Here is a 72,089-nt window from a genome sequence, read left to right on the forward strand (position 1 = left end):
ATGTATATTTCTGCAAGTGTATAGCAGATGTTTGTCCGAACAATTGAAGATAGTGAGAGTGTTCAGGAAAACCTTTAGAAAACGATCCATATTTATGGAAATCTTATTGGTGCTGAAAGAATATTACAGAAATGAGACACTTGACATAATGGACATTATTCTGAGTTTGTTACCTTTACATTTAGATGGACTTAATGTCTTACATTTAGCTTCATTAAACCTTTTATTACAGTGGTCACTATAGTAAATGTCCACCATAACTACATCTATGGTATCATCATTACATCACTACCTGGTTAATGTAAATGTAATATACCCGTGAATGTATTTTATTGAAGCATTTTCTTACTGACGTTTATAATCATTAACTATTTTAAGTTGCCTTTCATTTAGTGACAATAAAGTGATTAATGATCACAAGGATATAGAATTAAAGGTGAGAATGTAAAACGTTATGCTTACGTTTTTGCCTATTTGTTCTTTAAAGCGAAGAAACAAATATATTTTCACATAACAAAGTTGAATCTCATCTCTTGGTTTGTAAAAATATAACTTCATCATAGCGATTTGTTTTAACGTTACTGTATATGTATCCCTATAATAGATTGCCCCTGTATCTTATACCTGTTTTTTTATATAATTAACTTATTTTTATACTGTTGTGCAGTAGGTTTGGCACTACATTTGTCTTTAAACAGTTTGACATTAAATATTGGAATATGCTTTCAAAATTGTGTGCATTCATTGTGATTTTGTTACATTTATTTGAATATAATTGATATACCTTTGATATACTATACATACACTGTAAATGTTAGAAGCACTTTAGTATATGTAATTATCTTTAATTAAAATACTGCAAAACTACCCCTGCTGTAGGCCATTGCTTAGAAAAAAGTTTATCTTTCAAATGTATTTATGAATTAGTCTAATCAAATAAAAACATTTGTGTCATTGATCATGTGATCTTGTTTTTGGATGGTAACCACACAAAGGAGTCTTTTGTTTTTAAATGTGAGTTTTATAATTTAATTAGAATTTATACATTACAGCCCAAATATTGTTTGGGTTTAAATATGAAATATTTAAGGTATCTATCCCTGTAGCCGGAACCAGAAGAGATCTGTCATCATTTACCATAAATGGGCAAGTAAGTGTGACGCATCTGTACAGCTGGATTGTTATTGGCTGTGACTTTATCGCAGAACTCGCTGTGATTGGACTATCGTTTAACCCATATAAAACGGCGCTTCATGTTACAAAGTATTTTTTGGTGTTATTATTGCGTTAGTTATACATAAAGTTAATGATAAAGTGTCTCTGTTTTGTGAGAAATTGCTCCTTTACTGAGATCCCCACCCTAACCCTAAGCATGTCTGCACATTTTAATGAACTACAGGACAATGTTTCCTGTTCCATTGATAGCATGACAGAGATATGTGGGTAATGTAGTTTAAAACGTTTAGTAATGAAACAATAAATGTTAAATACATAATATCTTTAATGGACAACTGGATATCTAAATTTGTTCATTGTGCAAACCTTTATGACATATATGAGGGACAGGCTGAAATTTGATAATTTACTGTGAGCACTTTAAAAATAACCTTTATGCCAGCTTTCCATATATGTCAGAAAACTGGGCCCAACATTATTTAGTAAACATAGCATAAGCAGTTGTCCTGCCGATTTTCTCTTTGATACACTAACCGGACTGTGAGTTACAGCCATTTGAAATGTGCAGTTTTTTGCTCTTCTGGGGGCCGCTGGGCCCTTGGGGGTGGAAGTGCAGTACAATCTACACACACTATTACACAGGGATAATGCACCATTCAGTAAAACAAACAAAACAAAACAGTGCCTACATTTCCTTTTCACCCCCTCTGGTTGCTGCTTATATGCCCGACATCAGTAACGTCTATGCTTTCATTTTAAATGCAGTAGGCTAGTAGATGTACTAGAATTATCAACATGGATCATCTTCAATTATGCTTGAAGTGTTTATTGCAAGATAGCCACTGCAGCCTCTTGTTATTCACATAGCTTCCCTTTATTTCACTGCAAACATTGCAGTTGCAGCTTATACATGCAAGTATGTGCAACTTTTGTTGCATTGTTGTCCCAAATATCATTAACCAGATCTAAATGTGTATGTCCTAAGAAAAAGAATCATGGTAATTAATTATATGTAGTTGTTTTTAAATTATGAACTAAACTAAATAAATAAGAAATTAAAATTTCTCAAATATTGTTTTTATTTACTGTACCAAACACCACTTTCAATAAACAATATTCACCATACTTTATTACACAACACTTTATTGGAGGACACAGCATAAAGTTGATAAAGTAGCATAAAGACAATGAGATTCAAGATAAATAAAAATGTGTCTTCAAAAATACATTAACATCATATTAATCCATTCACAGCTGCTGAGCCACAAAATGAGTGCCAGAGAATCACATTCAGTCACCTATACAGAAAACAGATTTGATATTGTGTTGGAAAATAATGATTCATTATCACTAAACTGGTTTCTTGCTCTTCCCTGTACATGTCTCGATCATGTTCATGTTCTTCTTCCTCGTCTAAACAGTTTGTTCAGGTGTACCCTACAGTACAACAGAAGAACAGAAGATGTGATCACTGATGTGGTGTAGCTTTTTCTCAACCAGAGGAAGAAGTCTCAACATCCCATTGTCAGGCGTTCTCCAGTCCTGGTCTGAAAGTAAAGCAAAAAACACAAACAATACAAATTAAGTTGTTTAATGGACAGTTAGGTCAGCTTATGGCTACGTTTACACGTGGATGGCTATTTTCATAAACGGACATTTCACCACTCTTCGTTTTCAAAAATAACATCGTGCACACGAACCCGTGTATATGCCGTCCAGAGCATGCCAAACCTGTAGGTGGCAGTGTAACGAGAAGCTCAAGCCCACGTTAGCCAATCAGAATCCCGAAAATAGTCTCATATTGTGACGTCGCTACCTAAAACTCAGTTTTTCTCAGTTTACATGCAAACGTGCAAACAAAGTTTTCCAAAATCTCCACTTTGGCCGGAGTTTTTAGAAATAATCGTTTTCTGTGATAAAAACTGGGTTTTCGTGTAAATGAGAGGCCAAACCGCAGGGAAATATCTGTGTCTTCACTTCGTGTAAACGGGGCCTATTTTCTGCGATATATTAAGCAGTGATGGGCTACTCTGGCCCTTAACGTCCACTGTCCTGCAGATTTAGCTCCAACCTCAAACCCTCCTGCCTATTGTCTATAAGTAAAGCTGAAGACTTTCATATGTGCTCAATTAGGGTTGGAGGTAAACTCTCAACCTTAAAAAGGAGAACGCAAAAGGGCCAGAGTTGCCCGTTCCTGATTTAAATTTACAGAGCAGCAGTCAGTACATTAAATAATATACACATTGATTTATTTTATACATATATATATATAATATTTCAGCACATTATATAAGCTAAGTACTGAACAAAAAATGTTTTACCCATATCAACAGCAACCTATTTTAAAATATCTTTAAGAAAGGCATGGTCTCTTTTGCCTTTGCAAGTGATGCTTGATTTTTTTCAAGACAACATACTCTTCTGTCACTAGTTTCAAGAGCTTCACTTGGTCAGTGATAACCTGTACAATGTAAAATTGTCAACATCAAATTATGTACTACATATTACAGCATTGTTTCAATACAAGACATACCAATGGATTTGCGCACCTTTCTGTCTTCTTTGGGCACCAGATGTTCCTTCCTCACCCGAAACAAAGGACTTATTCGATTAGCTTGTGTTGATATAAGGACTGGTCTTCCTTCTCTGCTGTAAAACAAGAAAGTATCTACTTACTCGTGCAATTACTATTGTTCTTGAAACATAAGACAGTTATAATTTACCTTACGATTCAGGAGAGAGCATTTGATGAGTAAATACTGATTGAAATATTCTAGAAACTTTACCTGGGAAGGGCTGATCACGGCAAGATCCGCTGCGACTCACTAGTAGCTCTTGTGAGGGTTGGCTCTTAAAAGAGCTGTTGAGTTTGATGTTGTAGAGATCTTAAAAAAAAGGACAAAGTAATCCTGCAATACAGAAAGGAAGGTAATTTTATTACATTACATGCAAGCAGTCAGTTATACAACTGTAGGATATATTTCTGTAAAGAGTGTAGCATAATTAAATGTTAAAAGCATTTTTATGTTATACGTTCACTGATATGTGGGCATTTCTATGAATAAAAGTATGTCTTTAATAGCAAGCAATAATCATATGAACTCGTTTAAAAATAACATGATTTATATGCAAACGGGACAGTTATCAGCAGTGTAACTGATCTGATTACGACAAAATAATCGCGTATCTGATGTCATGTGACAAGTCAGATTAGCTTTTCCACTCTTGCAAACAGAGGTAGGTTATGAGGTGTGGAGAGACATCATGTATCATTGGACATTGGAACATGAACACAACAGACAGGGACTAATTTGTAATAATTTTAATGAATACACAATGCAATTAATATAAACTTTCTGACAGTGTGTGGGACATCAGACTACTTTTCAAGAAGGGGCGCAACTGATTTACAAATATCGCGATAAATATGTAGAGGAATTGAGGCAGTAGCCAATGAGCACTAGGAGTAAAAGCTGCAGGATTATGTACGAGTATACAAATATGTACTAGTATCGTACGAATTTGATAACTTGTTAAATCTTGTGAATTATTAAGACTTTGAGACTGTTCATACTGATTGGGCTATGGGTTTTGTAAGAACAGGTTTAAGAAACAACAAATGCTTGATAAAATGTTTGATTTAGGGTTAAAACCAACACATACGTACCATTGCAAATATTTGTCTTTGCAGCGGTCCGTCTCCTCCGTTTACTTGTCCTCAAACAATAATGGGCTGACTGAGTCCGAAAGGCCCTTTTGGTCTTTTCAGCTGAAAACAGAGAAAATAAAATATCATTATGTATAATATATAGGATTATTTAAAGGAAAAAGTACTGATTTTCCTTACAAATATTGGATGTTACATTATTAAGCATTAAAAGCATGGTAGGTGTTGTGGTTAATATGCATAATTTACAACAATTATCACTTTAAAACTACCAATACTGAGGTAAAAGCATGGTATGTTTTGTGATTGCTGTCCTTTACTACCCATCACAGTAAAACTAAGGTTACTGAGGTAAAAGCATGGTTAGTGTTGTGGTTACTGTGCATTTACAATAAGTACCACATTAAAACTACCAATAGTGTGGTAAAAGCATGGTAAGTTGTGTGATTACTGTCTTTTTACTACACTTATCACAGTAAAACTAATGTTACTGTGGTAAAAGCATGGTGTTGTTTTTACTGTGCTTCTACTACACATACAACTTTGGAACTAATTGTACAACTTAAAAACCTGATATGAATATGATTAACTGATTGAAGGTCTACTCTAGGCCTACTGTATAGCACATCACGTGACAGACAGTGTTTAATCACCATAGAAACCATTTTCATAGAAAGCAATGAAACGCAAAGCCTCCGTTGAGATGACAGATATAATGCAGTGACTGAACTTGAGCTAATCTGATTAATTTCGACACACAGAAAATACATTATATCAAACATTATTAGGACAGCGTATTTACGAATACTTACCAACATCTGGCACACGTGAACTGATGCCAAATATCGCGAGGTGTTCGGAATGAGACTGCTTCAGCGCGATTTCCTACTAATAAAATATTTTTTTAAAATATCAATAAACAGCAAAGCAATCCAGCTTCCCTGGCAATAAGAACGAAATAATATAATTAAAATAAATACATAAACCATGATAAGATCTCGTGAATAAATGTTGATTAAACAGCTTCTCTACTGCAGCCCGATAGGCAGATAGAATCGTGCTTTGATCACGAAAGATGCTTCCCATTGAAATACATTAGTTTTAAAAAACGTGATGGAATTACGAAAATAACGAAATAAACGTGCCAGTGCCACGAATCAATAGATTAAATTACGTGACCATATCACGAACTGCCGTGAGACTGGGTTGCATGCAGATAAATACCCAATAAGCTGTGGAGAAAAAAGGCACAGGCAGGGAAGAGAAGGAATTGATGTTTTAAAGGGGGAAGGGACATACTTGATCTGTTTTTGTTTACAAAGAGTTAAGCTCAGTGTTTTAAGGTGCTCTTGTACATTCCTGTCCTTGTACTGCTGCTTCAGCCAAATGAATTGTAAGTGTCATAAACATTTGAAATGAATGAAAACCTTTATTGCCCCGAGGGGGATTTGTTTTACACTCATGGGAGCCACACTAAACATAAACACAACAAACATAGAATAAAAAATAAAAAAACAATAACACAGCAAATAGTGACATAGAATTATCAATTCAACAACTTAAGGAATCAATAGATATATATTCAATAATACGCATCTAAAATGTTTAACAGCTTAAAGGAATCAATAAATAGATATATATTCAATAATACACATTTAAAAATATATCTATGTGCCAAAAAATTATCTATTTAATAATTGAATGCTCCTCGGCACAAATGATGTAATATGTCGTTTAGTTTTTATTCGGGGCATTCTAAATCTACATCCAGAGGGGAGGAGGGAAAATTCTGTGCAAAGTGGGTGCAATGGATCCTCCAGTATCCTCAGTGCCAAATTGAGGGCTGGTTAGTAACATTTGTGATGCCAGACAATTCATTCAGTTCAAACAGTTCATTTAATCAATGAACATTTGGAATGATGGCTGACACAATCATTTGTATGCAGAATAAATAACAACGGTGATAAAACACATCCTTGTGGCACTCTTGTGTTTGTCATTAAGATTTTCAGTAATACATGACAAAAATCTCATTTTCGTTTTTGAAATTCTCTCGATTATTGTAAATTTTTCACTCATACTTCCTTTATAAACACATTAAAGGCATGCTTATGTTAGCTTAGGGTCTTCTGAATCCATAGATACCAAACACATGGTGTTCCATCTCCATTACATATGTTTTATAAGCCCAAATGTAAAAATAGAGAAAACGGACCAAAAAGGGCTTAGTGCCCAGAGTGTTAATTCATGGAGTCATATTAAAACGAGATGATTGCATATGTGAATGTGTCTTGTTTAACCCAAAATATTTTGCGACGCTAAAAAGACGATAACACGTGCGTGGTGCGTCCTTCACTGGCTGGCCGGAAACCGGAAGTTGGGCCGGAACTTACACTACTAAACTAGTAGAATATATAATTATTAAACTACAAGTATGATGTTAAGTTCACTTAAAGAAAACATGTAGTATACAACTACAGAACTAGTAGTTTACTGAGAGTATACTTCATAGTGTAATTTCATAAACTAAACATTTGCTGCAAGTATTAAAATAGTAAACTTATTGTATACCCATAACTTCACTTGCAGTACAAATAAGAAATGTAATTATGAACTAGTTGTGCACTTAAAGTTTACTACACTTAAACATGTATTCTTTTATATATACTTTTAGTCCCAAGCAGTATTAAAATAGTACACTTACAATTTTATTACTAGTACATATTGACATTAGTATACTTACTGCATAATGTATACTTAAAAATATACTTGAACATTACTTGTGTACTTCATAATATTAACTTGAAGTATAGCCTACTTCTTTTTCGTAAGAGGAGGCACACGAAAAAAAAATGGCTGGTTTTCACTGTCACTGTGGCAGGTGGACAAAAAAGTTAACTTCAGGCCCTGTTTACTACATCTACACGTTTTAATTTTGATGAGTTAAAAATCCATAATGAATATTTATTTCACAGTATATATATGGTCAAATAGAAAAATAGAGTTTTAATAGTCCTGTCCCTGATGTGAAGACTTTGGGGATTATTTTAATATTATCATCGACTAATGGCTTTGAGATTGTCAGAGAGTGTTTGCTATTGAGCATTATTTACCTGTGCTCTTATACAGGGCCCCACCATGGTGTCTTTTTGGTTTGTTTTCATTTGAACTTGCCTGTCATCACGTGTCACGTGTCATCTTCACTGTCATTATCAGTTCAGCTGTATCACGTGTTTAGTCAATCATCGTTATCCGTATCACCTGTGTTTCGTTAATTATTGCCATCTGTGTTTGCTTTTAAAGGTTTAAAGGTCACTTCTTGTTAACGTTCAAACTATTGTCAAACAAAACGGAGGCTGGCTAGACCCTCCCTCCTTCTAATCCGCGCACTAACCCCCCAAACCCCACCCCACATCATTCTTGTCGGTTATTGGCTGGAACACTGTTCGTTATGTTGTGGTGCGGGTTAGTCCAGTTTGTTTTTGCTGCTGTTTGTGGAGCCAGGGGTGTCTACAGAGATCGTGTTTTTTTAGAGTGTGTTCAGGAGACAGACAGCTAGCGGATAGTGAGGAGATATTTGCTGTATGTGACAAAAAAAATGTTTGGCCTAAAAAATGCATGACATCGCTTAGAGCACCTTTAAGTTCCGTCTGTTCAGTCTTTGCCTTTTGAGCATTATTTACCTGTGCTCTTATCCAGGGCCCAACCCTGGTGTCTATTTGATTCTGAAATCACCATGGCAACACACTCCTCCTTCCTTGCTCTAAATCTCTCTTGGTTTATTCCTCTAGCGTAACCTCCAGTTTAGTCTACTTCATGTCATTGTGGACACAAGTTATCCAGGAATAATGCTACACCATCAGAAACTTGTTTTCATGACTCTTGTAGTCTTTGGGATGGTACTGAGTGGGTAAATACTCTTTATCACTATTTGTTGGTTTGACTTTCTATTTGGTTTGTGAATTGATGTGATAATACCTCAGTATTAATGTTTACTCTTAATTAAGAGTCTAGAAGCACTTGAGTAATTTTTCAAAACTTGGTAACTTTACCACTGCTTGACATGTAACCAGGAGGATTATATACAGGCCAGCTGACAGTCTTGCCTGGGCTCGGGACAAGATAATCTTAGATGGGGACCCAACAACCTAGAGAAAGTGCGTGCGCAGTTTTAGCAGTCCTCCTCTGATTGCGGTGTTGTGACTGAAATAGTGTGCACAGGAGCACATGCGCAAAACAGTTTTATAAAATGAATCATTTTTATTTTATCAAACTTTGTTTTGAAATTTAATGTTTGAGTTTCAGGGGAACACCTGTTCAACCACAGCAAAGTTTCGTAATTAATAAGTCCGTGCTTTTTCTCTTCTTTTTTTTACCACTATTTCAAGCTTTTATGTAACTGAAATGTGATTTTTTTTCCCACAAATAGGCCTATTTTTTAATTATTTTTTAAAAATGATTCCATAATTTGAGGGCCCAGTTCTGGTCCCCCTTGACGCTATGCTTGATTTCTGTCAGGACCACTATCGTCAAATATGATTGACAATTAGCATACAGTTTGGATTGGCAGTATGGTTCCGTTCTGGGCGAGAACTCCCTGTGCATCCACGCAGCCTAGAATGGATTAGAGCAGGGAGTGCAGCAATAACCCCCTCGTCCCCCAACCCCACCCCCATTGACTTCAATGGGGTAAGTTTTAAAGGGCACATATTATGGAATTTTGAAATTTACCTTTCATGTAGTGTGTAACATAGATTTAAGTGAACAAAAACATCCTGCAAAGTTTGAAATATGAAAGTTATATGCACCGTATATAAAGTTATTGTCTTTCAAAAGTAAGAGTCGACTCTGAGTCATTTTTATGAATCGTTAGAAGACCGAAGCTTTTTCTCTGACTAGATGACGTCAACTTGTCAAGTTATTTGAATACGATACGCCCACTTATTGCGCGCCAAGGCCAGGGAAAATATCATGGCGACGAGACGCTGTGTTCTGAAGTGCGACTCAAAAGCCAACTTTTTTCATCTGTCCAAGGAGGAGCATTTGAAGACTAAGTGGCTACAATTCATATAACAATACCACAGAAGTAGTCCGAGCCTTGTGCTTTGTTCGCGCCATTTTGAAGACGATTGCTTTTTAAATGCAATCAAACTTGGATTCGCGAGCCGGCTGATATTGAAGGAAGGTTCATTTCTAAGTGTAGCTATTTGCATGCAGCTTCCTCCTCCGTATCACAACCTGTAAGTGTTATTAATAATTGTTGCTTTTATGTTTTATGTAGCATGCTTAATTATTATTTTGTTTGTTGTGTAAGCACCGTTTAGCTTCTAGGTCTTCAATGGGAATTGTATTGAGATATGTGAAGTGTTTGTCGTTGTTTTCGGAGTTGTCTTAAAGAATAGAATAATACCTCGTAGTAACGTAACTGCATTTTAATTTTTTTTGTAAAAACGTTATGTTTATGCATCGGGCTAATGCAAATAAAGACTGATTGTGCTTTCACAATATGAACTCTGGGCTATGCTCGCTAACATAACATTAAATTCTTTATCTTATTTTTAGTTTTTTACAACAAACTACAAAGCAGTGGACTATAATCATTATTATAACACGATTTAATTGATAAAAGCATCATTGTACTCCGTGTTAAACAATAAGTATTATCTCTGTAAACACTGCTGGGTCATCTGACCAATCGCAGATTAGCGTCGCGCAAAAGAGTGCTTTGGAAAAATGAGTCGTTGAACGAATCATTTGGAAGTCGGTGAGCAAATCAGAAAACAGTGAAGTTCCCGAGAAGGTGTTCCGGTGCTGGAGAGACTATGTCTCCCGGCTGGCCTGGGAATGCCTCGGTGTCCCCCCCGAAGAGCTAAAGGAAGTGGCTAGGGAGAGGGAGAGGGCAGTCTAATCTCTGCTTAGACTGCTGCCCCTGCGACCCGGCCCCGGATAACACTCAGCGTTAATTGCTTATTAACTCTAAGAAATATTAATTTCCGGGGAAGGGAAATGTCTTTCTACTGTACAGTACTAAGAGCCTGTAGTCAAAATCTAAATCGTAAAGTAAACTTTGTATGCAAGCAGAGAATCAGAACCAAATACATATTGTGTACAATTTGTATTAACTAAGTCACAAACTAAGTACCTAACTTACAAACAATTACACATACATGGGTAGATGGTTAAAGTGGCAGAATGGAACTGGAAGCAGGAAATGAAACTATGGAAAAGATCCATTTAACTATGAAAAGAACCACCAGCTTATCATTTTCAGAGCACCTCATTAAATTGATACTTGTATGGCTTTTGCAGTGGAAACAATTCTTGAAGTTCTTGGAAAAGGATGTTGATGGCTCAGAGAGTGTAAAACATTGAATTTGCAATCGTTTTCTTCTCTGTTGGATGAAGAAGATATTTTGAACTTGCATGGTTAGTTCGACTCTGTTCTCGTGGCTGGAGTGCAGATTGTGGCCTGCCGGCCCTGGGCCAGAGAGGACACGCAGAGCAAATGGTGGGAGTTGCGATGGACTTCTTCTGCATTGAATGAAGGCGTTGTGCCAAACTCCTGAGGTTGTCCTTGATTCTGTTGTGGTTGAGAGAGTCCTCTCTCTCCTGAATGAGCACATGGCTGGTTGTGAGTCAAGGCCTGCTGCCCTGGGGCCTGGGGCCTGGTGAGGGAGTCCTACAGCCCTGCAGGACAGCAACCCGAATATATGAGAGAAAGCCAAGAGAAGGAAGGGATTGTGGGCAGGCCTTTTAAAGCTTGACAAAGGTCACACCTTTCGGGGTTGGCTCAACCGATAAAAAAGGGGGAATTTCCAAGTCGGAGATACCTCTGTTGGTAAGATTTATGACTCTTTGTTTTAAGCGTGCTCCTTTGCATTTGCAGCTGGATTGGTTGCTGATGAAGAAACTAAGATTATTGTAATACTAATATGTTGCACAGCTATCAACATAGCATATACACGATCATTTCGATCTTCAAAGTACCAATTTATAGAGATCAAACATGGTATAGGTGACCATTGATTCTATTGTAAAATACACAGCATCAACAAAAAATAATAGTATTAAAAGACATTACACAAGACAGTAAATCATTCACAAAATGTTCTGGGATGCATGCTCATTTATAGATCAGTTCGCCGATAAATGAATGCCGGAAAGTCTGTTTTAATGTCTGTAGGTTCTAATGGCAGGGGCCCTGACCACATTTTTAACAGCAATACAACAATTTTATCTGATCGTAGCCATGGTAACTAAAACCTTCTTGCCCTTGTTGGGGGATGGGACAGAGTAAGTTTTAAATATTATTTGTTAACTATAACAAATACTTGTGTCTGATTTGTCTCAGTCGTTACAGCGCAGCGTAGCTATGCAATGTAGGCAAGGCAAGGCAAGGCAAGTATATAGCACATTTCATACACAGTGGTAATTCAAAGTGCTTTACATAGAATAAATTAAAATAATTACATAGATAATAAAAGAAATAAGAATAATTAAAACAGTTTAGAAAATAAAATACAGTGCAAACAGTCGGACGAACAGTGGCACAGTGCTCATTCAGTAAATGCAAAGCTAAACAGTGGTAATTCAAAGTGCTTTACATAGAAGAAATTAAAATAATCAAAAGAAATAAGAATAATTAAAACCGTGTCTGAGATGGAAGTGATTGAGCAGGTTTGCAGTGCCACTGGACCTACAATCCAGGGACGTCCTCTGCTGGGGTGGTGTCTTACACCAGTATTGCCCAATGGGCCCCACAGAGCACGTTTCACTTTTGCTGTTTTAAACAAACAGCGAACCTCTATACTCTCCGTAGTATAGATAATCTTCACTCGCCTCGTCGGAGTGAAGCTCTCCCGTTCCCCTTCAAAATCTCTTCCAATCAGACAGCCCTGATAATTAATAAGCACCCCTATCTGAGATGGAAGTGATTGAGCAGGCTTGCGGTGCCACTGGACCTAATCCAGGGACGTCCTCTACTGGGGTGGTGTCTTACACCAGTATAGCCCAAATGGGGCCCCCATAGAGCACGTTTCACTTTTGCTGTTTTAAACAAACAGCGAACCTCTATACTCTCCGTAGTAAAATCTCTTCCAATCAGACAGCCCTAAAAATTAATAAAATCTTCCTGAATCACAGTTTGGAAAAAATAAATAAAATAAAAAATACAGTGCAAACAGTCGGACGTATTTTATATCAACCGGTAGCTATTATAGATCTTTCTTTTAAAAGGATCTTCTTACGACTTACATGTATCATTTTTCTTTTCTCTTTCAATCTTCTTACGACTTACCATCTATCAACTTCCTTTTCTCTTTCAATCTTCTTACGACTTACCATCTATCAACTTTCTATTCTCTTTCAATCTTCTTACGACTTACCATCTATCAACTTCCTTTTCTCTTTCAATCTTCTTACGACTTACCATCTAACAACTTTCTATTCTCTTTCAATCTTCTTACGACTTACCATCTATCAACTTCCTTTTCTCTTTCAATCTTCTTACGACTTCCCTGTATCAACTTTCTTTTCTCTTTCATTTACTTGCACATTCTTTTCACTTTCCTCAGCCCTGCATTCACATTCTTAGCTCTTTCTCAGACTAAAACTTTAATATCGTCATTCAAATAATGTTCTACGAACAGTGGCACAATGCTCATTCAGTAAATGCAAAGCTAAACAGAAGTGTTTTGAGTCTGGATTTGAATGTGGCTACTGTAGGAGCACCCCTGATCTCTTCTGGAAGCTGGTTCCAGCTGCGGCTGGCATAATGGCTAAAAGCGGACTCTCCTTGCTTTGAGTGAACCCTTGGTATTTCTAGTTGATGTGATCCTAATCCTAATCCAGATCCTAATGATCTGAGTGATCTGTTGGGTTTATATTCAGTGAGCATATCTGCAATGTATTTAGGTCCTAGACCATTAAATGATTTATATACCAGTAATAATACTTTAAAATCAATCCTAAATGTGACTGGAAGCCAGTGTAAAGACCTGAGGACTGGTGTGATGTGTTCAAATTTTCTGGTTCTGCTCAGGATCCTGGCAGCAGCGTTCTGTACGAGCTGCAACTGTCTTATGGTCTTTTTGGGAAGGCCAGTAAGGAGTCCATTACAATAATCCACCCTGCTGGTGATGAAAGCATGCACAAGTTTTTCTAAGTCCTGACTGGAAACAAAGCATCTAATTCTTGCAATATTTTTCAGATGATAATATGCTGATTTAGTTATTGCTTTGACATGACTACTGAAGCTAAGGTCTGACTCTAGAGACACACCAAGATTCCTGACTTGATTTTTAGTTGTTTGACCTCTAGAGTGAAGGTATGCGTTCACCTTGAGAACTTCATCTTTGTTTCCAAACGCAATGACTTCAGTTTTGTCTTTGTTTAACTGAAGAAAGTTTTGGCACATCCAACTGTTTACTTCATCAATGCATTGGAACAGGGAGTCAATGGGGCTGTAATCATTAGGCGATAGCGCTATGTAGATCTGTGTGTCGTCTGCATAGCTGTGGTAAGAGATTTGGTTCTTTCTCATTATTTGGCTCATTGGAAGCATGTACAGGTTGAATAGGAGTGGCGCAAGAATTGAGCCTTGAGGGACTCCGCATGTCATGGATGTCCACTCAGACTTATGGTCTCCTATACTCACATAATAACCTCTCGCTTCTAAGTATGACCTGAACCATTTTAGGACTATCCCAGAAAGCCCCATCCAGTTTTCCAGCCTGTCAAGAAGTATGTTGTGATCGACAGTGTCAAATGCAGCACTGAGGTCGAGTAGCACCAGCACTGATATTTTGCCTGTATCAGTATTTAAGCGAATATCGTTTATTATCTTTATGAGCGCTGTCTCTGTGCTGTGATGCGATCGGAAACCAGATTGAAAATTGTCAAAGTATCCATTCGAGCTTAAGAATTTGTTCAGCTGATTGAAAACAACTTTTTCAATGATCTTGCCAATGAAAGGAAGATTTGAGATCGGTCTATAATTGCTTAATATAGTCTTATCCATATTACTCTTTTTCAGGAGGGGTTTGACAACTGCAGTTTTCAGGGAGTTTGGAAAACTTCCAGAGAGTAGTGAGGCATTTACCACTTCTAGTAGATCTGCTTCTAAGCTGTTTAACACACTTTTGAAGAAAGATGTGGGAAGAGCGTCAAGGGCGCAGGTCGATGTTTTAAGGTGCTGTACGGTTTCTTCTAAAATTTTGCCATCAATTTCTTTGAAATGAGACATAGTAACTACTTTCTCAGGTTGTGGTCTGATCTGTCTGACCCCAGTGCAACTCAAGGATGTGCTGATCACCTTTCTGATATTATTGATTTTCTCAGAGAAGAAAGAAGCGAACTCACTGCACTTGCTGTCTGAGAGCATTTCACTGGGAATCTGGCTCGGGGGGTTTGTTAATCTCTCAACAGTAGCAAAAAGAGTGCGTGTGTTGTTTAAGTTGCTGTTTATAATATTTGAGAAGAAAGTCTGTCTAGCTTTGCCTAGTTCCATATTGAAAGCATGGATGGTGTCTTTGTAGATGTTATAGTGGACTACAAGTTTTGTCTTCCGCCACATGCGCTCTGCTTTTCTGCATTGTCTTTTCATATTTTGCACTGCTGTTGAGTTTCTCCAAGGTGCCTTTTGTCTACCACTCATCCTGACTTTCACTGGAGCAATATCATCAATTACACTTGTAACTTTTGAGTTAAAAGAATCAAGGAGAAAATCAACAGAGTCAGCAGATATGCTTGGTGTTGAAGATATAGCCTTCATAAATAGTACACTAGTGTTCTCATTTAAGCATCTCTTCTTGACAGACACAGATCTAGCTTCAATGGCAGGAGAGATCAATATATCAAAGAAAATACAGAAATGATCAGACAGTGCTACATCCTTAATAACAATCGATGAAATGTTTAGACCCTTACTGATAAGTAAATCTAGAGTGTGTCCACGATTGTGTGTCGGTCCATGTACATGCTAAGTCAGATCAAAAGTTTTTAAAACAGTTTTGATTTCTTTTGCCATATTGTTTTCTGCATTGTCCATGTGAATGTTAAAATCTCCAGAAATAGCAAAACAGTCAAACTCTGAGGAAATGGTTGATAGCAGTTCTGTAAAGTCCTCAGAAAAGGCTGAAGAGTATTTTGGAGGCCTGTAAACAATTATAAGTAAAATGCGTGGAGCACCTTTTAACACAATACCCAGATATTCAAAAGACGGGTAATTACCAAATGATATTTGCTTACATTGATAGACATCTTTAAAAAGAGCAGCTACTCCCCCACCTCTCCTACCCGCTCTGCAGACACTCATAAAAGTATAGTTATCAGGGGATGTTTCATTGAGGACAGTTGCACTGCAGTTGTCTTCTAGCCAAGTTTCATTTAGAAACATAAAATCCAGGTTGTATGTGGTTATTAAGTCATTGACTAGAAGTGATTTATTTTTAAGTGAGCAGATGTTTAAAAGTGCTAACTTGACAGTCTTACTTTTTGTACACACAGCAGTCTTAGTTTGGCGTGTAATAGGCACCAGATTAGATGGTTTTGCTGTATGGCTTTTGAAGGCCTTAGACTTTCTATCATGTAATCGAACAGCAATAGAGAAAGATACAGGCACACAGGGTTCCCGCTTGTTCTGTAAACATTTGAGAAAGTTACTGTTATCATAGCGGGGACCCGGCACATATCAATGAGAGCTGGTATCAGTTGTTTTTAGTTCACCTTGAGCAGAAGGAGGAGGGTGTGAGCCCTGTCGTCGTGGTAGAAGCCGAAGAGCTCTTGCAGGAGGAGGGGGAGGGCGAGCGGAGCCTGCAGGCTTTGGTGGTTTTAGGGCCTGCTGTTTTTTGGTTGATATCTGGGGGCTTGCAAAAGAGTGGGATAGTTTGGTTCCAGCGTACACCAGTTTTTCCATTTTCTCTGAGAAGCCCAGAAGTGGAGATGGTGGAGATAGAGATAGCGTGTCTGGTGAGAGGGGCTGTTGCTCTGGTGTTATCGGAGGCTGTAATATGCTGTCCTGGTTTCCCTGGCTGTTTTCCAGGAAGTCGTCCTTGGGTGCTGAGTCTTGGAGCAGTTCTAGTATGTCACAGTCTGTCTGTGGTGAGCTCTGTGGGCAGGGCTCAGCCATGAGCAGAAGTTGTTGTGGCTGAGTGGTGTTATCATTGTCCTTGTGTGACGCGTCAACCGCATGCCCATTCAGGTGCTGGAGTGAAGTCCTGTGGTCATTTATACTGTATCCAGGTGTGTGCGTGCCATTCAGGTTGAGTGGATTGGCACACACTGCAGAAGGATGATTGAGGGAGAAGTAGATATTGTCCTTTAGCACTCTTGAACCAAGTTTGTTTGGGTGGAGGCCGTCCTGTTGGAACAGTTGCCTCTGACTCCAGAAAAGATTGAAGTTGTCAATGAAGTTCACTCCTTTTATATTGCAGGTTTTTTGGAGCCATGTATTAAGCCCAAGCAACCGTGAAAACCTGTTTGTTCCTCTTGCTGGGAGTGGTCCACTGATGAATGTTTGTACTTTCAGTCTTTTCAGTGTTTCAAAAAGTTCATTGAAATTCTTCTTGAGGAGTTCTGACTGCTCTTTATGAATATCATTTTTCCCCACATGAATGATGAGTCGATTTGCAGTCTTATGTTTCATCAGAATGTTCTCAAGTTCCCTGTTTACATCAGAAATTGTTGCTTGCGGAAGGCAGCACGTAGTTGTATCCCTGCTACTAGTGTTTCGGATAATTGAATCACCCACTATCAGAGTCGTGTGCTCGGCTAGGCTCTGAGCTGAGTGCCGCTGTCTGCTCGACCTTGAGCGCAAGTTAGCATCAGTGTTAGCTACTGGCTTATTCAGTCTGTGTTCGATCATATTCATCACGTTTGGGGATTCCTCATTTTTCATTCATTAATACTTCAAATCTGTTCTCAAGATGTATAGGCGGTGGTAGGAGACCAGTGTTTGCAATCCTTGTCAGAGCCGTGTCTGGGGTAGAGGATGCTACTGCGGCAATATGTGATACTCGTGACAATCTGATGTCTCGAGTGCCTTTGGGTCTCGCTCCCTGATAGTGCCATCGATTTGTAAGTCGATCGGCTTGTTTCTCTACACTCAGTATGGCCTGTTGAGGAGCACTAGATTCATGAAACTCACCGGCTGTATGCTGAGGGCGTCCATGACGGAGCTCTGTTGTGTGTTCCGTCTGGTTTGGTGGTCCCGCAAATAACTTTGTTTCAAGAACTGCAATCCTTTGTAAAAGTCTGTGGCAATTGCTGCAGCAAGTAGATTCCAGAAGAGGCATTTTCTCTTATCCTTATGCAGTTGTGTTTTCTCTTCCCCGGAATGTAAACTTTCAGTGGGAGGCTGGTCGAGTAAAATAATTCAGCTTTTTTGTTGTAATCCAAGCGTTTGAGCACTGTGCTGATTTGCTGAAGTTGAAATTAGTTGATAAAAGAAGATAAAATATAAAAGCGATAGAGCAAAGCGCAGAGCAGTAAGCAAGAGCGTCCGAACAGTAGCTGAGCAGGAAGTAAGGATCCTATGTAGAGTTACCGCTCTCAAAAGGAACGTCTCCGGTTACTATCATAACCTCGGTTCCCTGAGAGGCGGGAACGAGACATTGCTTTAGCCACCGTGTTCGCTGTTCGATGCAGCGTTCAGTCGTGATTCTGATGCAATTGTCGCGCTCATGTATTTCATATTGCCCGCGAGCCTGTCAGTATTTGCATACTTCGCGACAATTGGCCAGCTGTTCCAAGCTGGCGTTAGCCTATAAGATTTCAACAAAAGAGGAGAAGGGAGGAGTTCCCACAGCGTAGCTACGCAATGTCTCGTTCCCGCATCTCAGGGAGGTTACGATAGTAACCGGATATGTTTTATGGTGTAAAAAAAAAAAAAATTGTTCCGGTATGGCCCTGAGCCTATTGCAACAGGTGCTGAAACAGTTTCTTCTAATCACAGCAATCTTGAAATTATATGGAAGTGAAAGAGAGAATGTGAAGTAATTATTGTAAAAGTCACTTATTACATTTCTAGCTTATCAGTTATATCCTCACTATTTATTTTATTTTATCACTTTGGGTTTATCCATTAGTTGATTAGAGTTACATTGAAATAAGTAATGATGACACAACAGTAGCTCCTGAAAATTCAACCCACAGTCTTTCTGTTGGTCCACTCTGCATTTATAGGGACATATTCAACCCTTATAAACTTTTGTACACAATAATTTATGTTTACTACAGTATAGATCACTGCAAAACCTAATCAAACTACTGTGACAGTATTATGTGTATCTGTGTATTAAATCGTATAATTCAGTTGAGAAAATATATGATCTGCTTCACTTTATAATTCATGATCTGTTATTGTGTTTCCTCACAGACTTATTTATTTGGTCTACACCTCCACCTCACACAGGTAAGTGTTTTTCAACTGTGTGTGATAACTATACCTATCAAAACGTGAGCAAATACCTCTAAAACATAAACAGTTATTAGCCTACTTCTAGAAATGAACTGGATAGCCTACTTTGCTTCACATTGGTTACATTACTCATTAGTCCTAGTTATTGTATACATTTCTATAAATCAGCCTACACCAAGCAGTTCATACACCATTCATAACATAATAAAACCATCACTGAAACGGATCAGTGGCCTAGTTAGCATGTCAGATTTGTTTGTGCTCTATTTATTGAGTGTCAACATATAGCCTGTTTAAACTACAATGTTCCCTTTCAAGAGGTCTCTCCTATTGCGTAGCATACGCTATGGGAAAAATCCTTTTCTCGAGAATAATGAAGCAATTTTTTCAAAACGCAGAGTAGCTGCACAGCAGACACATATGAGCGCGGGCGTGGTTAGCCGCAGGAACCAATCAGGGCACTTCACGCCCTGATGCGTCAGAGCCCGCCAGAATGGGCGTGGTCCGAGGCTATAAAGAACCAGCCTCGCCTAGGAAATCCAGATTTATCTCCTTCAGCGAACCCAGATCATAGTACAGTAGCAGGGCGGGCCTGACCTCTGAAAGCAAGAAGCTCCCCACCGTCGAAAAGCCTCCAGCGGAACACGCAGCTACATCGCAGTCTTGAGGATGCCGGCCTTTGCTGCCTTCAGCCCGCTGTTTCTGTTGTGCCATCCGGCGCGCATATATCCTTTCAAACGCAAGTGTGTTCACTGCTGCGACACACTTTTTCTAAACGAGAAATTTTCACGAGGCGCTGTTGCAAATGCCTCGCACTGCCTGTGCCTCATGCCGAGGCACTCTCTCCGGGGGAGACCTCCACATCCTCTGCGCTTCCTTTCTGGGTCGTGACCACGCGGAAGCAGTACTCACCAAGGGCCGGAATGTTACGTGATGGGCCTCTCCACCCTGCGGGATCGTCTGGCTGGATTCTTCGTCGACGACCCTCCAACCGCTCTTTCTCTCCCTCTGCTCGTGCCGCGCAAAAAGAAGCGGCATTCACAGAGGATGCCAGAGTGGACGGAGACGAGCAAACACACGCTGGGCCAGTCCCTACGTGTCTCGCTCTCTCCTGAGGAATCCCCCTCGCCGGTCCTGTTCACTCAGGCGGACCAGCGCCCCTCTTTGCGAGCGGCGGGTCTCGTCTCTTTCGGGGCTTGGGACGAGGAAGAGGAAAAGGATGATAGTTTCTCCATTGCTGCATTCGAAGGCGACGAGTGGACGGGCTCCCTTTCTGGCCCAGCCCCGTCGACCCAAGCCAGTGCGAGGACGAGCATCGACACTGAACTTCTCTGCGTGTTGAACAAGGCCGTCGAAGACCTCGGGCTCGAGTGGTCTTCGCCCAAGGAGCCCTTGCGCAGCAGGCTTGACGAATGATTCCTGCAGGGGCGCCGCCAGGCCCCTCAGCAGAGACCCGCCCCCTTCTTCCCAGAAGTGCACGACGAACTGACGAAGGCATGGAAGACGCCTTACTCAGCTCGCTTGAAGCCGTCTTTCTCTTCAGTGCTCTCCTCTGTTGACGGCGCTAGAGAAAGAGGCTACGAGGCGATATCTCCCCTCGAAGAGGCGGTGGCCGCTCACCTCTGTCCCCCCCCCACTGCTGCAGGATGGAAAGCTAAAGCGCCGCAGCCGTCTAAACCTTGCCGTGCCACTTCAGCTCTCGCTAGCCGCGCATATTCCGCCGCTGGTCAAGCTGCTTCAGTGCTACACACTGTGCTCCAGCTACATGGCTGTCCTCCAGGTGTTCCAGGCTAAGCTTCTCTGTTCACTGGACGAGTCTAGCTAGGACCCGGAAGCGTTCAAAGACCTACGCAGCGCCACATACCTGGCACTGCGAGCCACTAAGTCAACAGCCCAGGTGATCGGTCGAAGTATGGCTAGCCTCACGGTGCTCGAGCGGCACCTCTGGTTGAACTTGACGGATACAGACAGGGCGATTTTTCTCGACTCCCCTATCTCCACCACTGGTCTGTTCGGCACGGTTGTTAAAGGCTTCGCGGAGCGATACACAGAGGCTCAGAAGGCGTCGCAAGTAATGCGCCACTTCCTCCCGAAACGCTCCAGCTCTGCGTCGTCACACTAAGAAGGCGCCATCGCAGCAGGTAAAGCCAGCACCCGCGGTCTCTCAGCCCCGCCCAGTGGCTGAAGTCACCGCTCTCGCCCAGTGGCTGAAGTCACCGCTCTCGCTCAGCCAAGTGCCAGCAGTTCACGGCGAGATGGGGACCCCGGCCCAGGATTGTGCTGGACCCCGAACCTCGCAAGCCTTCCTAGCCGTGAGAAGAAAAAGGGAGAATTTGAGTCCCGCCGAAGCCGGACCAATCTCCAAAAGACTTCTCAAACATCTCCCAGCTCCCTCCTCTCAGGCGTCTGGAAACGTATATACTGCAGTAAATGGGTCTGTTCTAAAACATGCAAACCTGCAAACAAACGCCGTTTTTACGGCGACACAAATAAAACATGAAAAGAGCTCTTTTCTGTCTGTATCACATGTAGGTCACGTGCCCACTGTAATGTATGCACCCCTATACACAAGCACTGTCCCCACAGTAAATGTTTCTCCAGCTCACGCTGTGAATGTAGATCATGTGCCCACGAAAAAGTGCGCACCACTACACATAAGCACTCTACTGACAGTCCCAAACTTTCCCCCGCACACGCTGGAAGTGTAATGAATGTAGTTTGCGCGCCCACTGTAAAGTGCGTGCTCCTACATGCAAACACGAGTTCAAACTCCCTTCCATCCAGCATGGGAGAGATAATAAATGTAGATCGTGTGCCCACTATGAAGTACGCATCACTACACACAAAAACTGTTCCCACAGTATCAGTTTTTCCCCTCGTTATGACGAGAGACATGATAAAGGGTGCTCCTGCTGTAAAGCGCGCGCCCCTGCACATGAGCGCTGTTCACACAGCTGCAACAAACAGTTGGACGGTCGGGTCCCTATCTCAGAGCGGCCCTCCTACAGCTTTTATTCAACCCCTAGCTATGTGGGCCGAGGCCTGGGAGGCTATCCCCGGTATATCAGAATGGGTGTTGAACATAATAAAACGAGGCTACTCGCTACAGTTCGCTCGCAGACCACCGCGCTTTCAAGCCGTAGTCGAGACGACAGTCAATATGGGCGTGGCTCTCGTCCTTCGCACCGAGGTGTCGAAGCTGTTGGAAAAGGGAGATGTCAAACCAGTTCTACCAGAAAGACTCTGGTAAATTAATACATTTATTTAAGAGCTTAGCAAACAATCAAGGTTTGGGTTGAGACTGAGACTTTTTCTCAGTGGATCTGAAAGATGCTTATTTTCACATCCAAATATCGCCCCATCACAGGCCATTCCTGAGATTCGCCTTCGAGGGGCAGGCCTACCAGCACACAGTACTACCATTCGGCCTATCACTGGCACCTCATACATTTACGAAGTGTATGGACGCAGCACTTTCCCCCTGAGACAGCGGGGAGTGCGAGTGTTAAATTACCTCGACGACTGGCTGATATTAGCCCAGTCGAAGGCGGAGTTAATAACTCCCAGATCTTGGATACTCAGCCATCTGAAATACTTGGGTCTCAAGATCAACACAGCCAAGAGCACACTGTCTCCCAGCCAGAATATTTCTTTCCTGAGTACAGCGATAGACTCTATGCAAATGAAAGCGCGCCTTACACCAGAGCGTGTGCTTTCCGTTAAACGCCTAGCGGCATCTTTCAGAGCGGGCGCGTGCTCACCCCTCAAAAGATTTCAGAGGATGTTAGGTCTTATGGCCTCAGCATCATCAGTACTCCAGCTAGGACTACTGAACATGCGCCCTCTTCAACGCTGGCTAAAACTACGGGTACCAGCTCACGCGTGGTGGTCTGGCCTATTACAAATCAGAGTGAACCATGGCTGCATCAAAGCCCTGGCTCCCTGGAAGGTGACAGACTGGTATCAGTCTGGCGTGAGTTTGGGAGTGGTTTCGAGAAGAAAAGTGATCTCGACAGACGCCTCCAACTTGGGTTGGGGGGCCCTTTACGAGGGAAAGTCCGTCACTGGCCTTTGGTCAAGCCCAGAGAAGCGTCTACACATAAACTGTCTTGAGATAAGAGCTGTCGCCCTAGCTCTGAGAGCTTTTCTCCCATACCTAAGGGGTCACCACGTCCTGGTCTGAACGGACAACATGGCAGTGGTGTCCTACATAAATCGCCAGGGCGGACTCGGGTCTTACAACCTGCACGCCATGTCCAGGAGTCTCATTCTATGGGCTCAGCACAACCTGCGCTCACTGAGAGCAGCGCACGTGCCAGGCGTTCTGATCCGGGGTGCAGACATGCTGTGCAGAGACAACGTTCCCCCAGGGGAGTGGTCTATTCACCCACACACGGTTCAGCTGATATGGAACATCTTTGGCGAGGCAGAGGTGGACCTCTTCGACAATGCTCATTGCCAAACATACTTTTCAAAGAGCAGAGACGCGCTGGCCCACGAATGGCCCAGCCGCCCGCTCTGCGCTTTTCCCCCGGTCTCGATGCTTCCACAAGTCATCGAGCGGATCAGGGAGAGCAAGTGTGCGGTGATGTTAATAGCCCTCCTCTGGAAGACCCAGTTATGGTTCTTCGAGTTGGCGCAGATCAGTGGCGTAACGAGTCAACACCGGGCCCTTAAGCAGGATTATTAAGGCGGGCCCCCCTACTACAACACGTGATGACGCTACACTTACAAAAAAAAAAAAAAAAAATGGTGACGGCGCACCATAACACATTGTTACTGTTACTGTCACTGCTATATACACATAGGCCTAAGTCCAAATACATAAAAAATATGCTCACTTACATTATAGCTGCATTTTCCGGGCTTTCCTCTGTGCGAAGCTGTCAGGTCATAGGTTTAGTTACCTATGATCACGCGCGTGAACTCGACAATCGACTACTTTGGACTTCAACCGAAAACAGGAACTAAATACAGGTATGTGCGCTGGCTGATATAACATCATTTTTATTCATATCTTTCACATCTACTGCAGTCAGATTCACTCGTGTTCACTCTGAAGGAATCACTCAACATGGCTGGGCACTTGTATGACACATCAAGGATGATAAGAGAAATAAAAGCAGGTTTAAAATTAGACCCCATTCAAGTCGCAAATTTTAAAAAGAGGATAACACGGTGTAGGCAACACCGATTTTTGCCGTTGTTCTCTGTATTGACAGCACTCCAAATTTACTAAAAATTGAGCTCAATGTTAAAATTGACCGGAGTTCTCCTTTAAGATCCAGATAGCGCGCACGGGCATTCTCAATTGACAGTATGGCAAGTCCAGAGAGACGACTCTGTCCCATTGAGCTCCTGAGATAGCTTTTTATCAGTTTCAGTTTAGAAAAAGAACGCTCTGACAAAAAATTTGACGACTCCATATCTGTCTCAAGTTCACCGGTTTTTACTGTTTTGCACGCAATGCATGTTCACCCGGGGATTCCCCAGTCCCAATTCGAAACAAATTACACCAAATTCATCATTGTTCGTTTCAAACATTTATTTAATGATCAGTCAAATATGTTGTTGTCATTATTTATTCAAATCAATAAGCAAAAAATGAAAATGCGATCAGACTATAAGTAGTAAAATGCGATAGGGGGACCCGCCTGGGCCTGTCAATCAATATCGTCCAGTCACGCGGGCGGGCCCCTGATTGGTCCGGGCCCGTAAGCAACCGCTTACCCTGCTTACCGATAGTTACGCCCCTGGCGCAGATGACAGAAGCGGCACCATGGCCGATACCGCTGAGGAGGAACAGACGCAGGCAGACGGGTTGATCTAACATCCCCGTCCCGATTTGTGGGCCCTGCACGCATGACCCCTCAACGGGTACCCGGGTGCCTCCCGGAGAGGGTTCTGAATACCATCACTGAAGCATGAGCACCTTCAACAAGACGCCTCTATGCTCAGAAATGGTCATTGTTTTCCGGCTGGTGCGCTGCACGAAGCCTGGATCCCTACTCATGCGAAGTACCAAGCGTACTTGCCTTTCTACAAGAGCTCTTGGACGCGGGTCAGACCCCCTCCACGCTCAGAGTATATGTGGCAGCCATAACAGCATCTCACGCTCTTGTCCTGCGATTCCTTCAAGGGGCTAGGAGATTAAACCCTCCACGCCCCCCTTCTGTGCCTATCTGGGACCTATCAACGGTCCTGGAAGCCATGAAAGGGGCCCCATTTGAGCCGCTGAGGTCCACAAACCTAATTAGCACCTCTTGCTCAAAACCGCTCTCTTATTGGCGCTCGTGTCAGTTAAACGAGTGGGGGACTTGCAAGCGCTGTCAGTAAGCGCTTCCTGCCTTGAGTTTGGGCCTAACGACTTCAGAATCGTCCTCAAGCCAAGGCATGGTTACGTACCTAAAGTGCTCTCGACTCCATTCAGAGCCCAGGTTATTTTGCTGGTTGCTCTTTCCTCGCCAGACTGCCTCATTCAGTCAGAACAGCTTTTTGTATGCTTGCCCGGCTGGGCCTTGCCGTCCACATTTATAAAGTTTTATAACTTGGAAGTGCCCGCTTTGCAAGCAAGGGTTCTTTCAGTGTAACAGTGAAACACATATCGCCCTAGCCTAGGGCTCGACATACGTCTGGTTAAGGCCATTGAACTAAGGATATATATATATATATATATATATATATTCCTATATGAAGCCCGTTACGACCGGCTTATACTAGGACTCACACTTTACTCTTCATAAGTCTCAGGCAGCTGCCTCAGGCTACAGTATGAGTGAAGTTAGCACGCACAGCATTTCGAAGGGGGTTCCCATAGCCTATGCTACGCAATAGGAGAGACTTCTTTTTTTGTCTAGTTCGGCTATCTGACCCTGTCTTGACTAGGTCTCACTTGTAAAAGAGGTTTGTAACCTCAATGTGACTTTCCTAGTTAAATAAAGGTTAAGAAGAAGAAGAAGAAAGACCTCTCGAAAGGGAACTACTCGGTTTACTAATGTAACCTCAGTTCCCTGAGAGAGGGAACGAGTATTGCGTAGCCCGCCGTGCTACTGTGCTATGATCTGGGTTCGCTTCAGTCGATTAACCTGGATTTCCTTGGTGAGGCTGGTTCTTTACAGTCTTGGACCACGCCCATTCTGGCAGGCTCTGACACATCAGGGCGCAAAGTGGCTGAGCCGCCTCGCCATAGGTTTGTGCAGTTGCCGCAGCACAGCCAATGACTGCGCCCACGCTCATATGTGTCTGCAGTGCAGCTACTCTGCGTTTTGAAAAAATTGCTTCAGTATTCTTGAGAAAAGGAGTTTTCCCATAGCGTATGCTACTCAATACTCGTTCCCCCTCTCAGGGAGCTGAGGTTACGTTAGTAGCCGAGTAGTATTTACAAGTACTTTATAATGGCAGTCAATCGTTTTTACGTTTGCTGTTGTTTTTTCTTTTCCCAATAAACACATTTTTCCCCCGTTTTTAAACTTTTTGTTAGGCTACTTGTCGTTTTTACTCATTCTTATTAAACTGATAAATGGCATCATCAGGAGAGTCTTTAAAGAATAGCGCCTATAATACAGCACCATTCATCAGGGAATAATAGTGTTGAAATACTACTACGTAATTCAGTCATTCATTCTCATGAGAGACCAGTTGCATTTCAGCCTCACAGTTAGACAAAAAAATGTTTTTATAATAATGTAAGAGTAATCCCTTATTTCTGAATTATAGGAAAATGTATTGTGACCATGCAGTATTTCAGCATTATAACCTTTTTCAGATATAAAGAGCGAAGATTCTGCCTTAAGTAAGTACTGCCACTCTTAATACACTCACTGAAACACATGCTCAAATCATACACTTACACATACAAAAGCGCATTCAGAAGCATACATTTATATGCACATGATGACATACTGCAAGCATGCAAGTGACTATATATTTTTTTTTAAATCCTTATTTTATACTATGTATTTTATCCCTGCTTCTCTCCTGTTTTTGGACACCTTTGCTTGATTACTCTAATGACCAGTAAGGTATTACAGTAATCTAGCCTTCGGGGTCATGAATGCATTAATTAACTTGTCTTCATTTGACACTGAGAGTATGGATAGGCAATTTTTAAGATGGAAAAATGCGGTTTTACAAATTCTGGTGATGTGTTTTGCCAGGCCTAAAAAATATGGAGCTCAGTATCATCAGCATAACAGTGAAAACTGTTGATATCTCCAAAAGGTTGCATGTATAAGCAATGGTGTTCACACCCTCAGCGACACGCAGCGACACGATCACATTCATTGCAATGGAGCGCTAGCGACTTCCGGCGACAGTGACAGAGGTCATGGAGGTGCATTGGGTTCTGGTGGCTTTATAAAAAGTATGTCTAAATGCATTCTTCTCCGTGCTGCGTGTAGTAAAAGGATATCCGTTTATATTTCCTGTTGCTATTCCCTGGTGAGTCGTTTGACTTTTTGCTCTTTCTCACAGTCGCAGATCTAAAATGTGTCTAAATATGTGTTTGTCATTAGGAATGTGTTTGTGCGTGAAGTGGCGAGCGTAGGTAGCATAAAGCTTACTGTAGTCTAAAAATCACACCTAGAGGTAAGAAACGTTATTTCTGGACGTTGCTGTTTTGAACCACTGTACTACCGAGTGTTTTAAGAATTCTGCCCAATCGATCTGTATGAAATGTGATGAAGTATTGGACTTTTTTTGTCTTTTGGGCTATCATATTAAACTAACACGCCGGTAGTCTGTAAAGAAGCTTGAGCGATTTTAAATATTATTAGCTGTTATTTAAATATTGTGCCGGGTTTATTGTTTAGTAATCTTTTCCCTTTTTTTTTTTTTTTTTTTGGTATGTGTAGTGTATTGAGTAGAATGCACTCAGAGTAAACTCAGGAATAAGCACTACTTGGCCACTCTAGGTTAACTCTGGGTTAGAATTTGGTTGGCCAGTTAATTGTCTAAAGAAGAGACGTGTTCACAAAGTTGGTCATTCTGATATTGCACAGTGTTGGGGATTGCCCCACTGAAACTGGTGGATTATATTATTGACCGCTGCAGAACTCTGGTCAGGGAGTCGGAGTCATCAGATAGAGTTCAGACGTTTATTGTACAAGAGTGACCATACACATAATAGTGTACTTGAGGTAGTTTTTGGTCACAAACTTTATCTTGCACATAAACACTGCACATGAATGTGTGAACGCGATATGATCGCTCAACTGAAGTAGCTTAGTGAATAGGCAATTACACTGAGTCCGTACGTGCTGAGAATGCTGCACTACGTCATTTGCGTACAACGCAACTTAAAACGTCACACACGTAGCTACCTTAATATTTAAAGGGAGAGAATTCACAACAGCCGCCCCCACATTAGAGCAGCAAATGGGTAATCAAGAGAATTCTCTAACTGTCTTTGGTGTTACCTTCTAGAGCAGGCAACTGTATCAAGCGTGCAACTGGTCTAATGTAAGCTTTACCGTCAATAACAACTTCGACAGTTCGCACACATCCGTCACTGCTGGGCAATGTCTTCCGAACTCTGCCTATGGGCCACTGAGCTCTTGGGAGTTGCGGATCCACTATCAGTACAACAGAGTCGACTTCCAGGTTTTCTGCAGCTTTATGCCACTTCTGCTTGGTCTGAAGTGTAGGCAAGTAGTTTCTGGTGAACTGTATCCAGAATTGGTCTGCCATGTTTTGACAGTGACGCCACCTCCGCCGCCCCATGTCTCCTGGAGCATATGCCACCTGAGGGAGAGATGCATCCCGCCGCCCCATAAGGAGAAGGTTAGGAGTAATTGGATCGATGTCGGCGACATCTGTTGAGGCATATTCCAGAGGTTTCGAATTGAGAATCCCCTCCACTTCCACTAGGATTGTGGACAGAACATCCTCTGTGACTGCTTGATTACCAACGGCTACCTGGAGAGCATTTTTTATAGAGCGGACCTCACGCTCCCATATTCCGCCAAAATGTGGAGCGCTGGGCGGGTTGAACTTAAAGTCAATTTGGTGGTCTGCAAGACGGATTTGGAGTTCTGACTCCATGCTAAAGAAGGCTTCCCGTAGCTCTCTTTCTGCCCCGCGGAAGTTGGTGCCACAATCTGAATGGATCTCGCAGGGTTGACCTCTTCTGGCTATGAGCCGGCGGAGTGCTAGAAGGAAGGCATCGACATCCATCGAGTTAAGAAGCTCGATGTGAACTGCCCTGGTTGTGAGACATTTGAAGATCAGGCCCCAGCGTTTTTCATTACGCCTTCCTATTTTGACCAGGTATGGGCCAAAGCAGTCAACGCCCGTTGAATAAAAGGGTGGACAGAGTAGACGGAGGCGTTCTGGTGGCAAATCTGCCATTTGAGGTACCTTTGGCTGCGCTCTCCAGCGCTGACAGGGTTGACAATGGAGTTGATGGTGCTTGATAGCCTGGCGTCCTCTGAGAATCCAGTACTGCCTCCGTATCTCAGCGTAGACTCTTTCAGCACCCGGATGTAACAGACGCTCATCAAATTCTTGAATAAGGAGCTTTGTTACTGCATGTCTTGGGTCCAGTACAATGGGGTGGATTTGTTCTGGGTCTGAGTTTGCAAGCCGTCTTAGACGCCCCCCAACTCGTATCATGTTGGTCAGGGGGTCCCACTCTGGAGCAAGGTTGACTAGTCGACTGTGCACGGGAATCAATTTCTGTGCTCTAAGGGCAGCTACCTCTTCCGGGAAGCTCTGAGCTTGACATGCCCTCAGCAGGACAGCTTCCGCCTCTCTGTTAGTCATTATTACACTGTTCGATGCGGCCGCCCCTTGACAGGCTTGTAGAGTTGCCCCCACTAACTCTCGCCAGGTTTTGAATTGAGTAACATCAGGGAGGTTGGACTCTGTTTCAACTGCCATTACGGAGTAGCAGGTCAGGCCTTTCAATTCGGATACCACTTCTGACTGTGCAACTTCAGGTCTTTTAGGCCAGTGCTCTGGGCTCTGTTTCAAGAATGGAGGCCCTTGATTCCATCGGCTGGGCTCGGACAAACTTTGGAGGGTTTTACCTCTAGTTATGTCATCAGCTGGGTTATCTTGCGTATTAACATACCTCCATGAGTTGTGGTCTGTTAATTCTTGGATCTCGGTGACTCGTGTCCCAACAAACACCTTGTATCGGCAGGAGTCTGACTGAATCCACTCTAGCACAGTCATGGAGTCTGTCCACAGAATTGTCTGATTGATGGAGAATGTCAGCTCATCCTTCACCAGTTTGGCCAGCTGAGCTCCAGCTAAGGCAGCGCAAAGCTCCAGACGAGGTATAGACTGCTGCCTCTTAGGAGCAACCCGTGATCTGGCCATTATGAAGGAAACATGAATGTCACTGCTGGTTTGAACGGCCAAATATGCCACTGCCCCGTACGCTCTTTCAGAGGCGTCGCAGAACACATGGAGGGAACTGTGCGGTTCTGCTGCAGTTGTGGAGGCTGGCGTGTAACAGCGAGGTATGGAAACTGCACTGAGTTGTTTAAGCTCGCTTTCCCAGTTGGTCCAGGCGGCCTGAAGGTTTGGTGGTAGATCTGGGTCATCCCAGTCTCTCTTTTTAGCCCACAACTGTTGGATGATCATCTTTGCTCTGGTGGTAAATGGTAGTATGAACCCCAGTGGATCATATTGGGACGCCAACACCTGGTAAGCAGCTCTCATCGTCAGTTCTGAATGCTCAATGAGCCGATAATGGTAGCCGAGGGTATCAGCTGCACAATTCCACCGAAGGCCTAATGTGGGCTCCATAAGGTCAACGCGGTTTTGCACTAACCACTGCTCTGTGGCTGATGACTGGGCTTCCGTTGGAAGATGAGCTACCACCGCTGGATGACTGCTAGCCCACTGTCTTAGGTCGAACCCTCCTTCGGCTAACATGCTGCGTAACTGATCCACAGTTTGCTTGGCTGCTGAGACAGTAGGGAAGCTTGTCAGGCAATTATCCACATAGAAGCTCTGGTGGACTAGCTGTTGCAAACCTGGAAATTTGGCTTCAGAATTTAAAGCATGGTGCTGCAGAGCAAAGATGGCACAGCATGGACTGCTTGTTGTGCCGAATGGCAGAACCTGCCACTCGTATACATCTGGAAGGTTTTCACTCTGCAGATCTCTCCAAATGAAACGGAGAAAGGGCTTGTCCTTCGGCAATAGGCGGACCTGATGGAACATGCCCTTGATATCTGCACTTACTGCTACAGGATGCTGTCTGAATCTCAGGAGTACTCCTAACAGTGATGGTCCAAGTGTGGGACCTGGCAGGAGCTGATCGTTCAAGGACATGCCATGGTATCTGTAAGAACAGTCAAACACCAGTCGTTGCTTATTATTATGACTCACGAGATGATGGGGTAGATACCATGCCTCTGTTTGTGTCGCTTCCATTTGGTTAAGCTTGACTACGTAACCTGCCTCGATGAGTTTTGCAATCTCTCCTGAATAGATTGAAGCCTTTTCAGAGTCCTTCTGGAGTCTCCTTTCAGTGCTCCTCAGATTTGCAAGGACGGATTGCATGGAGCCCTTAAGTTCTGGAGCACCTGGGTTCCACAGAAAAGGGGTGGCATAACGCTGTACTCCCTTGACATTCACTCGCTGCGTTTGATACTCAAGCAACTGCATAGCCTCTTTGTCTTGCCTAGACCGGACAACCAGTTTCTCGTTGCGAAAGGGCAGCACACCCAGTTGCCATAACCTTTCCACATTTCTGTAGAGCAGATCGTCTGGGTGGTCAGTGGAGAGAAAGAAACATTGCTGCACTGGTTCTCGGACTGTAGTACTCATTTCCGCCCCTTGGAGTGCCCAGCCGAGAGCTGTACAAACTGCCACGGGTCCCCCTTTGGTGCCTTGACGAATAGGCTCTTTAGCAGTAATAAGGTGTACTTGGTCTGAACCTATGAGCACCAGTGGACGTACCTTGTGAAATGGCTGTAACGGAACTCCTCTTAGATGTGCATAGCGTCTCTGAAGAGTCTGAACTGGGTATGACTGTTCCACCAGATCAATGCCAGATGCTGTGAATGCTCCAAACACTTGATAGCGTTTCTCTGGTTTACCTCTTGGAGAGATATCAAAGGTGACTTTTGAGCCATTAAGGTGAGTAGTGTCTGGTCGGACTGTGCGAAGTGCCAGAGTCTCAGGTTCACCTATAAGCTGGAGCTGCTGGACAGCAGTAGGTAGGATCATGGTGCGCTGTGCTCCGTCATCTAATATAGCATAAGTCTCTAGTGTCTTTGATTTGTGGTGCAGCAGCACCGGCACCACTTTCAGAAGGACTCTGCCTGATGCAATGGATGGCAAGAGGTAGATGCGGCTCTCCGAGGTAGCTGATGATTGTAGCAACATTGACATCCGGACAGGTGCTTATCAAATTTAGTGAATCGTGATTTCTTGCAAACACTTCATTCGTTGTGTGAACAAACAAGAGGTCTCTGTCTCTTTCTCCATTACACACACACAAAGAGACACGTAACACGACACCCCAAAAATTCCAAGGAACACACGTGACAGAACACCCACGTCTCCAGAGAGATACGCACACACACACAAGAGACTTTTCCTCAAACGAATCATATTTAAAACATTACCAAATGTATTATGTGTTGCCATTTATATGTCATGACAGTTTTGGGATTTAATGTAAGTTTTATTGTGTATTAATCAAAATCTAAATGCTTCTAATCTGTATATTTTATGTAACTTCGTTATCATATAATCCAACCTGAATGTGTTTGATACCATTTTAAATCTTGAGACCTAACGGAGTTGAATCTCGATAATAGACTGCAATGATATGATTATTACTAGATGAATCCTTTTTAGTCATAGAAATGACTAAGGCAAAGCTCTGTCATAAACTACACAGACTGGGGTCTTCTGGCAGGACAAAGAAGATTCTCCCGCTCCCAGATCACTGAAGGTGATTGGACAACGCGCCGAACGAAGGAGTGACCCATACAGTCTTTAAAGGAAAGAGCAAAGCTCTTCCTGCTCTCTCTTGCTCTCGCGTCCTGCCTTCGTCTGCTCATCATGTGAAATCTTCGGACCTGAACTCCTTCAGGAGTTCCCTCCTTTTATTTGCTTTATCTCAGTCTTTTGTTTAATTTTCAAATTCCACTGTGTTCGTTTCCACCTACGAGTCGAACGAACGGAGCCTGAATTCCTTCAGCAACTTCACTTTCAACCAGCTTTCAAAGCTCCCGCGGAAACGTGCTCTGGCAACGAGCACGCGCCCGGCTCCGAAACGACACGAGAGAACGCGCCTCAGACACGAGAATGCGCGCTCCCCTCAGATCCAGACATGCGCACACACGACCTTTTGCAAGTATCACTCTAACGAGTTGTTAATGTTTTAAGGTTCGATGCATTTTGGTTGGCTCTCAAAGGTCTGTGATTTCGTTATTCTATGATGTTTGCTGTTCTATGGTCACACGTGACCATTCTCTCTTTCTCTATCTCTCTACAATCTCAGCGCGTGCTACGGCGCGCGCCCCTCCCCAACTCTCTATAAATCTCCTTCTCTCTATCATCTGTTATTCGTTGTCTTGTTCGTCACATGTAAGATATGTATAAACGTATAATCAGTATGGTGTAGTCTGTATATTCTCTAGTTTTGCATTTATTAAAACAATATATTCAACTGTTTCCCGGAAATGCTTGTAAAACGAGTCAATGAGATAAGATCCAAGAGCTGCCAGCGCGCTCAATATTAACTACATTAAGTAGTTTAATTTTATAAACACAGGAAAGTTAATATTCAAGGCCAGAAGGTTAATATTTCTTGGAGTTTATAAGAAAGGATAGCTTTGTTGAGAAATTAATCACTTAATCTGACAGTTGGTCGCTGGACGAACAACGATTTGATAATTACATTAATTTCCCTTAAAGATTATCTCATAATCGAAGTTAAGTAAGATTATTGATATATGAATGAGGAATTACAATTCGTTGTGATTGATTATTCATATATTCATATAATCCACTTACACTTTCGACAACTTAAAGTAACTGTTATATGCAAAATATTAATCATATTCATGATTAGTTATTAAAATCCCCTATGAATCATTTGAGCTAATTCATCCGGACCCAGAGTCCGAAGCATAAGGCATATAAGGTCTACATGTTTGGTGGAGAAAATTACGCGCAATCTCAAACTTTGTGTTTTACGAGCAAATCAGTTTCAGTCTGTCTATATTGTGTATTAATGTAACGCGCTCCAGCGAGAGCCCACGCGATCCCATTGAGGAAACAAGCGCGCCCTAGTAAGGCAAAAACCACGCGCGCTCACCGAAGGACTGTTAGAAGGCACGAAGCCGATCTCAGTCAAAGCAAATTGACCCTGCTAGATATGTTTAACATTTTCAGCCCCTGTTAATTGCTAAAATAAACTTCGATGTATTATATTAATATTGTTTCGGTAAAGAGAACAGAATCTCTGTACATTCCGTACATTCTGAATATTGTGTTACCCACGCGCGCGCTCCAGCGAGAGTCCACGCGGTTCAGTGAGGAAACGCGCGCGCCCAAATGCGAACCCACGCGCGCTCACTGAAGAACTGACTGGTGCCGACTCGCCGAGCCAGCTCAGCTCAAGCATATTAACAGACGCTGGAAGTGACAATACCGGTAAATGTCCTAGAGAAAAGAATCTCTGTTCAGCCTGTAATTAATATTGCTTTAGCCCGCTTGAAATCAAACGAGTTTCTTTGTTCACGCGGTAGATTGGAACAGAGCGAGTCTCCTCCGTTTCGATAATAGGCCTAATAATAATATTAGATCGTTGAAATAACGATAACTCCTGGTCGAAAATTGGATTAGCTACCCATTTTGTAAACCTAAGACATTTTTAAATCATAAGTGCTATTGTGGTTAAATGTTTACGGGAACCCAACAACAGATGATAATTCCTGTTTTCCACATTTGAGTAATAAAGTGCAGTGAAGAAGTCCTGACACGTTCTCTCTTGTGCAGTATAGCACCCGAAAATCTGTAGAGATCTTGTTTCCTTTGTGATTTTATTGCAGAAAATCAGCACGTGACTGAGCTGAACGCTCTGAGCTCTTTAGAGTCACATTTAAAATTGGTTGTAATTCCGCGGACTAAACACCAGAGGTCCTTTTAGGTGTTCAAGTCTCAAAATACGCGCCCCAACGACGTCACCCTGCGTGAGCACCGCCTCCCACTGACGTCAGCCTGCATGAGCGCGACTACGCCATCTCGTGGCCGTTTCAGATAATGCTCTCGTACTGCTAAATTCAAGTGTTCTATGATGAATAGTGAATTAGCTTATGTCTAAATTCTCAATAATTATTGGCATTTCCAGCTTTGCTCGTGCGAATATTATTTTGTGTTAGACAATTTTCCTGCTTGTGACTGGTACATTTACTTTGAGTTTGGTTCAAACAAGAGGTGAATTAAAACTTAAATTAAATCCCAGCCCAGCCATTGAGAGCCCATAGAGGGAAGTCCGCCACCCAGTGGCCGCCTCCCGCTAAAGCGGTTCATTCAACTCGCTTCTCTGTTTCCAATTCTGTGTGAATTGCTTTATTTCTGTTTTCTCGTCTGATTATTTTATAATAATTACTGATACTTTAGTGCATCTAAGTTATTATTCGATATCATTCTGAGTTCTCAATTCCCTTACACGCTTATCTAAATTCGAGTTAAATCAGATTTAAATTTTGGATTTAAATCTTGTTTGGCTGGCAGCCACTGTCATCCACTAGAAGGAAACAGCGCCACCGCGTGGCCTTGTGGATACTAAGTCGGTGCCACTCTTTTTCCCCTTTCACTCTTTTGAAGTGTGTACTTATTTCATCTTTCCCTTCTGATTATTTCATAGTAATTACTGATGCCTTAACGTCATCTGGATTATTATAAAATAGCACTCTGATTTTTACATTTCTGCACAGGCTTATTTAAATTCGAATTTAAACCAGTTGAATTTAATTTGAATGAGTTTGTCTGTTCAAACAGGGTGACCGCTGAGAGGAGGTACGCCCCTTTTGTGGGACAGACCCACTACTGCGGCCTGTCTCTTCTTCTGGGGTCATCCTGACTTTTCATTATTTTATTTTATTAATTTTTTTTTTTATTATTATTAATTTTTTTTTTTCCAAAAAAAAAAATATATATATTATTACTTTTATTCCTAATTTTCTTATCTCTCTTTTAGGTTAGGTTATTCTGATAATCACCAACGTTATCATAATTCCCTTTTTGTTTTACCATTATTTCAAAGCCTTTGCCTTTATTTCTACATAGATAATTACTAAACTTGGTTAAACAAGAAAGCCTTAATTGACTTTAACTTTCACCTGTTTACCCCTTTTTGTGTGTTTATGTGTAGTTCTCCCTAGGGCGCTGTGGTGATTTGACAGTCATCTCTGGTTGGTTTCCAGCGAGCGGGGTCACCTGGTCGTCACGACCGACACCGGCCGTGCGTGAGTCTCGGACTCCTCTGTCTCTTACCATTGGGGTGGCACGCAACTGCTACATCAGCAATTTAGCACTCCAAGGGTAAAGTCAACCACGCCAGCTGACACACAAGGCAATTTCGGGACAAGTACCTGAACCAGGGCCTGCTGCAGGGGCCGGGTTCCGGGGAAAACCCCATTTTTGTCGTGCTGTCTGGCAGTTGACACCTTGGCGTTGCCAGGTTGTGTTTAAGGTCGCAAGTTGTTTGAGAAGGTCGCACCGTGGTACACAGAGTAACAGAGGGCCCGGGTCCACTGCGGTCGAGTGTTTGGGACCGTCAAGAAGGTTGACCGCGCCGCCGGCTCCCACCTGAGTGACCTCATTTCACCCCAGGCAAACTAAATGAGGTAAAACCCATACACTTAGTATAAGCCACAGAATACTAGATATTCCCCGGTCATTTAAGTGTTTGGCCTATATCCCTTTTATCCAAGCCTCACCATCTTCCTAGGTTTTCTACCCCGATAGCCCCACTCACCTGTAGGCCCTATCGTAAACTCTGGCAGTGGTAATAGGCTTAGGCCTCCTTATTCTCTCTAACACATACCGTGTTACTATTGTTTGATCTTATTTCACTTTGATCTGTTCTATCCTTTGTTCTGTTGTGATTTGTTTCTTTCATTTCACCTAGAAACAGTAACCTGAGAGAGCCATCAAGGAAGCTAAGCAGTAGAGTGACTACCAGCAGCCGGGGCCACCACGTGACCCGCCAGGCTACTGCTCGTCACAACCTCTAGTGCAGGTCCTCAGACGACCCAAGTTAATTGGCTCCGCGAACTAACTGTTGGCATCAGTTAGCCCCAAAATTCTCATAAAACGGCATAGCCGTATGATCATAGCGTTAACCTTAAAACGAACTTGCATTGGTCTCTTTGTGTGTGTGTTCTGTGTTCTCTCTCGCCCACAGTGTGCCAAGGTCACGGCCGTCCAGTATGGCTGCCCAGTGGGACGAACTCGAGTTGTGGTTGAGAGCCATGACGACCGACTTCCTGCCCGGAGACGCCGCTGACGCAGAGCCCCTGAGCCGAGAACAGCTGGACACCGACCTGGTCAAACTGATGACCCACGATCCGACACAGAGCTACAGCTACAAGGACTGGGCCAAGATCGTCGGAAGCCTCGCACACAAACTCGTCGCCCAGGCACGGCTCAGCGAAAGGAGCCACAGCAACCTGGAGCAGGAAGCAGCAGCGCTAAAGCTTCAAGCAGAGGAGGCCCGGAGGAACCAGGCCCACACCCAAAGTCATCTTGACCAGCTTCTTCTCCAGACCGTGAAAGAGAACGACACAGATCCAGAGCTACAGAAAGAAGTAGAAAGACTTCGAAAGGCCCTGCAAGATCTTCGCCTCGACACAGACCAAAGAGAACAGTCGGAGAATGAAACCTGTAAAGAACTCGACGAAAGACTCCAACAAAGTGACACTCTCCTCGAGAGAGCAAAGACTGAACTAAGAGACAAAAACGCTAAAGCCACAGCCTGTGAAAAACACTTACAGGTGGCCAGAGCTGAAATCCATGAGCTTACTCTGCAGAGACATGATCTCAGAGACGAACTTGACATTGTTCACAGAGAACTGAGACATTCTTACAGACTTAATAGTGACCGGGTAGGGGAAACACACACCACAAAGTTTCCCCTGACCAGCCGGTACACACCAGCCAGCCAACAAAAACCCCTGTCAGCAGAAAGGGGGGGGCCCTCACAGAGAACACTCACCGCTAATCGCGGCACGGCTCCCAAAGCTGAAGGGGGCGGAGCTGAAAAGGGTCAGAATCCCCTCCAGACGGATTGGGCCCCCAACCACAGCTCTTCCCCCACGAACTCTGACAAGTTGGCCAGAAACATCCCCACGTTCACTCCAAACCTTGCAGGAGGCCATGATGTACATGCTTACCTTCAAGACATTGACTTTCACCTGCAAACTGTCGCCAACGTGACAGCTCGGGACAAGTTTTGCCTGCTCAGAATTACTTCTAGCCGTGACGTGCGCAGCTTCCTAGACCGTCAACCAGAGACTGTCAAAAGGGACTACCAGCAGCTGCGACAAGCTTTGATCCGTGAATTCTCTGATCCAGAATCAGAACAAGGGGTCTTCACCGCCATGGACGTCAAACAGGCCCGACCTGAACACCCACAGACCTACTACGGCCGACTCCGACACGCCTACTTCGGAGCACGAAACGAGCCCGGTATGGAAGAAGATGTCAACTTCAGGACGCTGTTCCTCCGAAATCTGCATCCCACAGTGAGTCACCACTTAGGCGTTCTGGCCTGTCCACGTAGCATGTCCACCCAACAGCTACGTGACTTGGTCCACAAAGCTTACACCAAGCAAAAGACTATTTCCAAAAAGACTGTAAAAGACCCCACAACCTACTCTGTCTCTGAGCACTGCTCAGAGCTAGACACAGAAGGCGCCCAACAGCACCACAGTCACAGACTGTACCACAGAGAGTCAAGACCGTTCCAAGCCAGCAGAGGGCAGCACAACCGTGACGGTGCTCATCCAAAGCATCGGAGCGAGCGCTCTAAGAGGTTCTGGGACCTGCATCACCCGCCGTCCAGAACTCCAAGCCCAGAAAGCCAGCCCTGGAACCCCTCTCGACATGCTACTGGTAAGCCCAAGCCTCATCGCACACCAGAAAAACACAGTGCAGCCACGTCGGAGACAGCAGAGATCGTGAGGATGCTGAAAGAGTTTCTTCACAAGAAACATCGCAAGAGAGACAAGGACGAACCAGACATCTTATGTCTAAGCATAAGAACTGAAACCAACACCCTGTCTGACTGCCATCTGCCTGAGCCAAGCACCACGAACACTGCTCGTCCCCCACAGACTACAGAGCTAGCTGTCACACCACAAAGTGACAGCTCCGCTCCAGCACCACAGCTGACAGCTGCACACCCTACACGAAACAGCACAACACATCACACCTGGGACCAACATCACAAAGTCCCAGGAAGTGCTGTTCCGGCTAGCTGCCCCCGCAGCAAGCCACACGTCCCTCCCGGGGACAACCCACCAGACATTGTTATCAAATCGCAACCCATGAACTTTGCTGTTACATCACCAAATGGCAGCTCCACTCACTCACTCATTGTTGCATCACAAACTGACAACACCTACCATTCACTCCGGCTGACAACAACAGCCCCGGTGCCACAGTTTCTGGAAAACCTTCTTGAAAGGGGGGTGACCAGGAAACCCTACCTAGCCTGCACTTTGGAGAAGGAAGTGAAACTTGAAGCCTTGATAGACACAGGAGCAGACCTCACTGTGATCTCATCTCAACTTTTCAAAAGACTCAAAGTTGAAGCTAAGAGACAGAATCGAACTCTTGAATCCCACACTTGTGAGCTAAATGTGCATTCATACAGCCAAAATAACATCCGGCTCGAACAGCTAACTCTAATCCACCTGTCAATAGGTTTTATGTCGCTGACTCACCCTGTGTACGTTTCACCAATGAACACTCATCCACTCATCATTGGCAAAGACCTGCTGGATCGTTTCGAGCCCTTACTGGACTTCAAAAAGCGAACTCTTTGGGCCCAAGTGCCAGAACCTCTCCCCATCCAGTCACACAGGCCACCCGAGCCAGACTGTCAGATCACAGAGGTCACGAGACTTTCCACAGAGCCAGACTGTCAGGTCACACAGTTCATGGGAACTCCCACAGCCAGTCACAACGACACAGACTTAGCAACAGGTCAAGTTTCAAGTTCGCTACCCTGCATCTTCCAGCCCACAAAAGACTTTAACAAATGCTGCGCCAAGGTCAAGACTGACCTGCAGCCACATGACCAAACTCATGCCCGCGCCAAGCCTGGCGCACTAAACGGGAAGCGGTGGTCACACCCGACCCACCCACCCGCCCTCACTTTTGCAACGACTACACACTGCATAGGACTTTTACAGGCTACACTGCCTAACCCTGTGCCGCTTACGCGGGCTCCGCTGTCTGCAACACCCAACATAGCGGACATGCGGGCTTCTGACACCACAACAACGACTTGGCATTGCCTCCACTTATACCCCTCCTGCCTCCCTTGCACGCCGTCTGAGCTCACTGACAGCCAGTGCCTCAATCCGCTGCATAACATGCACACGCTGCATACACACAACATTACGGGTTCTGCACCTGTTGACATCACAGCGCAAAAGCTTGTGCTGAACAGTTGCAAAAGGGGGGTCATGCCAATGTTTATCTATGACGCATCATGTGCGGCACAACACAGCACCAGAGTCACTGACGAGACATTGAAGCAAGCGACAGGCTGGCAGAAAGATGTGACAAAACATGGGCCAAGGCGAGCTAAACCTAGCTGCCACCCACAAAGCAAAATAACTGCCCTGTCCAACCAAAGACAACCCTCGTTTGCCTCTTCCTTCCCTTTCTCTCTCTCTCTCCCTGTCATCTGTACCAGGTTGCTGCTGTGGGTCGTCATGCTGTGCTGTCAGCCATCCAGAGGACAGCTGCCACCGAGAGAACAACTGAGACTCCTGATCACCGACTGCGGAACCTACACTCAGCCAGTGTATGGTCGACTCACCCAGTCCCGCCCGGTCTACAGAGCACACTACCCCAGCACCGCAGCCCCATACATCTGGGCAAGTGCCCAACGGACAGAGGACTCCCTCCCTCACGCCAAAGCCAAGGTCGAACATCTGCTCAACCAACTGGAGAAAGTGACTGCCACGCAATCAGGACTCCTAAGCACCAACCACCGATCCGAACGGTTCCTGGGAGCGTTGCTCGGAGCCGTAGCTGCCGCCAGAACTCTTTTTAACATTGGTATGTCCAGTGTCAACGCAGCGAACCAGACTGTGAACTCAATGAAACCGCTGTTTAATATCTTCCAGAAAGACTTTGCCCAGACTCCGCTGTTTACAGCACTAACGACAGACATGCTGTGGGAGGTTAGCTCCTCCACTGACAGCCTAGCCACAGGTGCAATCCCACCGTACCTGAAACTCTTAAGCCTTGTGCGAACTGTGCCGGCTTCCAGCATCACCACGCCAGCTGACCCTTTTCAAACACACCTTGCTTACTCGCTGGGTTGCGCCACCCCACTTCACGTCAACCCCGAGCAGAGAGAAGTGGGTTTTCTCCTAAACCTACCCATCATCGAGTCAAACCAAACCTCCAGGCTCAAAGACATTGTCAACAGCGGGTCCTGGAAAAGCAGGACCCAGTTCAAGATATGCACTCCAGACGCGGTGGCCTACCCCGACAGCGACACCCTGCTGTACCCGGCCCCAAACCTGCACGGGTGCACCTTGACCAAAGACTTTCACTATCTCTGCCCTAGCAAGCCCTTCCTCAGAGACAACACTGAAGGAATCTGCGAGTTGCAACCCCTGGTCAGCCACACACGCTGCCCTGCTGAAGCTAAGCCTCGCACACAAGTCACAGAAACACAAGCAAAGATTGTAGGTGAACGATGGCTGGCTAACACACCTGCGCACCCAGCCACTGTCACTCACGAACAGCATGATACAACCAGCCGTGTCAACCTGCTCAACCCGAGTATGCCGACTCAAGTACTGACAGGTGCCATCTCACACCTCGGTAACCTGTCATGGTACCATCTTCCGAGCAAAGAGTACCAGACAGCACTGGAACTCCCATCCTTTAAGAACTACAACGTCACCCTAGATCCAGAAGGAGATCTCTGGTTTGAGAAAAGGGGGTCCCAACTCACGAACATTGCTCCTGTCAACACAGCCCTCCAAGCATGGGCAACCGCCCAGCCTGAATACCTCACCTGTGTCCAAACCTGGACCGCAGCGGATACTGTCGTATCTTTCCAAGGTCACCGACCACGCACTGACACTCGTCTTGGCCTTCACCCTGTGCCAGACTCAACGAGATGTGAACATCCACAGCCAAGCTCACAAAGCCGTGTCGGCGGTTTCTCACAGAACCCCACACCATCGACCACCTCAACCTCATGTGGGCTGAGCCATCAGTCTAGCAAACCACCTGTCATCCATTGTGCTAAGTTGTTGTTCGATGAAGTCCATCCTCTGACTTAATCGAACAAAAAGGGGGATATGTAGCAACATTGACATCCGGACAGGTGCTTATCAAATTTAGTGAATCGTGATTTCTTGCAAACACTTCATTCGTTGTGTGAACAAACAAGAGGTCTCTGTCTCTTTCTCCATTACACACACACAAAGAGACACGTAACACGACACCCCAAAAATTCCAAGGAACACACGTGACAGAACACCCACGTCTCCAGAGAGATACGCACACACACACAAGAGACTTTTCCTCAAACGAATCATATTTAAAACATTACCAAATGTATTATGTGTTGCCATTTATATGTCATGACAGTTTTGGGATTTAATGTAAGTTTTATTGTGTATTAATCAAAATCTAAATGCTTCTAATCTGTATATTTTATGTAACTTCGTTATCATATAATCCAACCTGAATGTGTTTGATACCATTTTAAATCTTGAGACCTAACGGAGTTGAATCTCGATAATAGACTGCAATGATATGATTATTACTAGATGAATCCTTTTTAGTCATAGAAATGACTAAGGCAAAGCTCTGTCATAAACTACACAGACTGGGGTCTTCTGGCAGGACAAAGAAGATTCTCCCGCTCCCAGATCACTGAAGGTGATTGGACAACGCGCCGAACGAAGGAGTGACCCATACAGTCTTTAAAGGAAAGAGCAAAGCTCTTCCTGCTCTCTCTTGCTCTCGCGTCCTGCCTTCGTCTGCTCATCATGTGAAATCTTCGGACCTGAACTCCTTCAGGAGTTCCCTCCTTTTATTTGCTTTATCTCAGTCTTTTGTTTAATTTTCAAATTCCACTGTGTTCGTTTCCACCTACGAGTCGAACGAACGGAGCCTGAATTCCTTCAGCAACTTCACTTTCAACCAGCTTTCAAAGCTCCCGCGGAAACGTGCTCTGGCAACGAGCACGCGCCCGGCTCCGAAACGACACGAGAGAACGCGCCTCAGACACGAGAATGCGCGCTCCCCTCAGATCCAGACATGCGCACACACGACCTTTTGCAAGTATCACTCTAACGAGTTGTTAATGTTTTAAGGTTCGATGCATTTTGGTTGGCTCTCAAAGGTCTGTGATTTCGTTATTCTATGATGTTTGCTGTTCTATGGTCACACGTGACCATTCTCTCTTTCTCTATCTCTCTACAATCTCAGCGCGTGCTACGGCGCTCGCCCCTCCCCAACTCTCTATAAATCTCCTTCTCTCTATCATCTGTTATTCGTTGTCTTGTTCGTCACATGTAAGATATGTATAAACGTATAATCAGTATGGTGTAGTCTGTATATTCTCTAGTTTTGCATTTATTAAAACAATATATTCAACTGTTTCCCGGAAATGCTTGTAAAACGAGTCAATGAGATAAGATCCAAGAGCTGCCAGCGCGCTCAATATTAACTACATTAAGTAGTTTAATTTTATAAACACAGGAAAGTTAATATTCAAGGCCAGAAGGTTAATATTTCTTGGAGTTTATAAGAAAGGATAGCTTTGTTGAGAAATTAATCACTTAATCTGACAGTTGGTCGCTGGACGAACAACGATTTGATAATTACATTAATTTCCCTTAAAGATTATCTCATAATCGAAGTTAAGTAAGATTATTGATATATGAATGAGGAATTACAATTCGTTGTGATTGATTATTCATATATTCATATAATCCACTTACACTTTCGACAACTTAAAGTAACTGTTATATGCAAAATATTAATCATATTCATGATTAGTTATTAAAATCCCCTATGAATCATTTGAGCTAATTCATCCGGACCCAGAGTCCGAAGCATAAGGCATATAAGGTCTACATGATGTATCGGTTGCATGACTTCGGGCCACACCATGAAGCACTTGAAGGTGAATACCACCACCGTCACTGCAGGGTTTCTTCAGATTACAGGTCTCAGGCGCATGGGAACGGGCACATTTCCAGCAGCGCTTCCCATCTGAAATCCACTTACAAAGATCAGCCACTGACTGTTCTTTAATACTGCTGCAACGTGTGATGTAGTGGTCTTTGCTGCCACAGAAAAGGCAGTTGACTTGGAGGGGGGTCTTCTTCCAAGACACCTTAGGACTGGGGAATGATTTATCCTCAGTGGGTGCTGCACCATGATACAAGGCTGTACTTTGGCTTTTTGGTTTGGCTGCACTCTTCTCCTTTGGACCGCTGGGATCTCTTTCATACTGATAGCGTTGCACTAACCTACTAGACAGTCTCTGTTGCTGAGCTTTGACGTGGAGCCACCCTGCGAAGTCTTGTAGGTTGTACGGGTTAATACTGGGGGAGTTGAGCTTCCCTTGTAGCTGGAGAAACTCTATGAAACCATCTCGCAAGTACCTGGGCAGCTTACTAAGCAAACGATCCACATGCGAGCAGCAGTTCAAGACCATCCCTCTGGGTCCCTCCAATGATAACAACATGCTCACTAAGAGGTGTACACGGAGAGCGAAACTCTGAAAACTGCGTGCATCATTTGATTTTACCTCTGGTGCTGTGAGGATTGCTGCTATTTCGCTCTGTGCCAGCTGATGGGGTTGGCCATATTGTAACTGAAGAGCTTGCATAGCTGCAGAGTACGGGAATGGATGATGGCGGCAGGACTGGCCAATCATTTGTGCCTCAGGCAATTTAAGGTGTTCCAACAAGATGTGGTACTTGTATTTCTCATCCAGCTCTACATGAGGTTCCAGAAGATTGTCCAGTGCTAACTTCAGGTTAGCGAATTCCCTTTCGCTGTCATTTACAAAGTCAGGGATCTTTGGCTGGGGGGCAGCATGCAAAGGGCGATGAGGCAACAAGTATTCTGATCGCTTCAGTGGCTGGCTCAATGGCTGTAGAGCAGTGCCTGCAAGAGTGGGAATGTTCATGGCAGGAACTGAATCACCGTGCAGGGTTTGAGGCACTGACACTACTGGAGGCATTGTAGTATAGTGAGGAACTGAAAAACTGGATGCAGGTGGAGCCGTGACAGGTTGTCGTGAAGAAGGTGCCAGTGTTGTATAGATGTAAGGCACTCTGGGATGCTGGTAGGTTGGCGTGGGAGCTACTAGCTGTGGCTGCACCCGAGGCTGAAAGGGGGATCCAGCATCGTCATAAGGACAAAACTCTGTATTAAGCAGTAGCGGCACAGTCTCTGCTCTGGTAGCATGTTGGTGTTGGCGCACGGCAGCAGGTAACGTACCAGACGAAATTGGTGAGTACAAAGGGAGTGAAGTGACTGGCTGTATTGGTACGAAACCAGGGTTAAAGGGCTCTGCCTCTGCAGCAGGTGTGCTTACATTTATTTGTGTGGCACTCACATGTCTTTGTTCTTTGGTATGTAACTCAATGTCAGGTGACTGTGATGAAGAAGAAGAATGACTTAATAAAGGGGTCGGATGAGGTGAGTTTTCTGGAGGTGTCCTCGTCGGTGGTGTGGCAGGCTTTACACTTTGCACCTCTTCATCCCCGTCTTCCCTCAGGAATGATGTGATATGTTTCATCAGCTCCTGACGCCGATGCTGTCGTTTTTCATACTGCTTGAGTTTGCTCTGAAGCGCAGCCATATCAGCAGCCTCATCTCTTTCTTTCTCGGAGATAGACTTCATCAATTCCCTCAGTGAACTCATACTTAATAAGTCTGTGGAGCTTTTGGCTGGATGCTCACCCTGGCTGGAGGCTGGTCTTGATTGACTAATTATGCCCACTGCGGCTGCTGCTCCTCTCTGCTCCGCTGGCACCTCTGCTGTAGGTGGGGAGGAAAGAGCAGGTCGGTGATGGCTGGTGTCAAGGAGATACTCCTCCAGATGCTTGGGTGTGCGACGATGCCGTGAGGGTCTGTCTGACGTCTCAGCCTGAGGGAGAGAGGTTGATTGCTCTTCCGATGACATCACTGCAGTAGTCAATAGATCCGGCTCGAAGGACCATTTGTTGGGGATTGCCCCACTGAAACTGGTGGATTATATTATTGACCGCTGCAGAACTCTGGTCAGGGAGTCGGAGTCATCAGATAGAGTTCAGACGTTTATTGTACAAGAGTGACCATACACATAATAGTGTACTTGAGGTAGTTTTTGGTCACAAACTTTATCTTGCACATAAACACTGCACATGAATGTGTGAACGCGATATGATCGCTCAACTGAAGTAGCTTAGTGAATAGGCAATTACACTGAGTCCGTACGTGCTGAGAATGCTGCACTACGTCATTTGCGTACAACGCAACTTAAAACGTCACACACGTAGCTACCTTAATATTTAAAGGGAGAGAATTCACAACACACAGTAAAACAAAAGAAGAATTGGCCATCGTTGTCTCGACTCTAATTTGTGTTGTTTAAACAATAGACAAACACAAATGTTGGTGACGAGGATTTTTGGTTATCATATGTGATGCGATCTGGGAAAACCATATTTTGATGCCATATTAAAGATGGCTTCAAGCCCTTACCATATCTGTTTTTATTTCTTTTATCATTTGTTGGTAACAACATTCATGATTATTTGAAGTCGGCTAATCGCTATGATTTTCAGGAAAGGAATTTAGAAAAAACGGTTTAATTAACTGTCACGTCCTGCTAGCGGAAAGATGGACTCTCTTTTTTTTCCCCTTTTTTTCATATCACATATTTTAGTAATCATCCTAGATTAGGTATCATTCGAAATATTCCATCCATCCATCCATCTTCTTCCGCTTATCCGGGGCTGGGTCGCGGGGGCAGCAGTCTAAGCAGAGATGCCCAGACTTCCCTCTCCCTAGACACTTCCTCCAGCTCTTCCGGGGGGACACCGAGGCGTTCAGGAGGCAGCCAGAACAGATGCCCGAGCCACCTCAGCTGACCCCTCTCGATGTGGAGGAGCAGCGACTCTACTCTGAGCTCCTCCCGAGTGACCGAGCTTCTTGCCCTATCTCTAAGGATGAAATCGTGATGAACAGAGATGAAATCGTGTGGTTCCAGAAGAAATGGGACGGGCCTTTGCTGAGGGGCCTGGCGGCGCCACTGCAGAAACCATTCGTCGAGCCTGTTGCGTGCAGTCCAGCTGGATTGTAAATGGACTTTGTTGTCAAATTTATATTTATTTGATTTATATCTATCTATTGCAAAATAGAACATTCACCCACCCAATACCATTGCTGATAGTAAAAAACTGTCCGGGATTATTGCAGCAGTAAAGTGTTCAATTTCTGTGATTTTCCCTTCGGTATACATAGCGGTTCGTTAGCCTATGTCTTCGTCTTGCTCGGATTACTGCTGCCATTTCACCAGGAGGCATATGCCAGGAAACCCGCTTCCTAAATTACCCGCTTCCTAAATCCCCTGACAGGCAGTCTGCGCTTTCATCTCGGTGCGTCCCGTTCGTACATATCTCACCATGGTTTTATGCGCACTTTGCGAAACAAATACGCCTGAAGTGGGCGCAAAAGCGTCAGTACATCTGGCCCACAGTTTCTACTACACTACACAACACTACACTACACTACACTACACAACACCACACAACACCACACAACACAACACAACACTACACAACACTACACTACACAACACTACACAACACAACACAACACTACACAACACTACACTACACAACACTACACTACACTACACTACACAACACAACACAACACTACACTACACTACACAACACTACACTACACTACACTACACAACACCACACCACACAACACAACACTACACAACACTACACTACACTACACAACACTACACAACACAACACTACACAACACTACACTACACAACACAACACAACACAACACTACACTACACTACACTACACTACACAACACTACACTACACAACACTACACAACATTACACTACACTACACTACACTACACAACACAACACTAAACACAACACTATACTACACTACACAACACTACACTACACAACACTACACAACACTACACAACACTACACTACACTACACTACACAACACAACACTACACTACACTACACAACACTAAACACAACACAACACTACACTACACAACACCACACAACACAACACAACACTACACTACACAACACTACACAACACTACACAACACAACACTACACAACACTACACTACACTACACTACACTACACAACACTACACTACACAACACTACACAACACTACACTACACTACACAACACAACACAACACTACACAACACTACACAACACTACACTATACAACACTACACTACACAACACAACACTACACAACACTACACTACACAACACAACACTACACTACACTACACTACACAACACAACACTATACTACACTACACTACACAACACTACACTACACTACACTACACAACACAACACTACACTACACTACACAACACAACACTACACAACACAACACTACACAACACAACACAACACAACACAACACAACACTAAACACAACGCTATACTACACTACACAACACTACACTACACTACACTACACTACACTACACAACACTACACAACACTACACTACACTACACTACACTACACAACACTACACAACACTAAACACAACACTACACTACACAACACTACACTACACAACACTACACTACACTACACAACACTACACAACACTACACAACACAACACTATACTACACTACACTACACAACACAACACAACACAACACAACACAACACAACACTACACAACACTATACTACACAACACAACACTACACTACACAACAGTACACCAGTACACCAGTACACCAGTACACAACACTACACGACACAACACAACACTACACAAAAACATTACACAACACTACACAACACAATATCAACACAACATCAACACAACATCAACACAACACATAACTAATCCATCTTTCTTTCTAACTAATCCATCTTTCTTTCTTTCTAACAAATCTTTCTTTCTTTCTAACTAATCTATCTTTCTTTCTTTCTTAATCCATCTTTCTTTCTTTCTTTCTAACTAATCCATCTTTCTTTCTTTCTAACTAGCTAATCTAATTGATATTTCTTTCTTTCAACTATTCTTCTTTCTTTCTTACTTACTAATTTTTCTTTCTAACTAATCTTTATTTTTTCTTTCTTTCTAACTAATCTTTCTTTCTAACTAATCTATCTTACTTTCTAACTAATCTATCTTTCTAACTAATCCATCTATCTTTCTTTCTAACTAATCCATCTTTCTTTCTTTCTAACTCTTCAAACTCTCATGTCCGGCTTTTTCAAGCCAACTTAAAGTTTGTCTCAAACTTTTTTTTCTAGTTTTAGCAATGTAACAGTACTTAAGTACTAATTTTCATTACTCTTTCCACCACTGTATTTGGACCATAGAGGTTTAATGAGGTAGGTTACATGTTAGTAATGTGTTAGTAGCTAACATTATGTTCTATCTGGCAGATGCATGCATTATTGCAATTGTTAAAGCTGCAGTCCGTCGTTTTTCCTCTTTGTCGCCATCTCTGTTAGAAATCTGCAATTGCAGTTATTCGCGGAATTATTAACTGTGCGTGGGTAGTAAATCGGCATGAAACAGCGCGGATGAACACAATGTGTTGAGGCTGCCGCGTCGCTGTGGATACTGTAACGTTACTGTCATCAGCAATCTCAGAGTATACTTTTTGAAAGTGTCAACATTAGAATTTTCATCGGAAAATGTCATCTGAACAAGTAAGTAACATTCACGTTTGTTCTGACCAAATTCGGGGGGTGGGGGGAAGCATTGCAGTAGGCTATGCTGATTAAATCTAACGATTGCTTATACTATCACATCAAAACGTGAAAAATATATTTTTTCTGTAGCCACTCTGAAGTCTGAAGTCTTGGGTTTTACAACTGGTGAATCTCCAGTTGTCACTGGTGATTGTCGCTTTAAACTTTCGGGATCCGCCATACCAAGTGCTAAGCTAAATCTCCACCATCATCCACACACGCTAGCCGGGGACTCCTTCTCTATGTGTACAGAAGTGACGTAATGACGCAAAGACATGCTCGAAATTCCCGCGGAAATCCACCAGTACCACTGGAATTAAAATCATTATTACAAGCTTACCGTTTTGAATCGAGGTAAGGCAAGCAGATCGTTTTGAACACTGGCTGGTTACGTTTTTTTCCAAAAATGTATTTTTTGATATTTTTAAACCCAAAAAAGTGCCGGACTGCAGCTTTAATGATGCATACTGTGCAGTAAGCCTGCCCACACATGCTAATAAAAAACACAAACACAATAGAAGTTATATTACAGAACACAAGAATTCACTGCTGTATCTCTTATTTCTTAGAATAGCAAAAGAAGACCAGGATAATTCTCTGTTGCAATCACCACATGGGTAAGTAACACTTTCTTTAATAGTTTTGCTCTAATTTATTGTGACTTGTGTGTTGGAAACACTTTTACAGCCAGTTATTTTACTTATTATTTTACACGTTCCGTGTTGTCAGACGTTTTTTGTTTTGGTCTGTGTGATCTTGCCCACTGCCAGTTCACCCAATAGTATTTCGATACCCCGGGGTGCCAGTTGGCAGAAAACACCGCGTATTAAAGCCTTGGAAACGAGCAAACAAACTGGGTCAGAGAGTGCAGATTCCACACAACCTAAAAAGCCTCAATATCCATCTAAAAATCTATGAACGAGACCATATTACAACACGGATAAATCAACTCATTAACTTATATAAGTCTCCTCGGCTTTCATTGTCAATTTCGCTCGTTCCTGTTGCGTGTCCTAAAACTGGCAAACCCCCGTGAGCGTCGAGTCTGAGGAGGAGGGGGCGGGGAAACAACGATCTCTGATATTTTGAATTTTGACTGCAGTGCCTATTTCCACCACTAGCTGTCATTTTTACAGACAGCACCTTTAACAATAATAAAGTCAATTAAGAGCTTTAGATGTTAAGATCCATGTTCAGCCCACTGTAAGACACATCATCTACAACAGACGTTTAAAAAGTCAAAACAGTTCAAAATAATGAGGAATAACAAGCTTTGCGTCTAGGAGATAATTACAAGACATCACAACTGTTCACAACTGATTTTTTTTTTTTTTTTTTTTTAAACAGGCTTTCATGCAATCAGCCCAGTGTAGTGGGGTAAGAACATAAACGGTTATTTTTTTTATATTTTTCTTTTATTCTCCTATGCACTTGGATTTGGATTTCCTGCATAGGCTATGTGTGTAAATTTCTTTCTTTAAAACAGCCCAGATGGCAAAGTTGTTCCCTTGACCCCATGGTTGGCCCCAGTTGTATGGGAAGGAACTTTTGATCCCATGTTGATTGATTCAATCTACAAACAACAAAACATCTCCATAGCTACTACAGTCTTCGCTCTTGGAAAGTGAGTTCATATCTCTCCTATCCCTAAAGAATGTCCTTTCAGTAATGCTGTTAGGCAACCAGACGTTTTTTCTGTAATCTGGCCAAAATCACATCTTATTAAAGGCAAAGTGCTACACATGGGCTAATTAAGACAGTACTTGCTTTGACTAATGCTAGACTAATGCTGAGTTCACACTGCATGATTTTCAAATTAGTCGGGTCACTGCTCTTTTCACACTGCACAACAACTATCTGGGGTAACATTCAGTTGCTGCTATGTGCACACTACACAATGGATCGTCCTCAGGAGGTTTCACACTTCATGACTTAACAAAAGAATGAATCGGCGACAACTTCTGTCTGGTCTGCAAACTACGTTTCACGTAGAGATAAGGAAATAATGCAAGATCACGCGTGTGTGAGACCGGAGTTTTCGCGCGAGACTGAAATTGTTATTAAAAATTATAGTCTGCAAGAAGATTGCGATCCAAATTGTCTGTGTGCTGATTTGCAGCAAAAAGAAGGGGAAAAAATAATTATGCTGGAGGAAATGGTTGGGGAGACGAGGGGAGCAAGGATTTTGTCTTCTGCAAAGAGAGTTGAGGGTAAATAAATCATTTTGCAATGTGCTATTGCTGCTGGTCAAGCAAATGTTTGTGCTTTGTTTCTGATCGATATAATTTTAAATATACCTATTAAATTACTGATATTCTGGTTTGTAACTCCTCCCTGAACATCCCGTTGTCCTGTATCTTGCTGTCACAGTGTCTGGTTTGTGTTCCCCGGATAGCCACTAGAGGTACTCATTCCCCCACGGTGTCATTCACTACATTTCCCATCATCCTGTTTTGTGTTATCATTGATTCATTGCATGCAGCTGTTTCCCCTCACCTTGTTAGTGTCTGTGTGTATATATACCCTGTCTGTGTCAGTGTTTTTCATGGAGTCCTTGTATTTGTCACATCATTTCTGGATGTCTGTTTTCGCTTGTTCTTGTTTTGGATTGCCTTACTTGGATTTTGACCCTTGCCTGGACAAGTTGTGATTATGGATTTTCCCTAATTAATACTGTGCCTGGACCTTACCTTTTCCTGTGTGTGTGTCGTGACACTTGCTCTCTCTCTCACATTGGCTGTAGGTCATCCGATGTAGTTTTCCGTGAGAACACATTCACACAGCAGGAGTTTGAATCGCCGACAGGTCCAGATATTTAGCACGCCAAATATCTCACAGGCTTCGGCGACTCTCTCAGATCGTGTCTTTGATGATTCACACTGCGTGATTGAGCACCAATTTGCCTAGGTTTTCGGGCATTTGTCGGCGGTACTCTGGGAGAATACCCAGAGAATACTCTGGGTTCGGGCCAAAATCCAGAGCCCGGAGCCCGGAGCCTGGACAGCACTCCAAATACACATAATCTTTACTCTGTTTATGATGTAAGTGTGAACTCGTGAATGGCAAACTAGCTGAGACGGTCCAAACTGCATGAGGCGCTTCATTCATGATAGAGGTAGGACGGAGTTATGAGGTTTTGACAACAGTTTGAGGATCCAATGGAGTTGGATGCAAAATCCACAGACAGATGTAAAAGGTGACAAATAATAGACAAAACATGTAGGCCTAGATACGAGGTTTCTACCCGACAGCGACGATATATAAAGCTGTTTATCTAGTGCAGTAACAATCCACCCCTTGACCCTCAACCCCTCGATTTAGACAGAGTTTCTTCTCATATTTACTCTTCAGGAAGCTCCATATACCACAATGCAACACGATTGTGACATCACAGCAGATCGCACTTAAGCTATTCATTATTTTTTTTATTTAACCGCATATATAACAACAATGATAATTAAGTTTAAATAATTATTCTTATAAAATGAGAATAGGTAAGTCTATACCACAACTAGAGTGGTAGAGTCACAGTATTGTTGCAGTCAGATATTTTTTTCTCCAGCTAATGAAAGATAAAAACATAGACAGCCAATCAGAAGCACCCTGGCTTTAAAGCATTCAAAGTAAGAGACAACGCACACACAATAAACAGAACTTTGTTGTTTGTTGGTGTGGACGATAATATATTATAATTATTTTTGTAGTATAGGCCTACAAAATAGGCCTTAAATTGAATAGGCCTTAAATTGAATAGGCCTTAAATTGCAACAAATGAAGAAGAAAGAGTTATGGCTCGCTGATGATTATCGTCTGTATGGTGACTCTTGAAATCAGTGCTCAACTTACTCCCAGATTAACTTTTTGGCAGTTTATTACTTTACATTTTTGTCACTCTCCCTCTCTGTTTTTCAGGTATACACAGTTTCTTAGAGATTTCCTGGAGTCTGCAGAGCAGAATTACTTTGTTGGATTTCGTGTGCATTATTACGTGTTCACTGATCAACCAGAACAGGTTCCTGCAGTGAAACTGAGTGAAGAACATCATCTGACGGTGTTGACAGTCCCTAGTTCTAACAGATGGCAGGAGATCACTTTGAGCAGGATGGCAAGACTGGAGGAACTGATTGAAAGTCGACTGGTCAATGAAGCCGACTATGTTTTCAGCCTTGATGTGGATGCAAAGTTCTATGGTCGCTGGGGGGTGGAGACTTTGGGTCGTCTGGTAGGTGCGATACATCCTGGTTATTATCAAACACCTCGTGAACAATACCCATATGAGCGCAGACCAGAGTCTCAAGCTTTTATTCCTTCTGCTGATGGTGATTATTATTATGGTGGGGCTGTGATCGGTGGCTTAGTGAAAGACGTACATGAGGTTGCTAAAGCCTGCCGGGAGCAGCTGGACATTGATGCATCTAAATCCATCGAGGCAGCATGGCAGGAGGAGTCTCATTTGAACAAGTACTTCCTTTATAACAAACCGAGCAAGTTGCTCTCACCTGAATATCTGTGGCAGGACCTTAAACCTCACACAAATGTGGTCAAAATCATTCGCTATTCTCAAGTTATTAAAAACTACGCTGCTGTTCGACAAAACCCATAGCAGCTGTTAACCGAAACGTGCAAAAAACAAAACCTACCAAATATTTTTTCAATCAGCTACACAACTTTTGTGCTGACTGATGGATGAAATGTATATTATCAGACTTATTTTTTTTCATTTACTAAAGTGTCATAAAGAGCAGCCTACTAATCTCAAATGCTGGTTAAAACTTAGTTAAACTCAGTTAAAACTCAGCGCTCACCCTGTGGTCTGTGTGGGTCCTAACACCCCAGTGTAGTGACGGGGACACTACACTGCCAAAGAGTGCCGTCCTTCAGATGAGACGTTAAACCGAGGTCCTGACTCTCTGTGGTCATTAAAAATCCCATATGCCCAGTGGCCTCTGTCCATCATGGCCTCCTAATCATCCCCATATACTGATTGGCTTCATCACTGTCTCCTCTCCACCAGTAAGCTGGTGTTTGGTGGGCGTTCTGGCGCAATATGGCATGCCGTCGCATCATCCAAGTGGATGCTGCACATTGGTGGTGGTTGAGGAGATTCCCCCCCTTCTATGTAAAGCGCTTTGAGGTCTCAGAAAAAGCGCTATATAAATGTAACGAATTATTAGTTATCAGCACTTGCATAGGTGAAGGGGGAGGCAAAGAAAGGCAGTTTGCATCTAAAAGATTTACGTGGTTTTCTATTTATAAAAAAAACAAATGCTGAAATATTATCTAACATTGGAAGTTATGTCATTCTTATTGTAAATAACAAATTACAAATATTTGTACTTTGCAGGAGATTGCTTCACATTTATTTTCATTTTTATCACTCTGGGTTTGGGTTTCATCATACACTATGTCAGTATGGTCATATGTGTTCTGTCTCTGACGTATGTGGAAGGAATGTAACTGTTATCCATTAAAGAGATCAAAGTTTACATAAAAAATAAATTAAATTCTGTCATTATTTTCTTCACTCCATGTTCCAAACCAAAGTCCCTGTGAAGCAGTGTCAGTGAGAGGAAAGTGTCTTCACTTTCTGTTTTTGCTGGAGAAAAACAATAGTGTGATGAGGGGTAAACACAGCGAAAACTTTACAATGGATAGAAAAATGCCTTGTATCGCTCCTGCATCACATCATGTAAACAGCATTTATGACAAAGAACTGCAGATGCTTATATCATGACAGTCTATCCATAAACACACACCTCTGCTTCTGACGCCGGTGCTGTGCCGCTGGACTGAAGAACACAGATTATGGCAAGCCGTTTTAACATTTAATCCTTAAAACCTACTAGTATCTATTTTAATTCTACTAGTACTTATTTTTTTAGATACTAGTATTTATTCCATTAAGGACTAGTAGCCTACTTATTCAGTAGCTACTAGTGCTTATCGTATTCTAGGTACTAGTGTCTATTCTTTAGATACTAGTGCTTATTCTTTAGGTCCTATAGTACCTTTTTAAAGATACAATTACTTATTCACTAGAGACTAGTTCTTATTTATTAGATACTAGTACTTACTCCAATAGTGTCTAGTATATAATTATACCTAACTTGTTAAAGTCGCCATGAAATCAAAATGTACAATTCTTATTTTTTTATGTAATATTGTAGTGTTTATTATAAATGATTTATCTGTGCGCTTCATTATTTTTTTCTAATTCGTGTTCCCTCATAATCTTTTATCAAAAACATTAACCTTCCCTCCCCCCTCGAAACGACTTCTCTTCCTGTCATGTGCTATGGCACGCGGGCGTGGCTATTGTTTCTGCCCCTCCTCTCCAGAAACCTGTCAGTGTCAGTGAGTGAATCGGTAATATGGTTGTTTGGTGCATTTTTGGATGCGCTCCTCCGCAAGTCCTTTTCCCTGTCCCCAAATAACCCAGCCTGTGTGCTCGCTGACTCAAATTTCTACATTTCGAGGAAGGAGGAATAATGACGAATTCGCGTCTATGTGCAAGACATTTTACTGAAGTATGTTTCAAGAACTTGAGACGGTATGAAATGGGTTTAGTTCAAGTGCTACATTTGACAGACACGGCTGTCCCATCTGTGTACACAGTTAGGACGTCAACGAATGTGAAGGTTAGTAAAACGAATTAACTTGCTAACTCGAAAGAATCTTGTAAGTTCGCGTATTTAGATGGATGTTCTGAAATTGAAGTTGTTTAATTTGTCCAATAGCAACTTACCGTATTTTCCGGACTATAAGTCGCTTCTGAGTATAAGTCGCATCAGTCCAAAAATGCGCCATGACGAGGAAAAAAACATATATAAGTCGCACTGGACTATAAGTCGCATTTATTTAGAAATTTATTTAACAAAATCCAAGACCAAGAACATACATTTAATCTGGAAAGTTATTCAGCTACTGGTACACAATAGCACACAGAACAACAGGCTGAATATGTGTCCAGTATGTTAACGTAACACATTAACAGTTAGCTACACAATAACATAAGGAACATACCGTACCCGGGAGGCTGAATAGGCTAAATTTCCATAACAAGCCAGCGAGTCCAACAGTTACCAGTAACAAGTACACCAAACTCCCGCCATCTCATTCCACATCACTGAATCCGTTGAATTCTTCATCCTCTGTGTCGCTTCTGAACAACTCCGCTAACTCCGGAGGAAGATGAAGACTGTGGGGGGAGATTCGTCTTTTGGCATGGTTTTCCGTTTGAAAATGACCATCGGTGGCAATTTCAATCCATCTCCACAACATGCCAGCACACTGTGAAGTGTGATTTCTCATGACCAGTTGTCACTATATTAACACTTTTCTGCCCTTTCTCTGCAACACTTCGGCCCATGAGGATGTCAAACGTGAGGGGGACCTCGTCCATGTTGATAATATGATCCGGTGACACGTTGTGTTCAGTTATCTGCTTTTCAACGAACTCGCGGAAACTGTCGACCTTAGCTTGGAAGTCTGCTGGCAGTTTCTGACACAACGTTGTCCGTACTCTGATAGAGAGGCGGTTACGTTGCTTGAAGCGGTAACACCAAGAAGGCCCGCCTGCAAATTCATTTATATTCATCTCCTTGGCAACTACCAGGGCATGAAAACGTAACTGCACCGTTGACAATCCTCTCCCGGCAGCGCGTTGTTCAAGCACCCATCTCTGGACTCGTTCCTCAAGCTCTGCCCATCTTGCTTTCAGCCCGTGATTAGCTTTCTTTGTTTTCTTCATTAGAGTTAGAGTAACCTCTGCTTTTCGCCAGTCCCTCACAAGTTTCTCACTCACTCCAAATTTTCTTTCTGCTGCTCGATTACCGTTTTCGGCTGCATATTGTACTACCTGCAGTTTGTAATCTGCAGAATAGAATTTTATTTTTTGGGGACATTTTGTTTACGTTTAGTCTTTCTCAGTTGTTTAAGTTAATATTCCAGTTAACAGTTTTTCAGTTGTTTTCAGTTAATTTTTTCAGGGGAAGGCTACAGGAGCAGCATAGATCGCCCTCGGAGTAAAGGCAAAGTTATATTCTACTAATTGTGTATTTTTGATATTAGGAGTAAATAGTTATCGACGTGCATTTCATTGGTTTGATTTATTTTTCTTTGTGTTGAAATGTCAGCGGTCCAGGTAGAACCGTTGTGCCCATCTGTGTCCTGCTCTACTGAGGATCTTGGCGCCTTCATCGACCCTCTTTTTATAACGTCTACTCTTATCAAAAGGCCACGGATGGAGAATAGCGCCGATGAGATCAAAAACACCTCGTCGGGTACAATAAAGGACTCAACAAAGTTTGATTCCACATACGAGCCTGATATCACTCAAGAGGACAGTCAAACGTAAGTCTATCTTGGTGTTATGCTGTGTGTGTGACTTCATTTAGTTTAGTACTAATGCTGTATGTGTCCTGCTTTCTGTACAGGGCTTGCCAACCCCTCTACAGTGCATCAAAATACATAGTGTACGAGGACAACTTGCTGCACCTATTTAGAAAGTGTCCGACCTGTATGCACACCTGCACTGTCAACAAATTTGTGATTTGGAACCTTTGTGTCAATCACACAGGTGATCACAACACAACTTAACACACTACACATACACACATTCAGTATATAAATGACCATTTGTAATATTATTGCACAGATATGTTCTCACTGTCTCCACAAAACCCAGTGGAACAGCCAGCCGTACATCAAGAATATCCCAGCTGGCAATCTGCACTTGTCAGCAGCAGTAGCTTTCACTGGGTCATCATACATACAAGTTCAAAAGGTTTGTGTTTAATCTTGCTATGTATAAATCTAATGGGTTATATGCTACTTGTGCAGTCATTAATGTTGTTGTTGTTGTTGTTGTTGTTGTTGATTTTAAGGTTCTCTCAGCTCTGCGCCTTGAATGTATGTGTCCCAGGAGGTTTTTTTTAACCATCTAACTTTCCTCTTGGAGGTCTGAGAAAAAAACACTTGTGGAACATGCAAAGCTGTCTGGAAAGGCCATAGCTCTGGGTGGTGATATGAGAGCTGATTCACCAGGTTTGATATTTTTGTTGACATTTTAGCATTTAACTGTTCAAACATGAAGCAACTATTCATGTTGTCAATAATAAGACCCTTATATGACAAATTACAAAATAAGATTTTAGATCAAAAGGCTGCTGGTGATATCTAGTCACTTATTTAACTTTTTTAACTTGTAATATAAACACAACACAACTTATTTAAATTTTCGTTCTATGCTAAATGACACTGTGCAAAGTAAGGTAGCTATACAATAATGAGCTTGGATGACAACAGGGTGGAGGACATTCAGTTGGTGCAGGTAAATAAAACATCCCCTAATTTGTTTATTTTCCCCTTCCACTCTTTAGTGATTTAATGTGTTAAGCGCAACGGAGCAACTGTCTAAAGTACTGGAAAAGAGAGAGTTAAAAGTTTCTGTCGCAATATCAAGTTATTCTAAGCTATCTGGGATGTTGAGATGATGAAACTGATCAGGAAGCTTATTAAAAGCAATCTTTAGTGGCAGAAGTGATAGGTCTAACATATTTGTAACACAGAGTTGGCTTTGTACCCTTGGTTAAATTAAGTTTACACACGACTAGATAATGATCTGAGGTCATCGCTCTGCTGCAGAATTTTAACAGCATCCACATTTATTCCATGTGATCATATTAGATCTAGAGTATGATTACGACAATGAGTAGTATGGAAGTAAAATAATGCCAAATGTTTTTGAAACAAAAAGCCTGTTAAATTGCACTACTTGAAAAAAATATGCATTGCATTTACCATTCTTGCATTTTAATGAATTGTATTTTTAGGACTTGCATTTTTTTATTGGCTCAAATTCGACATGGTTGAATATTTAAGCTGTGAATATTTCAATTCGAAACATTTCAAACACATTTTCATTATTAAAAATTCAATAATCCATTTTCACCTTTCATATTTCACTTCCAAAATATTCAAACTGTTTATACAACCTATAATATTCAACAGGAAATTTTCGGGCCATTTTATTTCGCTTTACAAATTCGCTTCCACAAATTCAGTGGTTCAAATTCGACAGTAAATTCAACATTGAAATCCAGGAACTGCAGGAAAAGCAGTAGATTACCGAGCTTAATCTCCATCTGCTGTTAGTTGACCTCACCAGCAGGGGGTGCAAGCGCGTCTTGTTGACGAAGACCGAGCAACAGTTAGAGCAAGCCATTCATTCATTCATTCATTCATTCATAAAAACACATTTATAGAAATGTAAGTGTATTTGTGATTATTAAGAGGGCTGTTTTTATGTTTAATTCAGTGTCTTCACGGTCCCTGTGTAGCCTACATGCAACTTTCTCTACCGTGAACGAGATTATAATGTTATTACCCGATGTGGATGTACAGAACAAATGTTAGGCCTACTTTTGAGGTAGACATATCTCTTGGTTGTTTAGTTGCCTTAACTTTATATCGCGTTGATGTGCTGCAGTAGGCTACTAGGGTTTCCCTCAATACTTTTGCTGGACATATTAAACGCGTAACGTAGCTGAACTAATACAGTGATATAAAAGACCAAACACCTTATTGAGAAGGCTGTAGGCTACTATATGGTTACAGGGAAGCAGATAATAATAATAATAATAATAATACATTCAATTTGTATAGCGCTTTTCTCAGACTCAAAGTCGCTTTACAGGGCAGGTAAATAAACAAGACAGGACACACAAAAAAAAAAGAAATAGGAGGGGCGTGGGGCTACGGATAGGCAGAGGTAAAGAGATGGTTCTTGAGGCGGGACTGGAAGATGGTGAGGGACTCAGAGGTGCGGATCTCATGGGGGAGGGAGTCCCAGAGTCTGGGAGCTGCCCTGGAAAAGGCTCTGTCCCCAAAACTGTGGAGCTGGGATTTGTGGATGCAGAGGAGACCGGCTGAGGTGGATCTGAGGGACCGTGAAGGTTGGTAGGGGAAGAGGAGATCAGTGAGAATTGAGGGGGCCATGTGGTGGATGGCTTTGTAGGTAAGGACCAGGATTTTGTATGGGATCCAGTGGGAAATGGGAAGCCAGTGTAGTTATTTTAAGACTGGAGTGATGTGGTGCCAAGGAGGTGTGAGTGAGGGTCTGATTTTGGCGACGTTGCGGAGGTGAAGGAAGGAGGTTTTAATGACATGACGGATGTGGGGCTCAAGGGAGAGGGTTGAATCAAAAATCACGCCGAGGTTGCGGGCCTGGGGAGATGGGGAGACAATGGTGCCGTCGATGGTAAGAGTGGGGTTATTGGTATTGCTGAGTGTGGATTTGGAGCCTATGAGGAGGAATTCTGTTTTGTTGCTGTTGAGTTTGAGGAAGTTGTGCTGCATCCAGGTTTTAATAGCTGACAGACAAGAGTTGATGTGGGAGAGGGGAGGATTGTGGGGGGATTTGGTGCTGAGGTAGATCTGTGTGTCATCGGCATAACAGTGGAAGTTCAGGTTGAAGTGGCGGAGTATCTGACCAAGGGGGAGGATGTAGATGATGAAGAGGAGGGGCCAAGTACGGAGCCTTGGGGAACGCCTTGGGTGACTGTGGCAGAGTTGTGGTTATGAAGAGAGATGAAGTGGGATCTGTTGGAAAGGTAGGAACGGAGCCAGCTGAGTGCAGTACCTTTGATACCAAGGTCTTTGAGTCTGGTGAGTAGGATGTTATGGCTCACGGTATCGAAGCCTGCACTCAGGTCGAGAAGAATAAGGATATTAAGGGAACCGGTGTCAGCGGAGGTGAGGAGGTCATTGAGGACTTTGAGGAGAGAGGTTTCTGTGCTGTGGAGGGGGCGTAAAACCAGATTGGAGGGGTTCAAATTGGTTATTGGCATGAAGATGGGTTTGTAATTGTGAGGCGACTATACGTTCCAGGGTTTTAGACAGAAAGGGGAGGTTGTATATTGGGTGGTAGTTGTTGAGGGAAGAGGGATCCAGACCAGGTTTTTTAAGGATTGGTGTGACAGCGGCAGTTTTAAAAGCAGAGGGGACAGTTCCAAGGGACAATGAGGAGTTGAAGAGGTTAGTGAGGTAGGGGCAAAGGACGGGGAGGCAGGACTTCAGGAGTGGAGTAGGGAGGGAGTCAAGTGAGCAGGTAGTGGGTTTGGAAGAGCTGATGAGTTTAGAGATTTCTGTAGTGGTGACCGAGTCGAACTGGGAGAGGAGGCAGTGTGGAGGAGGGGGAAGAGAGGCCATGAAAGGTGCTGGAGTAGATACTGGGAGGTCGGATGCAGGGGATAGAGATTGATAAATGATGTTGATTTTATCAGTGAAAAAGTGAAGGAATGAATTGCAGAGATCCGGAGTAGAGGTAGGGAGGGTGTTGGTCCGAGGCTTGATGAGGTTGTTCATTGTAGAGAAGAGGGTTCTGGGGTTTTGACAGGGGTTGGTGAGGATGGTGGAGAGGTAGGCAGATTTGTCAGCAATGAGGGCATCTTTGTAGGCAATGAGGTGGACTTTATAGGCTTCATGGTGGACTGTGAGAGATGTTTTTTTTGTCAGACATTCAAGTTGGCGACCAGTTTGTTTCATTTTCCAGAGTGCAGGTGTGTACCAGGGTGACGAGGTGTTAAAAGTGACGGTTTTTGTTTTGAGAGGGGCCAGAGTGTTAAGGGAGGTACACAAAGTGGAGTTGAGGTGGTTTGTGAGATCATCAGGTGAGGTGAGGGTTGAGTCCAAGTGGAGAGTGGTGGAGAGCATGTCAGAGAGATGGTGGGGATCAATAGATTTAAGGTTGTGGAAGGTGATTTCTCTGAGGAGGCGGGTGCGTGGGGTTGGAGAAGGAATGGGGAACCGTATCAGTTTGTGATCAGAGAGGGGAAAGAGGCATGGATGGAGGTCGAGCACTGGTTAGTTAGTGGAGCAGACCAGGTCGAGGATGTGTCCTTTTTCATGGGTAGGGAATAGGGCTGTCACTTTTTATTCGATATTCGAATGTGCATTCGAACATGACGTGAAATATCCGTAATCGAACTTCAAATAAACTATTCGGTTTTTAAAGTGCCATGTCTAGCGCATTTTTTACAGTCTATGATTAGACCGTTTGCTTTTTATTTTAAAAAAGTGTGTTACAGGCTATATAGGCTATGTTATAGTCAGATATGACGGCGCGCTGCAACACGTATCACCGCAGATGATCTATTCATCAAGCGCCAAGCCAACGTGCAAACTATCGCAAATCAAAGTGAAAGTAAGTCGCAGACGCTTTAACACACAATAATAATAATCTTCATTAAAAGTAAAGAAACAAAATTATCTTACCAGGGCTGCCGCTCTCTCTTATTGCAGTCTTTGATGTTAGCTGATAATCAATAAAATGCAGCTCATATCTGTTGCTTTCGGTGACATTAAATCCATTAAATCTGCAAATCTGTTTATGACTGTCAAACTGTTAGTAAAGTTTCGATTGACGTTTTTTTTTTCTCGGTGGGGGGGGGGGGGATAGATATTCTAATATATTAGAATACATAGGCTGGTATTTGATATCCGTTCGAATTTGATTTTTCTCAAAAGTGACAGCCCTAGTAGGGAATGTGACATGTTGGGTGAGAGTAAAGTTCTCTCAGCATGTTTCCTATAACAACGTCTGACGTTTACATTTTATGTGGCGTGAGAGTCACATACCATGCACAATCCGATTTGAATAGGATTTCAAACCACATATGGATGTAGCTTGAAATGGATATTATGTGCTTTTTTGGACTGACAATCTGAACGTAGCCTATGTCGGGATAAGAAATAGAAGGAAGAATTGCAGTAAGGGCTAGAGAAGCTAGCTCGTTCGGATCATTACCACATATTAACTTTAGTTTGTCTTTCCTGTTTTATAAGTCCTCTATATGATTTTGCAGCTACCACATGTTTTTTCTGTGGTTTATAAGTGCAACAATGTGTTCAGTAGTACATACACAGTCCAATCAGTGCTGTTGTTTACATCCAAGTACGTGAAGCCCAGAACGTGACGTTGGTGAAGACCCTCTATTGTCCCCACCACTTTTGAAACCACTTATCGCAGCACGGATGTACAAACAAATAGCCTAAATAAAACATCTCCTGTTAACTAGCAGAGCATTCATTTCGTTCGTTTGTTAAATAAGAAGCGATCTAACGCTGAAATGTGTTGTTTATGAAATCAAGTGCTCGTTGCCACTGCGATCAGTGGCGCGGATACAGTATCTCTTGTGGCTGAGTCCATCTGCTTGCTTGTAGCCATATAGTACAGCCTTCTCAATAAGGTGTGAGTTTGGTCTTTTATATCAATGTATTAGTCCATTAAGCTACATTAAGCACTTTATATTCCAGCAATCCTGAAGTATTGAGGGAAACCCTTGTACATCAACCCCTCCCAAGTCTAGAAGACAACAGGAAATTGAGCACCTTATCAAAGAGAGGAGAGATTTGAGAAAGCGATGGAAGAAATCGTCACTGAAAGAGAGAGAAGGCATTGACCTCCTGCAAGTAGAGCTAAAGGGGCGCCTCGGAAGATTGCGGAGAGCAGAAAACCTCCGAAATAAAAGCAGGAAAAAAGAGAAGGCAAGAACATCCTTCTACAAGGATCCCTTCAAATTTGTAAAAGGGCTTTTTACAAGGGAAAAGAGCGGATCTCTTAAGGTACCAAAGAAGGAGCTGGAGCTCCACCTGAAGGCGACACACTCAGACGAGCAAAGATTTGAGTATAGGGAGATTCTATCAGACATGCCGCCAATTCCCCAACCAGAGCACGAGTTTGATGATAGCCCGCCAAAGTGGATTGAGATCAACAACATAGTAAGGAAGGCAGGGGCAGCCTCTGCACCAGGTCCAAATGGAATTCCTTACCGGTTGTATAAGAACACCCCAGGTGTCTTGCGGTTTCTGTGGAGGCTAATGAAGGTGACACGGAAGAAACAAAACATCCCAAAAGCATGGCGAAGAGCAGGGGGAGTAGTAATTCCCAAGCAGAAGGATGCCTCAAGCATTGACCAATTTCGACAAATCAATCTCTTAAAGGACAAGTTCGGTATTTTACACTTAAAGCCCTGTTTACAGACCGTATCTGATGAAATAGAACGGTTAAGATTAAAATTTGGACACATGCTCCTGTCCCGAGAATTTTAGTTTTATTTAGCGTTTGTGGACCTATTTTGCCAAACGCGTCACACCCAGATTCTTCCGTTGAGAGCTTGAATAATAGACACCAGTTGGTGGCGATAATGCACCTTTGCCAATTGCAAGCAAACCGCTGGCATTTCATTGAATACACAGAAGAAGCAGAAGAAGAAGCGGCGGAGGAATATCGTACCTCACACAGCACATTCAATACAAGTCAATGGAGGTGGACAAACACTACGATAAAACCTGTTGGAAAGCATCTTTTTCAGCGATTTTTTTTGGGATCATATCAGTGAACACCCCTGACCACTCGGTGAGTTTCACGTCTTTGTAAACGAAAGTTTAATGTGTTTTAGGAAGGAATCTGCCAGTGCACATACTAGACAACCATTGTGGGGGTGGGGGGGGAAAGCTAAATAAACCTAAAATTCTCAGGACAGGAGCATGTGTCCAAAGTTTAATCTTAACCGTTCTATTTCATCAGATACGATCTGTAAACAGGGCTTTAAGTGTAAAATACCGAACTTGTCCTTTAAATGTTTAAGGCAAGATCTTCTTTAGCATCGTTGCTCAAAGAATGAATACTTACTTTAAACAGAACAACTTGATTGACACGTCAATACAGAAAGCCGGGGTACCAGGTTTCTCAGGATGCCTTGAACACACAAGCATGATTTGGCATCAAATACAATCTGCAAAAAGGGAAGGAAGAGACTTGCATGTTTTATTCCTTGACCTGGCCAATGCTTTTGGTTCCGTCCCCCATTCGGTCATATGGGCAGCCTTCAACTTTTTTCATGTGCCTGAAACCATCACAAATCTGGTCAGAAACTACTTCAAAGATTTGCAATTCTGCATAACAACCGCAGAATACACAACATCATGGCAATCATTGGAAGTGGGTATCATGGCAGGGTGCACCATATCCCCTCTAGCCTTCACAATGGCAATGGAAGTGATCATCAGGGCATCTAGATGGGTGGTCGGAGGGGCGCGTCAGCAGGATGGACAACGGCTACCTCCGATTCGTGCCTATATGGACGATATGACCACCTTGACCTCAACCATCGCCTGTACCAAACGCTTGTTAGCGAAGCTTTACTCCAACATTACATGGGCAAGGATGAAGTTGAAACCCAGTAAATCCAGGAGTATATCCATCATCAAAGGAAAGCTTACAGACCAGAGGTTCAATATCAATGAAACACCCATTCCATTGGTATCAGAGCAGCCTGTCAAGAGCTTAGGACGGTGGTACAATGCAAGTCTCTGGCTGAGTCTCAAGATGCAGTCATACGAACAGCTTCTCTCAGACTGGCAACTGGCAGGAAGTGGACCCCAGCTGAGGCTGTAGAGCAAGCACAATTCACTCTCAGACATGGAGACATAGTGGGACAGGTGCAGCAAGGAAGAGGTGGGCTTGGACTTGGGACTAGTCGACCTACATGGCATAAGGCAACATCTGCAGAGAAGAGAAAGTTGGTAGTTGCTGAGGTCCGGCATCAACAGGAAGCAGAGAGATGCGCAAAAGCAGTGGCACAAGCCAAGCAGGGCCAGTGGACTACCTGGGAAAACCTGGAGCACCATAAGCTCACTTGGAGAGATTTGTGGGAGATGGAAGGAAGCCAAGTAAGCTTCCTCATCAGGTCCACCTACGATGTTCTTCCTACACCTAAGAATCTTAACCAGTGGTTTGGAGATGATCCAGCATGCCCTCTCTGCCAAACCCCAGCAACTCTCAGACATATCCTCACCGGCTGCAAAACCAGTCTGTCCCAAGGCCGTTACACCTGGAGGCATAACCAAGTCCTACGCCAACTAGCAGTCATTCTGGAACGAAGGCGATCCTTCATCAATGCCCTCCCTCAACCAGCATCCGGAAGGAACTCATCCACTATTCCCTTCGTCAGAGCAGGGCAGTGCCCAGCAAAACCAACCGCAAGATTGAATAGCACCCTCTTAGACACTGCACGGGACTGGAAAATGGAAGTGGACCTAGATCAACAACTCAAGTTTCCACCTGAGATTTTAAACACCAAACTCAGGCCGGATCTTGTCCTGTGGTCATCTTCACAGAAGTCCCTGTTCATCGTGGAACTAACTGTACCATGGGAGGCCGCAGTAGGAGAAGCGTAAAAAAAAACTGAAATACACTGATATAGCTTTGGAGGCAAAACAACTAGGCTGGCGTACACAGGTACTTCCGGTAGAGGTTGGTTGCAGAGGTTTTGTGGCCACATCCATAGCCAGGCTCCTGAAGGGGGTAGGAGTTCGGGGACAGGCCTTCAGGAAAGCCATCAGATCACTGTCGGAGGCAGCAGAGCGAAGCAGCAGGTGGATCTGGATAAAGAGGAAGGATCCTAATTGGGCTGCAAAGAACAATAAAGAGCGGTAAAAGCAGAAGGGGGCTCACCTGGGACGCCAGGTGTTGCCGTTGAGCCCTCTGGAGGTGTCGTGGGCCTATCAACGAAACACCGGTGAAGGAGGGTGCCCACCTGAAGACCCTGATGACGTTCTTACCCCTCTCCCCAAATAAAATTAGGAAGTGCTGATTACAAGGGATTTTAACATCAAGTCCTATGAGCTGAACAAACAACAGCACATCGCTGCGATATAAAGTTAACAAATACACTTACATTTCTATAAATGTTTATGAATGGCTTGCTCTAACTGTTGCTCGGTATTCGTCAACAACACGCGCTTGCACCCCCTGCTGGTGAGGTCGACTAACAGCAGATGGAGATTAAGCTCGGTAATCTGCTGCTTTTCCTGCAGTTCCTGGATGTCAATGTTGAATTTACTGTCGAATTTGAACCACTGAATTTGTGGAAGCGAATTTGTAAAGCGAAACAAAATGGCCCGAAAATTACCTGTTGAATATTATAGGTTGTATTTTTAAACAGTTTGAATATTTTGGAAGTTAAATATGAAGGGTGAATATGGATTATTTAATTTTTAATAATGAAAATGTGTTTGAAATGTTTTGAATTGAAATATTCACAGCTTAAATATTCAACCATGTCAAATTTGAGCCAATAAAATAAGTCCTAAAAATACAATGCATTAAAATGCAAGCATGGTTAATGCAATGCATATGTTTTAAGTAGTGCAATTCAACAGGATTTTTGTTTCAAAAACATTGGTATTATTTTACTTCCATAGAGTAGGTCCTGACACGTGTTGTCGAACTCCAATAGAGTTCAGAATATATTTAAATGCCAATCCCAATGCAATTTTTCGTTATCTACATGCATATTAAAATCACCAACAATTAGGACTTTATCTGCAGCCAGTACTAACTATGATAGAAAATCAGCAAATTCTTTGATAAAATCTGAATTGTGCCCTGGTGGCCTGTATACAGTAGCCAGCACAAAAGTTGAACGGGATTTATCACTTACACTACATAACATTACAGAAAGCACCATCACTTCAAATTAATTATATTTTAAACTAGATGTCTGAATAATACTGAAGATATTGCTATAAATTACAGCAACACCTCCCCTTTTTCCTTTTAAACAGGCCTCGTGTTTATAGTAGTAATCTTGCGGGGTGGACTCATTTAAAGTAATGTAATTGTCTGGTTTTACCCAAGTTTCTGTCAAACATAGCACATCGAGGTTATGGTCTGTAAACATATAATTTTAAAAAAGTGCTTTTGAAGAAAGAGATCGAATATTCAGCAACCCAAGCTTTATCGTTTGTTTATCTGCATTATATTTGTTTTTTATTTGTTGAACATCAATCAATTTTTGGGGGGGAGTTTTTTGTATTTCCTTGTTCGGGGAACTGACACAGTCTCTATATGATGATATCTAGGTGAAAGAGTCTCTATGCAGAGATGGCAAATGTACTCACTTACCATACTCAAGTAGAAGTATAGATACTTGTGTTAAAATATACTCTGGTAAAAGAAGAAGTACTGATTTAACTTCTTTACTCGAGTAAAAGTAACAAAGTACTGACAACCATTTTTTTATGCAAAGCTACTGGACCACACAAATGTTACTAGAGTGCAAGCTGAGAAACTTAAGTGGATATGGAAAAAAGGTTCTTTATTTGCCATTGCCATACATTTTAAATGGATTCTGCCAATAGGCCAAAAACATCACATATATGATTATTGTGACAGAGACTCAGGTTACTAAGACATTCTGACTGAGTAGCAAGATATTCATTCAAATGTGATTCTGTGAGAATTCACAGATCCCGTTTCTCTTTTATAATCTTGCCATTTAAAGGAATCTACACGTATGTGTGTGTGCTCAAATATGGCTTCTGGAAAAATAAATAAAGGATTACTAAACATGTCTTGCTGCTTGTCTGCCGAATCTCTGGGATCTCAGTTTTCTTCATTTTCAATAATGTCGCCGCCACATGTGCTAACGTTACCGCCATCAAGCCGCAATTATTTGCCCCAAATGAATGCCGCTGAATCTGTCGAGTCGTCTTAGTGGTGCGTCAAGTTCAACGTATATTCCATCCAATTGAATTCGGTATTGATGACGCAAAAAATAATAACGGGAACTCCACTGAAATTATTTGAAACTAAAGTAACGAGCCAATTTTGTAAAATGTAAGGAGTAGAAAGTACCGATAATCGTGTTAAAAATGTAAGGAGTAAAGTAAAAAGTAGGCACAAAAGTAAATAGTAGCCTAGGCCTAGCCTAAAGTAAAAATATCAGAAAAATCTACTTGAGTAGCCTACAGTAACAAAGTATTTGTACTTTGTTACTTCACATCTCTGTCTCTATGTGATGGGATTTATCTGACCTCAGTGACGTGAGACAGCTAGTAGTACTCAATAGATTCAAATCGCTGTTATTTAGTGTATTACGTGCTGCTCTCAGGACAGACAGTACTCAATAGATTCAAATCACTGTTATTTTAGTTTATTACGCGCTGCTCTCAGGGCAGTAAAATTTTATTTTAGATGTGTAACTGAAAATAGGTTTCTCTTGCAACTGCAAGTATTTCAGTGGGGAAATGTGTTCTTCATTTTTCAAGGAGGGAGAGTTGCGGTCACTGCAGGATGAGTCATTTGGAGATGGACAATACTGTACTCGACATGGTAGTTTTAGCTCAAATACGTCAAGTCAGTTGCACTGTGGGGAAGAAACGGTTCAATCAAATAAAGGATCATAGACTGTGCGTAAACGTCATCGACTATACTATATGAGGGGCAGAAAATCTGTTGTGACACTTTTATGTATATGCATGCTGTGATCATGGATTTTTGCCTAGCTGCATGCATTGGTTCAGAATTATTTGCAGAATGATGTGCTTTAAAACAATCTGTATTGTAAAAAGAGCTATATAAATAAAAGTGACGACTATAATAAGCAATATTGCTGTTTTGAATAATTTCGCCTGGTGGAAGCATATAGTACAAATCAGACAGTATAGGCAATGATTGAACCTTGTGGAAATCCATTTGTCATGGCAGTCCAGTGGGAATTATAATTGCTTCTGTTCACAAAGTAACCCCTGCCTTGTAAATATGATCTGAACACTCTATGCACCATAACAGAGAGTCAATTTTTCCATTGTCATTGAGTACATTCTGGTTGCAGTATAAAATGCAACACTGAAATGTAAAAATATCATATAAAAATTTTCAAGAATCAGTATTTCAGACAAATAGCATTTTATATCTTAATCAGTACTGTGAAGCTGTCCAATCTGACATTTGAGTTGAAAACAACTTATGGCCAGTGAAAGAGAAATTTAAAACAACAATAGTTGTTCAAAACGGAGTTATAAAAAATGGCTTAAGAACTTGCTGGAAGGAAATTGTACTTTTTCAGATTCTAGTTAGCTAAACACAGTTTTAAGGATGAGGTTAGAGCAACAAAACAGCAGGTGCATTTTAAGATGGTACACTGCATCTATTCTCATATAAATCATTAATTGAGATTAATCCACGGTGGCACTGATCTCTTTCGAGTTTCTTTACAAATTTAGTTTGCCTGCATGTGTTTGTTTTGGACTGTGTTGCCCAAAGCAAAAACTTGGTTTGTACAAGTAAACTTACTTTTTAAAAAAAAATCCAGTTATGATTATTTTAATCCAAGATTTGCCCTTTTAATATACATCTTTCAAGAAACCAACGTATCATTGAATTTGGTTGAATCAAACCACACTACTGAAGTGTAAACTCATAAAATGTGTACCCTGAGTAAAAAAAAAAAAATACTAATATGAATATTTTATCTCAACTCAAAATGACTTTACTCCAGATATGCTTTAGTTTATTGCAATAAAAAAAAAAAAAAAGCAAAATTCAAAAGAGTAATTACATACCTAGTTGGCAAGAATCCAGTCAACACAAGAAGAAATAAATAAAAACATTTGGTTGCATTGGTCTTGTGTCTATGGAGAGCTGAATTTCAGATACCTGATCAAATATGTATACATATCAAGGGAAGTAGGAGTGAGTTTCTGTGGTGACCGAAGTAGGATGGTGAGCACACTTCAGCTATAACTGTGTTCCTGTAGCTCACTTT

General features: G+C 42.7%; 2 protein-coding genes and 2 long non-coding RNA genes across 10 annotated transcripts in view; 2 read left to right on the forward strand and 2 right to left on the reverse strand.

Moving 5' to 3' along the window:
• Positions 1-2,282: 2,282 nt before the first annotated feature.
• Positions 2,283-5,999, reverse strand: LOC306995905. Of its 2 annotated transcripts, XR_013796944.1 has the most exons (5): positions 5,656-5,999; positions 4,844-4,945; positions 3,963-4,085; positions 3,710-3,825; positions 2,283-2,723 (listed from the first exon to the last, which is right to left on the reverse strand). It is a non-coding gene; the product is annotated as an uncharacterized lncRNA (long non-coding RNA). The 2 variants fall into 2 exon arrangements; XR_013796945.1 differs by lacking the exon at positions 5,656-5,999 and having other exon boundaries at positions 4,844-5,640.
• A 2,311-nt stretch (positions 6,000-8,310) lies between these two features.
• Positions 8,311-55,964, forward strand: LOC306995917 (globoside alpha-1,3-N-acetylgalactosaminyltransferase 1-like). Of its 5 annotated transcripts, XM_079607895.1 has the most exons (8): positions 8,311-8,425; positions 8,635-8,753; positions 19,218-19,253; positions 27,025-27,051; positions 51,045-51,092; positions 51,823-51,852; positions 51,962-52,099; positions 54,388-55,964. In XM_079607895.1, the coding sequence occupies exons 2-8, from the start codon at positions 8,692-8,694 to the stop codon at positions 55,076-55,078; spliced, it is 1,032 nt and encodes a 343-aa protein (XP_079464021.1). In that variant the 5' UTR covers positions 8,311-8,425; positions 8,635-8,691; the 3' UTR covers positions 55,079-55,964. The 5 variants fall into 5 exon arrangements, with proteins under 5 accessions (XP_079464021.1, XP_079464023.1, XP_079464020.1 ...); XM_079607897.1 differs by lacking the exon at positions 8,311-8,425 and having other exon boundaries at positions 8,573-8,753; positions 26,976-27,051; positions 54,388-55,957; XM_079607894.1 differs by lacking the exon at positions 8,311-8,425 and having other exon boundaries at positions 8,578-8,753.
• A 1,444-nt stretch (positions 55,965-57,408) lies between these two features.
• On the forward strand, positions 57,409-59,570 carry LOC306996272. 2 transcript variants are annotated; one of them, XR_013797037.1, is made up of 3 exons: positions 57,409-58,827; positions 58,911-59,260; positions 59,361-59,570. It is a non-coding gene; the product is annotated as an uncharacterized lncRNA (long non-coding RNA). The 2 variants fall into 2 exon arrangements; XR_013797038.1 differs by having other exon boundaries at positions 58,911-59,251.
• Positions 59,571-71,240: 11,670 nt separating this feature from the next.
• The window catches only part of arap1a (ArfGAP with RhoGAP domain, ankyrin repeat and PH domain 1a), a 19,950-nt gene continuing 19,101 nt past the window's right edge, over positions 71,241-72,089 (reverse strand). Inside the window, exon 29 of the mRNA XM_079606814.1 lies at positions 71,241-72,089. This exon is cut by the window's right edge and continues 613 nt beyond it. The gene's annotated coding sequence lies outside the window, so the exon portion shown is untranslated.

The sequence above is a fragment of the Phoxinus phoxinus genome (assembly GCF_949152265.1).
Source record: "Phoxinus phoxinus genome assembly, chromosome: 3".
Classification (NCBI taxonomy): Eukaryota; Metazoa; Chordata; class Actinopteri; order Cypriniformes; family Leuciscidae; genus Phoxinus; species Phoxinus phoxinus.

Coding starts and splice junctions, on each gene's coding strand:
- LOC306995917 (XM_079607895.1), top strand. CDS start 8,692: ATGCTACACCATCAGAAACTTGTTTTCATGACTCTTGTAGTCTTTGGG. Junction 51,093..51,822: donor CTGTTGCAATCACCACATGG/GTAAGTAACACT, acceptor TTTTTTAAACAG/GCTTTCATGCAATCAGCCCA. Junction 51,853..51,961: donor AATCAGCCCAGTGTAGTGGG/GTAAGAACATAA, acceptor TCTTTAAAACAG/CCCAGATGGCAAAGTTGTTC.